This window comes from Oreochromis niloticus, linkage group LG3 (assembly GCF_001858045.2).
Source record: "Oreochromis niloticus isolate F11D_XX linkage group LG3, O_niloticus_UMD_NMBU, whole genome shotgun sequence".
Taxonomy (NCBI): domain Eukaryota; kingdom Metazoa; phylum Chordata; class Actinopteri; order Cichliformes; family Cichlidae; genus Oreochromis; species Oreochromis niloticus.
Genome location: NC_031967.2, coordinates 66,132,288 through 66,204,376, shown reverse-complemented (window position 1 = coordinate 66,204,376; position 72,089 = coordinate 66,132,288). Strand labels below are relative to the sequence as shown.

Genomic DNA, 72,089 nt, shown 5'->3' with positions numbered 1-72,089 from the left:
TCAAAAAAGAAGGAGAGAAAAAATTAACAGCCAGCCTGAGTTGAAAAAAGAGTTTCTCATAAAGGAAAGGGAAAAATGGAGAAATGGAGTGAAAGAGGGAAAAATAAAGAACATCAGGGAAAGAAAGAAAGAAAAGGAAAAAAGGCAGAAGAGAAGGTTTTGGAAACAAGAGAATGAAGGAAAAACGGAGAGAAAGTCCAGTAGGGTCTAAACACACAACTACAGGGTACTTTAGACATTAATTCTGAGGAATCAAAGTGTAGTAGGTAGCTACTTGCTGGTGAACTGTAGAACTTGACGTGTGCAAAAATAGAAATGTTATGAAGTGTCTTGTGACATTCCATAAGTTGATAAAGTTTAATGGTCATTTTGAAAGAAATAATATCTTGTTTTCTACTAGTGTGTCATCACTGTCAGATTTGTGTCACCACTGTCAACACCTTGTCAACTCCATAATATGGATTTTTTTTGTTTATTTTTCTTTTTTGAAGTACCATATGTTTTGCTCCCTCATGATCTTCCAATAAAAATACTTAATTTCCTGAATAAATGTGTCATTTAATGGTAAATGCTAATGCTAAATATGATTGTTTCTTATGGAGATTAAATACAATCTTCTGAAAATATGTATGACTGTAACTCTAATAATAAAAAGCCCAAAAATCTTACTTTTAAACGTGGTATAATTAGTTTGAAAACATATGTGCATAAATAGTAGAATAGAGAAGCTGCTAACAGTCAAAACAGCTGAAACAATTTCAATTAAAAATATATATTTTTACATTTCTTTGTGTCTGATGGTGTTGAGTAAAAACTTGCACTTGTCCAGCAAAAACAAATTATTAAAAAAAATGTTACACCTGGGAGACTGTACCAAAACATGGTGAGACAGCCAAAACTTTGTGTAACTGTCACAGACCTGGATCTGAGGAACCCAGGGTTACTGTATACGTTATGGACATGTGTATTTTTGGTGCTGCTCTCCTCCTGGTTTTGAGGTTTGTGTGTGTGTGTGGGTGTGTGTGTGTGTGTACTGAGCACTGGTCTACAGGAGTCTTCAAGCCTGGTGGGTGTGCCCTGCCAGGTGGATGGCCACGGGGAATCATTTTTTGCCTTTCATTCACATCACTGTAAATAAAGACACCGTTTCATTGCAAGAGTCCTGCATTTTGGCTCCTCCCCTTCTATCGAGCATGCATCAGTTTTGACTTGTGTGGACTTGGTGCAGCCAAATATACCAGAATGTATATCACAACAGATCTGTGAAAATGACTGAGGAGAAGACTCACAATTGTAAGTTAAATACTACTATTGTTGTAATATGCAGTGCATTTTCAATACATGTTTATGTGAGAATATAAATATTTAAACTTAAAAGGTCTAGTCAGGTTACCAGTACAGACCCTACTTAAATATTTCCTCTGACGTTTTCAGAGATGCCTTACCCACCAAACAGAGAGCATGAGGTTCAGTGTGCCTGGAGAAAACAGTCTGATCCCTGCATTTTGTTTGGAAGTTTGCTGCTATCTCTAAAGGCTCTGATATAAATCACTTTGGTATTTTTAATAGCCAGTCGTTCACACAAATGTTATACTGTCATATGTAATGTTTAAAAACCTTAAATTCTTTTTACGGTTCTATGAACATTAAGTTTTAATAGAGCGCCTGATTGTTTTGCTGTTATTACCAGTGGCGGAGCGGGGGGGTGGCTTACTGGGCTTAAGCCCGGGTTGTTTTTTCAGAAGCCCGGGGTCTTTTGGAGTGTAATTTTTTCATAGTTAGATGCCTGGCTGAAAACTGTATAAAACAAAAACTACACACAATATTCGAAGCACATAGTGCACACTGTGGGAATTTACGACTGTTCGTAAATCCCCCCTAATATTGGTATGATCTGAGCTCAGACACTAAGCGACTGAGTGGGGGGGCGGGGGGAGCTGCTGCCTTGAGTGCACTGTTGGAGAAGTGCAGCCAGGCAGACAGAGGAGAACTGAAGTTTGACCAGGTACCAAAGCAAATCATTCGTACTGTACAAATAATGTGAATATGACGGTGTATCACGAAAGATTGATATCAAACTGATCACTTGTCCCATATTACGTTACTTGCTCTTCAAGTGAATCAACAAAAGGCGAAATGAAAAGCCGAACAACAACAACGCTGTTTCTTTAGAGTCTTAGCTTACATGTGTGTTTATTTCATATTTTCAGTTGTTACCCTCCACGGCTAATAAATCTGTTTCAGTAATGCACTGATATACAAGAATGGACATAAGGGGCTCCTTTTAAAGAAAAACTCTGGTAGATGTTATTATATATATTATGCTTTGTATGTTGTTCAGTATATTTCTATGCAAAACAAGAGGAATTTCAATACACAGCAGTATATTCACAGTTGAAACCAGATATTTACATACACTTTATGGAAAACACAAGAACCTTTTTTTACTGTACAACATCAATTTAGAGTAAACTTGTTTTGTTTTGGATAAATAAATATTGAAATATCTTTTGAATTAGTTAAATGTCAGAATAAAGAGAGACAGAGCTGTCTATTTTTTATCACTTTCATCAAGTTTAGGAGTACATATACTGTACAAAAGGGTTAGGTTTGTGTATGGGATTTCCTATGCCCCCTGAATGCACCATAGGTATGCATGTCCGCAGCTTTAGTTCAGAGACAAACGGCAGCCGAACAACGGACAGTGTGTGCGTTCATAAGACCGTGAGTTAATGTTTTACTTCACTCAGTTATGTTTGTGTTCAGCCATGAGTGTATTTGATGACTTACCAGCAGTTTCTGCTTCTGTTTAAGTGATGTTATGTATGAGTGGCAGTACGCTAGCATAACAGATTTGTTCACTAATTAGCTTCTAGCAGAGAGATTAGTTGTTATCATGTTGTTGATTCTGTGTTCTGTGTAACAGATGATAAAACAATGTAAAGTTGCCTTCAGTGCATGGTTGTATGCGGTGTGTTAATGCATGATGTCTGACTTGAAGTTTATGTAACCAGTTTGAAGTATAATGTCAGCTTATTCAGTTATACACTGTACTTGAGTACACCTCAGTTGTATCTTTATGTTTATTATGTAATTTGATTTCTAATTGATTTGTATCATTATGCTTTGTCTACAGAAACCACACACACACACATACACAATACAAAGACTGAGAACTTTATTCCTGGACTCTGCCTGTTTGTTCTTCCCACATCTGAACATTTGCAAGTGTTCTGACCCGACACTCTGAAGTGATTGCTGCCAGCTCAGATTTCTTCAACCCTTCTAAACATATACACTAAGTTTATTGTTAATTAATAAGAAAACTCCAGACGATTCCATTCTGAGCTGATTATTATCAATTAAAAAAGTGTTTTTATCTGAAGAGTATGTAAATATCTGGTTTCAACTGTATATTTGATGATGTTGGTGTTTGGCTGTTGGTGTTTGGCTTGATTGAGAGGAACAGAGAGAAAAGGGAAAAATGGAGAAATAGAGTGAAAGAGGAAAAAATAAAGAACATCAGGAATTTGAAAGAAAAGGAAAAAAGGCAGAAGAGAAGGTTTTGGAAACAAGAGAATGAAGGAAAAACGGAGAGAAAGTCCAGTAGGGTCTATACATTAATTCTGAGGAATCAAAGTGTAGTAGGTACTTGCTGGTGAACTGTAGAACTTGATGTGTGCAAAAATAGAAATGTTATGAAGTGTCTTGTGATATTCCATAAGTTGATAAAGTTTAATGGTCATTTTGAAAGAAATAATATCTTGTTTTCTACTAGTGTGTCATCACTGTCAGATTTGTGTCACCACCATCAACACCTTGCCAACTCCATATATTTGATGATGTTGGTGTTTGGCTTGATTGAGAGGAACAGAGAGGGAGATTGAGAATGAGGACAGAACAGAGATGGAACAAGAGCAGGTGAGACACACATGTTAGTCAAATGGTTGTTTACCAAAAGTATCACCGTATCATAGGTACTCTACCTAGTATGTATCTTGTACGTACTGTTTCTTTTTAGGTTTGTTATTTTTAAAATTCTATATTTATTAAATTATGCAGGCTTGTTTGCGCAACAAGGCTAAATAATTATATAAACTTTTCTCAATCTAAATAGTGTACTTTGGTTAAAAAATAAGTGTAGTGCAGGTCTATGATGATTTTTAGTGCTACTATCATCTAGTTTTGATTCTGGTTCTGTCTTGGTTAAGTCCTAAAGTAGTCCTGATTTTGAACTGTTGTAGTCCTGTTTTATTTCCAGATCAGTTCTGGGTCTGGTTGAATTGGGGTTTAGTCCCTGTGTCTTGATACAGCCCCGACTTTGTTCTGCCTTGCTGCTTAATTAAAAAACTAGCTTAAGGTGTCCTGCATAGTGATATATATTTTTCCCTATATGAAGTCATTCTTTTTTGAACAAAACTCAAAACAGAGCCTATTAATCTTTCAGTCATTTCTGACCCCCCCCCCCCCCCCCCCCGAATCCCACATGCATACTACCCTTTAGGGCTAAGCCCCAGGTGTATAAAATGTCTGCCTCCGCCTCTGGTTATTACTACTACTACTACATTACTACCTTTTTTGCGCCACAGACCGGTTTATGCCCGACAATATTTTCACGGACCGGCCTTTAAGGTGTCACGGATAAATACAACAAAATAAAACTAGTACCGGTACCGAAAAAAAGAAGATTTATTCACAACACACGTGAAAAGACCCAGGAAAACCGAGTTAACGATAAAAACGATAACAAAACACTGAAAACCGATAAAAACCCTGAAACCCATACATTTCACACCTGAGCCTCAACTCTCGCGGCCCGGTACCAAACGACTCACAGGCCGGTACCGGTCCGAGGCCCGGGGGTTGGGGACCGCTGCTGTAAAGGCTTCTTTGCTTGAATTATTTTTATTGTTATGCAATATCTATAATGTTATGCACCATCTACACTGCAGACTTCTCCCACAATTCCCCCCAGTGCTTCCTGCAGAAGTTCTCTGATGACTCTGCTATAGTCGGCCTCATCACTGATGGGGATGACAAGGAGTACAGAGGACTGACTCAGGACTTTGTGGACTGGTGCCAACTGAACTACCTCCAGATCAATGCCAGTAAAACCAAGGAGCTGGTGGTAGACTTCCGCAGGCACAAACATCCTCCAATGCAACTACTGAACATCCAAGGTATGGACATTGAGGCTATGGACAGCTACAGGTACCTTGGTGTTCATCTGAACAGCAAACTGGACTGGACTCATAACTCAGACGCCCTCTACAGGAAAGGGCAGAGCAGGCTGTACCTGCTGCGGAGACTCAGGTCGTTTGGAGTGGAGGGCCCACTCCTGAAGAACTTCTATGACTCTGTGGTGGCCTCAGCCATCTTTTATGGTGTGGTCTGCTGGGGCGGCAGCATCTCTGCCAGGGACAGGAAGAGACTGAACAGGCTGATCCGCAGGGCCAGCTCTGTTCTAGGATGCCCTCTGGACCCAGTGGAGGTGGTGAGTGACAGGAGAATGGTGGCTAAGCTGTCATCCCTGTTGGACAACATCTCCCACCCCATGCATGAGACTGTGACAGCACTGAGCAGCTCCTTCAGTGGGAGACTGCGGCACCCACGGTGTGGGACAGAGAGATTTCGCAGGTCTTTCCTCCCCACTGCTGTCAGACTCCACAACAAAGACTTTAACTGATCAAACACACATCCACAAATGTGCAATAACACTAATGTGCAATAATCTTTTCTTGCATCGTTGTATTTTTACTGAGTTGTATATAGCATTTGTATTCTATTTTTATCTCATTGTATATTTTATTCTATTTTATTCTACTGTATATAGTATTTTATTTTATTTTATTCTATTCTGTACAGTTGTGTACTGTATTTATTCTTATTTTATTTTATTCTAATTTTTGCTTCATAACTTTTGCACTGTCCACTTCCTGCTGTGACAAAACAAATTTCCCACGTGTGGGACTAATAAAGGTTATCTTATCTTATCTTCATCTTATCTTATTTAACATTTTATATTTTAATCAAGGGACAACTGAAGAAACGCCAGCTCTAATTGAGCGGCAGGCGGCAGATGAGCCTCTTTACTGGAAGCAGAAATTCCCGAAGACTGGATGGGACTAAGTACTGATTTTGCTAATTTTTGCTTGTGCTGCACCTTGTGGGTTTTTTTTTCTTTTTTTTTTACGTATTCTCAAAATAGAGGCACAAAAACAATGCCTTAATATTCACTGTGAAGCTTTGAGTGGAAAAAGACAGAAAAACAACATGTGGATCCTGGAATAATGGGAGCTTCCATCTTTAAAGGGCTGACGAGGAAGAAGTTTACAAGGAATCATTTAGAACAGTTTAAAACATCAACTGATTGAATCCATGAATCTGAAAACGTGTTTGTGAGTGAAAGAGACAGACATGTACAGACTGAACTATCTGTTCAACAGTCAGAGTGTTTCTCTAACAGAAGGACACTCTTTACACTCAACTCAGCACAGGGACACTGAGGAGCCAGGAGACAAATAATTAAACCCAAATCCAGGATAAAGAGTTTCAGCGAATGTGGTGTTGAAGGTGTGGAGGTGGATCAGAATGTCAGGGGAGACTCTGTAGAAGGACAGAGTGCCAGCAGGACAGTCCACATACACTGCTACTCTGTTAGAGACAGAGGAGGAGGAGGAAATGGATTTTTGTCTGTTATTGTGCCAGACAATGTAACCCTGAAGATCACAGCAGCTCAGACTCCAGGACTGATCATTCGATCCAAACAAGCAGTCTTCAGTGCGTCCTTTCCTTCTGATTTTTCTGTAACTCACAGATATACGGATCCTTCCTCTCCACTCAACCTCCCAGTAACAGCGACCAGTCAGACCATTTCTACACAGCAGCTGTGACCACCAATCGAATCTGTCTGGATGATCAGGATATGACTGAACTTCCTCCACATGTGTCACCTTCCTGTTGTTGTCAGACAGTTTCAGGGTTGTGTGGACTGTGTTTGTGTCGATTGTGAGTTGACAGGAATCTGATGGAGAGAACAAACACAATCCAGCTGCAGTTATTGATCCATCATCTGTTCATTGATTGACACTTTGATGATGACTCCTGACATGATGAAGATGGTTGAATGTGTGCTGCTTTGTTTTCATGAATCCCATTAAAAACACACTTACACTTCCTCAGACCTGGTCTCAACCATCGGACTCCAGCAGGCTCCACCCTGAAAGGAGGAGGGGGGTCAGACCAGCACAGTCTCTTTCAGCATGCACACATGGACACACATACTGATAAAGGAACAGTTCGACATTTTCACAAATACACTTCAATCCATATGTGCATCAAACTGCTAATGAAACGTTTCTTTGGAATGGCTTTTGAAGACTTTTGAACTTTGAAAGAGTTATATCACAATAACAGCTACAGCTACACAATTTCCCTAACCTTAACATGGACCACAGTTTACCAGAGGCATGGTGGGAGATTACATTTAGCCACTCCCAACATGCCACACAGCCCACACCTACGTGATTTGTGGTCTCCAGCATCTGAAGTGTCCATGACAAAATATTTCACGTGTTGGGGAAGCCAACGCTGTCATCAAGTCAACTTTTAGGGTTCCTCTGTGTTTCTGAAGTTGGGATTTGAGGCTCAAATTGGGCTGGTGGAGTGTTGGATGATCACCATGGAGCACAACCACCCGATTCTGTTTGACCAGCCACAACCTGTAAACCATGACTGAGAATCTGTGAAGGACGCACAGCCACTAGTACTCCCATCAGTTTGGGAGAGAGGGCTTTCTTCCTCCCTCATATATAAATTTGCAGCTGCTGCCCAGGTGCAAGAACTTATCCCTGCAGTGAGTATCATAAGCTGCCGGGAACCTACCTCAAGGAGAGTCTGTCTGGTCAACTTGTGTACCTCCTGTAACCATTCTCAGAGATTGTGGAGGTATTCCAATCCAGGTTCACTTCACAACTCTGATTCAGGGGAAGGCCCAAATGCCAAGTCCACTGGAGTATGAAGCTTATCTCCAAAGGTTAGGGCTGCATGAGTACACTTAGTGGACTCTTGGACTGCCTTGCGACAGACCATTAATGGAAGGATGCAGTGTCAGTCCCAGTCACGCTGCTTGCGGGAGGTCGGGATGGCAAGCTGGGTGGCAAGGGTGCAGTTAGAGCACTCTGACGGTGCAGTGGTGTAGCCCATGTGTTCTTGATACCCAGACGCCAGCAGACTTCCTTGAACACTAGTGGTTTCCTGGGTTCGTGGTAGGGAAAAGGCCAAGGATGTCTACCCCAAGCTGTTCCATGAAAGCCCCCACCTGATACTCTTGAAAGGGGCTTTTGGGCAGTGCAAGCATCACACCGATGAACATAGAGCTCTACATTCAGGCGACAACCTGGCCAGTAGAACGGGGACTGATGTCAAAAAGGTGAAAATTTCAGATCAAACATCCATAACTCTATGGATGCTATTAGTGCAATTGAAAAATTCCAAAAGTTCCTGAAAGGAGCAACTCTTTGCTTCTTCCATTATATTAGGGTCATTATGGTAATCCCAGGCAAAGCATAGAAAACAGCACACCAAACAACAATGCAGGCCTTTTAAAAGTAGAATGGGAGGGAGAGCCTTCAGTTTTCTGTGGAACCAGCTTCCAGTTTGGATTCGAGAGACAGACACTATCTCTACTTTTAAGATTAGGCTTAAAACTTTCCTTTTTGCTAAAGCTTATAGTTAGGGCTGGATCAGGTGACCCTGAATCCTCCCTTAGTTATGCTGCAATGGGTGTAGGCTGCCGGGGGATTCCCATGATGCATTGAGTTTTTTCCTTTCCAGTCACCTTTCTCACTCACTATGTGTTATTAAACCTCTCTACATTGAATCATATCTGTTATTAATCTCTGTCTCTCTTCCACAGCATGTCTTTCATCCTGTTTTCCTTCTCTCACCCCAACCAGTCGCAGCAGATGGCCCCGCCCCTCCCTGAGCCTGGTTCTGCCAGAGGTTTCTTCCTGTTAAAAGGGAGTTTTTCCTTCCCACTGTCACCAAAGTGCTTGCTCATAGGGAGTCATATGATTGTTGGGTTTTTCTCTGCATCTTTTATTATAGATATACTGTACAATTTAAAGCACCTTGAGGCAACTTTTGTTGTGATTTAGCACTATATAAATAAAATTGAATTGAATTGAATTAATGCAGGCTCTCTCTCTTCTTTCTCCTGTGCTTTGCAAGCTCTCAGCCTTATTGCATACTCTGTGGTCTGTGCAGGATATCAGCAGCCTCAAGCCTTGATAAGGCTCTCTCTGTCTCTCTCTCTCTGTGAGTTCATTTAGGAAGATCTGTATTCACTCATCTGTCTGCTTTCTCAAATATTTGTCTCCTATTTTATTTTTACATCGCTTCTACTTTGACACTCTGTTAAACTCAATGCTGACATGATTGCTGTACTCCAATCATCTTTCTGACCACCATCAGTGATTAAACACTATGAGAGTCTAAACACCAAGTAGCATAATTTAATTCTGTACACCAATAAATAATGTTATTTCCGTGTAAAAATTGCCATTTATTAAACTCCTTCCCTGTGTATGATCATCAAGCTCTACTACACATACCAACTGTGGGTGCTACTCTGTGTTATCAGACCTCCCGCATATGCAGACAGAGTAGGGGGAGAAAGATTGGAGACCCAGTGTGCCCGTGTCTGCTTAGCAGATGAGCAATTGTTGGGAAATCTCATTGTTTCCTTGAGTTATCCACTGAGGATATGTTATGGTTTCCTCATTGGATGCTTTTGCCATCTATCAAGTATTTCTTGGCAGTGGATCTGATGCCCACCCCACTGGTGCCTGAAAACTGACATGTGCAGAGTATATTATCTACAAGTCCTGTATAACAGGCCATTGTAACGGTGACAATGATGGACCAGAAACAGTGGTGTTTGTAGTTTTCCATGTCTTTATTGTCTGGGTTTCCACTGTGCAGCTTTCCAGCTGCCCCACTTCCGTAGCACACACAACAAAAACTTCTGTTCAGGTCCCAGCAACATCTTTTACAAGGGAGACATGATTAGATGATGAGGTCAGGTGTGTGAGTCAGCCTCACCTGAAACCACACCCTGAACCCACTGTTACATCCCTCCCCTGCAGCTGAAATAGAAACCACACCCTGCCACAGTAACCTTTGGCAAAGAACCAAGCTCTGGCCTCTCTTGGGATAACATTGATAAATTCAAGCTGTATGTCAAATAAGACTGTCATCCTGAATAATCTGATTCAGTCCAAAGACTGAAACTTCGACTGAAATTATCCGTTCCTCATCATTGCATTCTTATTATAAAGAGCGAGATGGCAGCAAATTAACTGTCTTTAGATATACAAAAAAATGAAGTTCTGATCTGTGCACCTGATAACTTTGTTCCCAGGATAATTGAAAATCTCTGGTCTCTCTTCAGTTTTCCATCCATCCATTTCCATCCATTTTCTTCTGCTTATCCGGGGCCGGGTCGTGGGGGCAGCAGCCCAAGCAGAGAAACCCAGACCTCCCTCTCCCCAGCTTGTCCGGGGGAACACCAAGGCATTCCCAGGCCAGCCGAGAGATATAATCTCTCCAGCATGTCCTGGGTCTGCCCCGGTGCCTCCTACCGGTGGGACATGCCCGGAAAACCTCACCCAGGAGGCATCCTGGTCAGATGCCCGAACCACCTCAACTGGCTCCTTTCAATGTGGAGGTGCAGTGGCTCTGCTCTTAGCCCCTCCCAAATGGCCGAACGTCTCACCCAATCCTATCTCTAAGGGAGAGGCCAGTCACCCTTAGGAGGAAGCCCATTTCCGCCGCTTGTATCCGCGATCACGTTCTTTCGGTCACTACCCACAGATTGTGACCATAGGTGAGGGTAGAGACGTAGATCGACTGGTAAATTGAGAGGTTCGCTTTTACACTCACCTCTCTCTTCACCACAACAGACCAGTACAGCGTCCGCATCGCTGTGGCCGCTGCACCAACCCATCTGTCGATCTCCCGCTCCCTTCTCCAGTCATTCGTGAACAAGACCCCGAGATACTTAAACTCCTCCACTTGGGGCAGGAATTTGTCCCCAACCCGGAGTGGGCACGCCACCCTTTTCCGGGTGAGGACCATGGCCTCAGATTTGGAGGTGCTGATTCTCATTCCCACTGCTTCATACTCGGCTGCAAACCGTTCCAAGGCGAGCTGGAGTCCATCACCCGAAGAAGCCAACAGAACCACATCATCTGCAAAAAGCAGAGACGAGATCCTGAGACCACCCAAGTGAAAGCCTTCCGCCACTTAGCTACGCCTAGAAAGTCTATCCATAAAAATTATGAACAGAATCGGTGACAAAGGGCAGCCCTGGCAGAGCCCATCACCCACCAGGAACGAGTCCGACTTATTGCCGACTATACGGACAAGCTCTTGCAACAGTTGTATGACTGAATGGCCCATAGCAATGGGCCAGACACCCCATACTCTCAGAGCACCCCCCACAGGACGCCCCGAGAGACACGATCGAATGCCTTCTCCTGGTCCACAAAACACATGTAGACTGGTTGGGCAAACTGCCATGCACCCTTGATCCTTGAGAGGATAAAGAGCTGCTCCAGTGTTCCACGTCCAGGACAAAAACCGCATTGTTCCTCCTGTATCAGAGGTTGGACTAACAGATGAACTCTCCTCTCCAGCACCCTGGCATAGACTTTCCCAGGGAGGCTGAGGAGTGTGATTCCCCTGTAGTTGGAACACACCCTCCGGTCCCCTTTCTTAAAGATGGGGACCACCACCCCGGTCTGCCAGTCCAGGGGTACTGCCCCTGATCTCCACGCAACATTGTAGAGGCGTGTCAACCAAGACAGCCCGACAACATCCAGAGCCTTCACGAACTCGGGGTGGACCTCGTCCACCCCAGGGGCTCGGCCCCAGTGACCTCGCTCTCAGAGATTGGCGGGTCATCCCCCTCATCCCCAGACTGCTTCCACCACGGAAGACATGCCAGTGGGATTGAGGAGGTTCTCGAAGTATTCCTTCCACCGCCTGACAATTTTCTCAGTCAAAGTCAGCAGCACTCCACCCGCGCTATACACAGTGCAGGTAGAACACCGCTTTCCCCTCCTGAGTCGCCTGACGGTTTGCCAGAATCTCTTCGAGGCAGTCCAAAAGTCTTGTTCCATGGCCTCTCCGAACTCCTCCCATACCCGAGTTTTTGTTTCTGCCACAGCCCGCGCCGCATTCCACTTGGCCTGTCTGTACCTATCAGCTGCCTCCGGAGTCCCACAGGCTAACCAAGCCCGGTAGGACTCCTGCTTCAGCTTGGTGGCTCCCCTCACCTCCGGTGGCCACCATTTGGTTCGGGGATTACCACCACGACAGGCACCAACTACCTTGCAGCAGCAGCTCAGTGCAGCGGCTTCGGCAATGGAGGTGCTGAACATGGTCCATTCAGATTCAATGTCCCCAGTCTCCCTCAGAATGCTGTTGAAGCTCTGCCGGAGATGTGAGTTGAAGATCTCGCAGACCGGGGCCTCTGCAAGGCATTCCCAGCACACCCTCACTGTACGTTTGGGAGCGCCAGGTCTGTCCAGCGTCCCCCCCCCGCTACCTGATCCAACTCACCACCAGGTGGTGATCAGTTGACAGCTCAGCCCCTCTCCTTACCCGAGTGTCCAAAACATATGGCTTCAGGTCTGGTGATACGATTATAAAATCAATCATCGACCTGTGGCCTAGAGTGTCCTGGTGCCACGTGCACTTATGGACTGTGGGGATCAGGGAAATATTTTACTGCTGTTGTTCATGATCATCATCATTACCATTGCATTAATAACATAATCTACAGCATTCATATTGCATTCAGATGTTTAAACATAGTGGCATCATATTAACCTTTATTGCAGGTGCAGTGATAACCACTTTAAACGGTTGCGTTGAATGTATAATCTTAAATGCTTTTGAATGCTTTTTTATAATCTTAAATATTTATATGCTGATTATGTTGGTTCGTATGGAAGAGGCCCAGACTTCAGTGTGAAAGACTAGGTTGCAGGCTGACAGGAAACGCATGCTTTTGCAGAGCGTGCTTGTGAAAGTGAAACTAAAGCATAGTGTAAGTGTAAGTTATTTTGAGGAGCTGTTTGGATGATGCTATTTGAATAACCAGGTTATTCATTATTATCTTTTATTTGTCTATATCCTTCTTATTAAGCTTTTAGTAGTGGTCCTTGATTAAAACATTTATTCAACATATTACATATATAGTTTCAGTTAGGTTATTACCAGTGTTGGGGAGTAACGGAATACATGTACCGCCGTTACGTATTTAGAATACAAAATATGAGTAACTGTATTCCGTTACAGTTACCGTTTAAAAAGGTGGTATTCAGAATACAGTTACTTTGTTGAAATAAATGGATTACACGGCGGTACTTTCCTGTTTCATATTGTCGCGGGTCAGGATTGTTTGGGTTTGTTTGACAGCTATGTTCTGTTGTTCCAGGCGGCAGCGTTACAGTTGCCATTGTTACAAGGTGACGCTCTCTCTCTGCGTGTTTCCTGGGTGAGAGAGCGCTTTTTTGTTGTTGTTGTGCTAAGCTAAAAGGCAGAATGCTACAGGCATGGCCCTAAAGAATGTAGCATCATGGGCAGTGTAGTCCGTGCTGCAGCGAGAATGGACTACCATACACGTTATGTGTCTGTGAGCGAGGGAGGGAGAGAAAGGAAAAGTCCGAGCTGTCACGGAGCAAAAACGGGAGCTGGAAGCATGTAAATATAATAATAACCACTGCAGCCAAGAAGAGTGCCTGACGAGCCCATCTGTAAGTAAGCTATTAAGACTCAACTGTACACTGTGTTCGTGTTTTCCTCCGGAAAAAATAAGTTCCGTTGGAGCAGCCTTTCAACGCCTCTCTCTGTCTCTGGCAAGCAAAGTTGACCCAGACAAAGTAAAGCTATTTTTCGGCTACCAGCCCAACACGGAACCCACTGTATTAGCCAGAGGTCCCTTTACTACTGTTCGGAGCCGCGGACCTTCAGTAACAGTAATAAATCACAGCAATAGTACATTCACGTAGTTGTAAACAGCATGATAATATATTAAGTAATCCAAAGTATTCAGAATACGTTACTCTCATTGAGTAACGTAACGGAATACGTTACAGAATACATTTTGGGGCATGTATTCAGTATTCTGTAATGGAATACATTTTAAAAGTAACCTTCCCAACACTGGTTATTACACATGTAAGGATGAGCCTCTGTTCTGGTGAAAGGTCAGAAGTGCAACGGGTGAGATGAGAGAGCATTTAAGGTCGAGACACACACACACACACTGGAGGTAAACTCATTTATAGGTGAAAGTTTAATCATATTTTGCTTGTGAGTGCAAAATTGTGTCTGCATAAGTGACAGTGTGCCTTAAGATGTGTTGCTGATGTTCCAGACGATAAGCGAGCATCCGGCAGCGACAGGAAGCACCTGCCGTGGAGACGAAGAAAATGTTCTTTTCTGACTGTGTCAAAAGTGGTATCTGTGATGACGCAAGAGGGGGCGTTAAACCCTGATGCTATAAAACGATTGTCTTGTGTATTTTTGGGCGAAGATCTACAGCTGGTGTGTGCAGTGTTCATCGCTGCATATGTTCATTAAAATCATTGTTTGATCAAGCTTTTCTGGACTTCGTTGTTTTGTTCTCATCCTCAATATTCTGAACACATGACAGGACACTCTTATGTTCGAACATGGTGTTCCTTATGGCCAAACTGTAGTTTGCACAGAAGTCCAATTACAAAACAGAGCACGGGTTCAGATCCAGGAGGCAGTTCCTCCCAGTCACGCCCTTCTCGGCCTCGCTGTCATTGCCTATGTGAGCATTGAAGTCTCTCAGTAGGACAACAGAGTCCCCAGGAGGAGCATCCTCCAGTACCCCACCCAGGGACTCCAAGAAGGCTGGGTACTCTGAACCGCCACTCGGCGCAAAAGCCCAGATGATGGTCAGGACCCTTTTCCTGACCCAAAGGCAAAGGGAACAAACCATCTCTTCCCTATGGGAGAAACCCCAACATACCAGCAGCAAGCCGAGGGGATACCAAGATACCCACCCCAGCCGACCGCCTCTCACGAGGAGCAACTCCAGATTGAGACAGAGTCCAGCCCCTCTCCAGGAGGCTGGTTTCAGAGCCCAAGCCATGCGTTGAGGTGAGCCCGACTATATCTAGCCGGTACCTCTCAACCTCATGCACTAACTCAGGCTCCTTCCCCACCAGAGAGGTGACATTCCAAGTCCCAATTGCCAGTCTCGGTAGTCGGGGATTGGTCTGCCAGGACCTCTGCTCCTGGCCGCCGCCCTGCTCACATTGCACCTCACCCCTACGGTGCCTCCTGCGGGTGGTGGGCCTACAGGAAGATGGGCCCATGTCCCTTTTTTGGGCTGTGACCGGCCGGGCCCCACTGACACCATGGACACGCCACCAGACGCTCACCCTCGGGCACCCTCCCCGGGCCAGGCTCTAGGGCAGGGACCCAGTAACGCTATCCCAGGCAGGGTGAACTGTTCCCTCAATGGTCTTGTCATAGGATTCTTCTGAATCGCTCTTTGTCTGATCCCTCACCCAGGACCAATTTGCCATGGGAAACCCTACCAGGGGGCAAGAGCCCCCAGACAACATAGCCCCTGGGATCCCTGGGACACACAAACCCCTCCACCACAATAAGTTTGCGATTCGCTGAGGAATCTTCAGTTTCCCACTTTGAGAAATCTGTTGTTACTTTTGATCAGGTTCAGCTTTGATATGCACCTTCTGTCTTCTATAAACTCTTTTTTTTTTATCTGCAAAGCACTGCCTGTCTTAAATATTTTATTTCTCATAATGAAATAGAAGTTATTATAAATGCTTTTATTTCACCTCAGTTATTGTAAATCATTATTCCTCTGCTTTTATTTTATCCCTGCCATTATTCCCTTTTTCTAGCTACTTGCCATATTGTATTGTAGAAGAGAAGTGGAGCAATCAGTCCTTCCTCTAACTGCTACATCATGATCTAACACAACTGGCGCTTCCCAGGGGAAGTCATTTTTATGCATTTATGAGCTTCTTTGAATTCACAGATTGGAACCTAAACATTAGAACTATGCTCCTCTCCAGTGTTTTTCTGATTTTACATTTCAATATGATTCCTCTTTGCTCTCATTTGCATCTACCTTTATAATTTCAATTATTTCCGCTCTGGATTTGAGCAAAATTCTTTAACCAACATTTCTTAATTTTCCTAATCCATACTTCCTTTTGCTCCTTGACCTACTAATACCAACATGTTCTCAAAACGTAACATATTATGCTATGTGACAAATTGTCAGTATGTTACACTGTCGGTCACCCAAAACATCTCTGTGTTACGCGTTCAGAAACAGGAGGAAACATGAGAACCATTTGGACTGAATCTATGCATGTATATTTATTTATTTATTTGTGGATCGCTTTGGAAAACATTTTCTAACACGATTAAGGTTGTGGTTAAGGGTTAGGGATAAGGTTATGGTTGGGGTTAGGATTTTCTATACAGGCACCGTGGAAAGCATCCTCACACAGAACATCACATCCTGGTTTGGGAACAGCTGTGTTAAGGACCAAAAAGCTCTTCAGAGAGTGAGCCATACAGCAGAACGCTGCTGCAGGGTTGCTCTCCCCCCCCTTCAGGACACCTACACCAGGAGATGCCGGACTAGAGCAGCGCAGTTACTGAAGAACCCGTCCCATCCTGGCAACAAACTGTTCCAACTTCTGCAATCAGTTTCCGTCCTTTACTTCTGTGTTACATACCTGATCCCATCATGGCACCATCATCCTCTGTACACTTCCTCTACTCACTGAGACAACTTTCTCTGCTGCATTTCCACTTCCTCTCATTCTTCATTTCCTCTGGATATCATCTATGTCCTCCTGTGTCCTAATATCATCTAACCCCTGTTTAACTTCAGACTTAAATATAGTCCACTAATACTCGCCAAACTTCCACCTTCCCTTTCTCCTCAAGATTTCTTTATCAGTTCAGTCCTGTTTTACAAGAAATGAGATCGTGGTCTCTTCCCATTGTTGTTTCCTGGAAACTTCCCAGCTGTAAATTCCTGCTATGTTTCTTGATACCGATGTTAAATCCAGCACAAACTCTTTGATGAGTCTGTAAATGTACTCATTGCATTGTTTTCAGTTTCATTACTTTATCATGTGCACCGGCTTTTCAAGCACATTGTGATCTTTACATGTCACATCTCCATGAATCAAACAGGAACTGAGTGAAAGATACAGGAAATGTTTCCAGCTCTTCCTCCTCTATCGGTCATTCTCTCCATACCTGAGAGTGTCCAGTCTCCATCCTGGATCCTTCAGTCCAGCCGACAGCAGCTTCATTCCTGAGACTCCAGGATGATTGTAGCTCAGGTCCAGCTCTCTCAGATGGGAAGGGTTTGAGCTCAGAGCTGAGGCCAGAGAAGTACAGCCTTGCTCTGTGATCAGACAGCCTGACAGACTGCAGACACACAAAATTCTGTGAATAATGATATTCTATTTGTCAGATACAATAAAATATTTCCATTTCCACCCATTCAATTTCATTTAGCTTCATTTATGAGTAACAAATGTCTAGTGTCAGGTAACACCTTACAATATTAGAGAGAAAGCCCCAACTATGCATTCCATTATAATTCCGTTCAATTCAATTTCAATTATACAGATCAGAATCACAACAGTCCCCTCAAGGCTTTTTATATTGTAAGGTAGACCCTGCAAATAAAAAAAAACAAACAAAAAAAACAACAATCATAAGACCCCAAACCATGAGCAACCACTTCGTGACAGTAGGAAGGAAAAACTCCCTTCTAACAGGAAGAAATCTCCAGCAGAACCAGGCTCAGGGAATGCCAGACATCAGCCGCGACCGTTTGGGGTGAGAGAAGGAAAACAGGATAAAGACATGTTGTGGAAGAGAGCCAGAGATTAATAACAAGTATGATTCAGTGCAGGAGGTACGTTTAACTTAGTTTTACAGACAGCAAGATGTAGGTTATAGACTAATTAACTTTAGCATAGCTTCCCATCACTCATTAGCTGAAACTCCCCACATGGATTTGGGCAATCAAATAGAAACGAGTGTTGCTGTGTGGAAGCATTTTACAGTCAGTGCTGCAGATGAAACCAAAGTGATATGTAATGTGTGCAAAAGTCAAATCAGCAGAGGCAGATATATCAAATATCTGTCAACATCTGCTATGCATAATCACATGCACTTAAAGCATCCTCTCCTGGTACTGTCTGCCAACCCCCCCCCACAAGAACCAATTCATCATCACAGCCTTGTTCTGCCCCTGCAAGTCAGTTTCACTGTCTGTTCAGTGTCCTCCAACAAGGACGGGTAGTGGTGGAGTTCATAATGTTCACAATGGTATTTTATTAGTTGTTGGTTTAACCATGGATGAGGCAATGGCTGTTATGTTATTTTTTTTTCAATGACGTTACATGTTCATTGCTGGATTTATAGAAAACCATCAACTAATACTGCATATTCATAATTATTATTATGGATATAAGTAAAGAATACTTACACTATAACATTAATTAGAAGTGTAATGCAAAAAAAACCTAGATTTTTTGGCCTATTTTGAATTTTATGAATACAAATACAAATACTTTCCCACCCTCAACAAATACAAATACAGATACAAATACCGGCTGCTTTGCACATCTCTACTGTTGACCATAATATTCTATTAGAGTGATTAGAACATGCTGTAGGTATTACAGGTACTGCGCTGCAGTGGTTTGTATCATATCTAATAGGCTCCAATTTGTTCATGTAAATGGAGAGTCTTCTTCTCACACTAAGGTTAATTTTGGAGTTCCACAGGGTTCAGTGCTAGGACCAATTCTGTTTACATTATACATGCTTCCCTTAGGCAGTATCATCAGAAGACATAGCATACATTTTCACTGCTATGCTGATGACACCTAGCTCTATCTATCTATGAAGCCAGATAACACACACCAATTAGTTAAACTGCAGGAATGTCTTAAAGACAAAAAAGACCTAGATGGCCTCTAACTTTCTGCTTCTTAATTCAGATAAAACTGAGGTTATCCTTCCCACTGTCGCCAAAGTGGTTGCTCATAGGGGGTCATTTGATTGTTGGGTTTTTCTCTGTATGTATTATTTTAGGGTCTACCTTACAGTATAAAGTGCCTTGAGACGACTGTTGTTGTGATTTGGCACTATATAAATAAAATGTAATGTAATTTAATTTAATTGAACCCTGCCCCCCACAAAGGCACAGGGAGAACAAGGAAACTGTGTTGAGGTGGAATTTTTTCTTATTTTCATGCTTTGGATGATGTAACATAACAATTTACCAACATTTGGGACAAATGACATACTTTGCACCTTATATAACAAAGATAGTTCTACAGTTATCTTAATATATTAGTATTTATTTTATAGCTTTCATTTCTCTTTCTTAGTGTTATGTTCCAATATTCACTGTTTTCAGTTTGCATTTGGACTTTGTTTTTTTTTACATTCTGCATTTGCCACATTCAATTTAATAATTGGCTTGATTTTTCTTTAAACTCTGCCTGCTTATGAATCTTTACTTGGGTCCTCATATCGTCAACATCGACATGACAGGGGGCTGCAATCAAATCTGCCATCAGCAACAAAATGTCAATGTTAAGATACAGTTGGTTTCAGTGATTCATGCCAAAATGGGCAGAAGTCAACTACAACACCTACTGCTGTCAAACCAACCTCATTGTTGTGTCAAACCAAACGTAATACAGAAAACATGGAGCATAAAGACTGAGGATGTTGTGAAGGGCCAACAATTGGATTTTGAGCAAGCTAGAACTTTTGCCATTGATCAAAAGATTTGGAAAAATCAAAAGACAATTCTATAGGGGTTAACTGTTTATGCAATAATATAATTCAAATATTAAATGATAACCTGTGGGAAAGTCTGAATTCTGACCTCAGAGTTTCCAGTGTACAATGTAGACTCTTCACTCCAAAAGACAGAAGCTTCATTCCTGAATCACACAGGTCATTGTTACTCAGGTCTAGTTCTCTCAGACTAGAGAACTGGGAGCAGAAAACTGAGGACAGGGCTTCACAGCTTCTCTTTGACAGTTTACACCAGTTCAACCTAAAGAAGCAATGATAACTGTGAGCATCTTAAATCCTTAATCTAGAGTAGACAAAAAAAATAAAAATAATGAATACCATTCAATGTGAAAAATCATTGTAGTAAAAACTATTTCAATTATCTACCATTATAGTTAACTATATTTAGGGTAGCACTGTGGCACGGTGGTTAGCACTGTTGCCGCACAGCAAGAAGGTCCTGAGTTCAATTCCACCATCAGGCCGGGGTATTTCTGTGTGGAGTTTGCATGTTCTCCCCATGTTTGCCTGGGTTCCCTCCGGGCACTACGGCTTCCTCCCACCGTCCAAAGACATGCAGCTTGTGGCGATAGGTTAATTGGATAATCTAAATTGCCACTAGGTGTGAATGTGCGAGTGAATGTGAGTGCGAATGGTTGTCTGTCCCTGTGTGTTGGCCCTGCGACAGACTGGCGACCTGTCCAGGGTGTACCCCGCCTCTCGCCCTATGACAGTTGGGATAGGCTCCAGCACCCCCCCACAACCCTGAAAGGGATAAGCGGAAGCGAATGGATATAGTTAACTCTTTAAATGTGGTCAGTAACACATTTATATTTATGTATCTAAATCAGGGGTCCCCAATCCAGGTCCGCGAGGGCCGGTGTCCCTGCAGGTTTTAGATCTCACTCTGGGTCAACACACCTGAATCACATGATTAGTTCATTACCAGGCCTCTGGAGAACTTCAAGACATGTTGAGAAGGTACTTTATCCATTTAAATCAGCTGTGATGGATGAAAGACACATCTAAAACCTGCAGGGACACCGGCCCTCGTGGACTGGGATTGGGGACGCCTGATCTAAATGGAAAGTAGTAAATTGGGGTAGATTAGTTGAGTATCGAGTGGCGTAGGCATACATTGCTATTGGCCATCTAATTAATTCTCTTGCTAGGAAACCATAATCACATTTTTTTTAAAGATATAGCAAATTAAAGAGGACTATATTTTCTCATTACCAGCTCTAAAGTTATATACTGGACCTTCACTGTATAAAACAATCCCTTGATGCACCTAAATTTTTGAACTCATTCTCATATAAAGCCAACCTACATAAAGTCTCCATTCTTCTAATGGGCCACTTTCAGGAAACCCGCCTAAGAACAGTAATAAATAAAATCCTTTCTCGTTGCTGAAATCTGGCCCACACAATGTGCTTACACATGGCCCACACTCTGCAAAGAATGATGGCCCTTTGGTGGCCCATATCTGGTTTGCCAGAGGTGGCCCACACATGGGCCCATGGTGTACCAAAGTGTATACTCACAAACCTGTCAAACCTGCATTTGAAAGGTTGGCTAGCATAGCAGTATAGTATTGCAACATGGCATTTGGGTCTTCTAACTAAAATAGGAAAATGGGAGCATAAATAGTGCCATCATTGCCAGACCTGGCCCACAACTGATTGACACCAGTCACTCAGATCCAGGCCAGTCAGATCTGCCTGGACGCTGGTCTCATTTATACTGCCGCTCCTGGTAAAACCTCTCTGCTACTCACCACTCTCACCTGCCTGCCACCCTGTGCTTCTACTTGGAATTTTGGACTCACCCAGACCTCTGTCTGTCGCCTTTCCCTCCAGCTTCTCTCTACCTGCAACCAATGCCTTTGACCTTCCACAGTTTCCCCCATCAAGTTCCCATACCCAGCCGTCATAGTGTCCCCTCACAGTTCATGTTATTTGCCACTTCCTTCTTCCTAGATCATGTTCATAGTTCTTGCTTTATTTACAGCCTTTCATAGTTCATGCTCTTAGCTCCTGCTCAGTTCTTGGCCTTAACTCTGCTTACTTTGTGCACTGTTAAATAAAGTTCTTTGTTTAAAAAAAAATACAAAATAAGATTAACTGTTACAGTTACAGTTTAAAAAGGTGGTATTCAGAATACGGTTACTTTGTTGGAATAAAGGGATTGAACGGCGGACTTTTCCTGTTTCATATGTTAGGCTATGCCCTCTCTATTTTTGGTAATTCCATGCCGGTGGAAACCCAAACAAAACACGCATTAAGAGGCTCTAATGCCTGTGTCTCAATCTCGTGGCCCATACTTGCAGCCCACATACTGACGTGACAAAATATTTTTTAAAATTATTGGTCAAAAAATTATTTAATATGAAGGCAATAGGCAGAGAGTTACAGCCATAGCCCTAAAGAATGTAGCCTCATGGGCAGTGTAGCCCAGTTTTAAGTAAGCTATTAAGACTTGACAATAAGTTCCATTGGAGCAGACTTTCAACGCCTCTCTCTGTCTCTCACTAGCAAAGTTGACGCAGACAACAAAGTAAAGCTAGTTTTCGGCTATGAGCCTGATACAGAACCTGACGTATTAGCCAGAGGTCCCTTTACTACGGTTTGGAGCCGCAGACCTGTTTTATTATACGAGCTGAATAGTTTTCTATACAAGATTGCTGCAAAAAGTGTAGCCTTACCTGTCCACCCTACTGTTACTCATTTTATATTAAGATTTAAACATCTAGTTGGTATTGGTATGGCGGGTAACCTTCAGTAATAGTAATAAGTCACACAGCAATAGTACATTCATGTTGCAAAAAGCATGGTAATATATTAGGTAATCCAAAGTATTCAGAAAACGTTACTCTCATTGAGTAACGTAACGGAATACGTTACAAAATACATTTTGGGGCATGTATTCTGTAATCTGTAGTGGAATACATTTTGGAATACATACTGGTTATATCATTTTGACATACTGGCATACATCGATGCCAGTAAGGTTAAATGTGAGTCCTGAAAAAAAAAAACTAAGGGTCCAATTTTTATCACGTGGTTTATGTTGAATGTTATAAGATTGTGTTTAACAATAACTAAGGGTTCAGTACTGATGTCTTAGAGAGTAAAACTTCATTTTGCAAACTGCAGGAATTTATTTTATTTTACATCATTTCTAGTATTACAAAGAAAAACAAATACGTTCCAGCTACATTAATAAAATCATATGACAATATTTTATGCATATGAATATGTTGACCTGTGTTAAAAGCACACTGGCTTTATTGTGGTTTAAAAAAAGGATAATTATATATTTACTTACAGAGCTTTGTTGGAAGCTTTGACCACTGGCAGCAGCCTCAGAAGAGCCTCCTCTGAAGCAGAGTATTTCTTCAGGTCAAACACATTCAAATCTTTTTCTGATGACAGTAAGATGAAGGCCAGAGCTGACCACTGAGCAGGAGACAGTTTATCTGTGGAGAGACTTCCTGATCTCAGGGACTGTTGGATCTCCTCCACTAGAGAACGATCATTCAGCTCATTCAGACAGTGGAGCAGATTGATGCTTTTCTCTGCAGACAGATTCTTGCTGAGTTTCTTCTTAATGTACTGGACTGTTTCTTGACTGGTCTGTGAGCTACTTCCTGTCTGTGTCAGCAGACCTCGTAAGAGAGTCTGATTGGTCTGCAGTAAAAGACCCAGGAGGAAGCGGAGGAACAAGTCCAGGTGTCCATTTGGACTCTGTAAGGCCTTGTTCACAGCACTCTGGTAGACGAGTTTCTCTGCAGATTCTCTTGTGTCAGAGTTCTGGGAGGTTGTCTGTTGTTCATCCAGCAGATTGAGTCCAGAGTTGATGAAGGTCAGATGGACATGAAGAGCAGCCAGAAACTCCTGAACACTCAGATGGATGAAGCAGAACACCGTGTCCTGGTACAGTCCTCTCTCCTCTTTAAAGATCTGTGTGAACACTCCTGAGTACACTGAGGCTGCTCTGATATCGATGCCACACTCTGTCAGGTCTGATTCATAGAAGATCAGGTTTCCTTTCTGCAGCTGATCAAAAGCCAGTTTTCCCAGAGACTCAATCATCTTCCTGCTCTCTGGACTCCAGTGTGGATCTGTCTCAGCTTTTCCATCATACTTGACCTTCTTCACTTTGGCCTGAACCACCAGGAAGTGGATGTACATCTCAGTCAGGGTCTTGGGCAGCTGTCCTCCCTCTCTGGTTTCCAGCACATCCTCCAGAACTGTAGCAGTGATCCAGCAGAAGACTGGGATGTGGCACATGATGTGGAGGCTTCGTGATGTCTTGATGTGGGAGATGATCCTGCTGGACTGCTTTTTATCTCTGAATCTCTTCCTGAAGTACTCCTCCATCTGTGGGTCAGTGAACCCTCTGACCTCTGTCACCATGTCAGTACAGTCAGGAGGAATCTGATTGGCTGCTGCAGGTCGTGTGGTTATCCAGAGCCGAGCGGAGGGAAGCAGTTTCCCCCTGATGAGGTTTATCAGCAGCACATCCACTGAGGTGGACTTTCTAGGGTCAGTTAGGATTGTAGTTTTGTGGAAGTCCAGAGGAAGGCGACACTCATCCAGACCATCAAAGATGAACACAACCTGGAAGTCTTCAAAGTTGCAGATTCCTGCTTCTTTGGTTTCAGTAAAGAAGTGATGAACAAGTTCCACCAAGCTGAACTTTTCCTCTTTCAGCACATTCAGCTCTCTGAAAGTGAATGGAAATATGAACTCAATGTCCTGGTTGGCTTTGTCTTCAGCCCAGTCCAGGCTGTATTTCTGTGTTAAGACTGTTTTCCCAATGCCAGCCACTCCCTTTGTCAGCACTGTTCTGATTGGTTCATCTCTTCCAGGTGAGGCTTTAAAGATGTCTTCTTGTCTGATTGTTGTTTCTGGTCTGTCTGGTTTCCTGGATGCTGCTTCAATCTGTCTGACCTCATGTTCATCATTGACCTCTGCAGTCCCTCCCTCTGTGATGTAGAGCTCTGTATAGATCTGATTCAGAAGGGTTGGGTTTCCTGCTTTAGCGATCCCCTCAAACACACACTGGAACTTCTTCTTCAGAGTAGATTTAAGGTCATGCTGACAAACAGTAGTACAGAGTTCTAAATCAAAAGAAGAACGATGCAATATGTAAGTTACTGATCAGTAAAATGCACATGACAATTTTAATCAAATACATCATTTTGAGGTTTGGTGCATCTCTTATATTATTAGTAAGTGTTACCTTTATCACTAGCAGCTTAAATATTTAGATAAATCCTCTTACTGTTCTGCAGACGGTCAGCCAGCTCCTCCTGCTTCATTCTTCTCAAAATGTTTAGTGTGATCTTCACAAATGCCTCTCTGCTGCTCCTCCTCTGCTCTCTATTCTCTCCCTCCAACACCTCCTCATACATCCTCTGACTCTCTAAGCATTCTGGGTAATATGGACTCAGAACCTTCTGTATCCTCTTCAGCTCGTTCTTCACAAAAGTGAAGATGTTGTCCTCAAGCAGCTGGAACAGAATACTTTACGAATGACCCAATCAGACTGAAATCATGGAGCCAAACATCAGATATATATGGGAAACACTGACAATCCACTGGTCTACAAAGAGTAGCTTGGAGATGGCTGTGAACAGAATAGATGTAAAAGTAGTTGTTGTACATGTACAGACCATAAATATGGAGTCCAGCTGTGTTTGATGCTGCTTGGCAGACTGACCACTGGGAACCTCTGAGCTCTCCTGGTCCACTCTGTGGAAGAATCCTGAAGAATTAGTTCAAGCACAGGATAAATATCAAGAAAAAGGCATTTTGACAAACAAACTGACTCAGATAACTCCCTGTAGTGTTAGGATTGAAAATTATTATTTTGTTATTTTATTTATACACAATACAAATGTGCTCATAATTGAGTTGGCGCTCTGTAATTGAGGATTAAAAGCTTTGTCCAACGCTACTGTCTGGATTTGAAATATTGGGAGATGACGTAGAGTGCAGAGGGTTTTGCAACATGCTCACACTGACAATAGTTAAAATAGTCTCTGGGTCAGAGAGTCCAAACAAGATGTCACCGAACCAGACCTCAGGATCAACAGTGGAATAATATTAGATAGCCAAGGCTTCGCAGGGTGTGTTTTTGTGTCTGTCTTTTTGATTCCAGGAAATTGAAGCAGATAGGAGGCTAAGGAGCTTGGAAAGAAAAGCGTCTGAACTTCTTTAAGTTGCTTGAAGACGTTTCACCTCTTATCCGAGAAGCTTCTTCAGTTCTAGGGTCAAATGGTGGTGAGTCCCAGATTTAAGCTCTGTGGGAGTAACCCCCCAAGAGGGACAATGGACCCCCTGTTGATCCTCTACCTAATCACACGAGCCAAGGTGTGAAAATGGGTGTAGGTCACAATCAGCCAGGGCCTCGGGTGAGCTCATTGTGAAACCTAGCCCTACCCTATCATGAGAACACACAGAGAGAGAGGGGGAACAAGAGAACATGGAGCACAGACAGAGCAACCAAGAAACAAGAGGTACTCAAATAATAAAGAAAGCAAAAACTATAAATAACTGACAACACAAAAGACTGGGTCACCGACCGAGGACCCTGTTAAGGTTCAGATATATTGAGGAGGAATCCAAAAATAATGACCACTGATCCGGCCGGGTGCAATTAGACGGCATTTTAATGAATACACATGTGTGAGTCCGAACGCTGTGCAGATTCAGCGTCGAACTATCTTACAATAGTCAGACAAAGGCTTTATAGGGTTGGGGGTGATACTGCTCCCCCCCCCCTCTCAGACACAATACAGCATACGTCAATGCAAAACCACAAACGTTCAGTTAACTTTGAACACAGTCATCGTCTTCGGCTCGAACCCAGGTGCTTCCCCCAGCTCGTCTTCGCTGTCGCTTATCTCTGGGACATCAGGTCCACGTTCTGCACAAACCGTCACTCATGCAGGCACAATTTTGCAGTCGCAAGCAAAACATAATTAAACTCTTACCTATATAAAGGCGTCTACAGATGTGTGTGTGTGTGTGCATGTATGTGTGGGTGTGTGTGTCAGCTTCTGCTGCCCTTTGTTTCACCCTTTACTTCATCAGCTAGACCTTGTAACCTTTCCTCCAGACAGAAGGCCAGCACAACTGAAACTCTGTGTGTGTATGTCTCGTCTGTCTGTGCGTGCAGAGTTTGCATGTGCTCTCTGAACCTTAGTTGACCTCAACTTAGGCAACCAGGCTAAGGCCATCCTGTGTGTAATGATCTTGACTTATATGTAAAATGCATAAAACAAATGTTTCAATCTAATACAACTACTTAAAGCTTAATCAAAGCTTAATCAGAGATATTAATGCATAATAAAACAGCCTGCTCTTAACCTGCACTTAGACTCTGCTTTCAGTTGCACTTTTGCAAAGCATGTAACTTCAAAAGCCTGTAACTTCCTGTCCCTGCAGTCTACACAGAAACATTTAAGATTATAGATTCAACTCAACAGTTTAAAGTGGTTCTTACTGGACTTGTAATGAAGACTAATATAATACCAATATATTTGAACATCTGAATGAATCTGAATGCAACATCACTCTTAATAATGAAATGATAATGATGATTATAAAAAATAGCAGCAGAAATAGCAGCATAATATTTTACTATTCCTGACACTCCCTCTCTCGACCTCTGGACCACCAGAGGTCGCCATACATTGTGTTGGGTCACTCCTCGGCCCATTCAGCTGCTTCCCTATCCACCCAGGACGTCATAGACCTTAGGGTCACTGTTCCCGCTCTGACCCTCTCTTGGCATCCTGTGACTTAGCGAACCAGACAACCCCATGTCATCTAGGTGGTCTTAGTAATAAAATACCCGCTCCCACTTGAGAACACTTCATGCTTAAGTGGTCTCAGGTCCTCTTCTGGGTCCCTCTCTAGTGGAAATCTTCTCCTGTAAAGGATAGAAAACACTTTCTCCCTACTACGGCTTCCCTACCTTATGTCCCTCAATTGTTCTCTTCCTTCAAACCTGATTCAACCTAATACTGCTCAAAACATGAACCTAATTGCGTATTTGGTTTTTGACTTTTATTTCTATATATTATTCAACCTTACTCATCATTTCTAAAACTCTTAAAGCGCTGCTTTCACAGTTCTGCAGGTGCTTTCCAATTGCTCGCCTTATCTGATCATCAACATCCTGTGCACAGAACTGTCGCTGCTGCACGCGCCTTCACTCTGACCTCAAATCACCTATCACAAGAAACTTATCATAAACACCTATTCTACTAAAGGATCAAAAGAAAAAAACACCACTTTAATCACTAAGTGTAAGCACATTATCCATAGCTCCTAAATAAATTTCATCATAGCTAAAAGCCGAACTCTAACTGTATTTTAGAACTCACAGTTCCTGTGTTATTTCTTGTTTTAATATATCATTTTATTTCATGTTGCTGCTCTTACTGTAATGTTACACTCTAATTTATACTTTATCAGACTTAACCAAAATATATAAGCTTTCTCCCTTTTGCTTCTACTTTAAACAAAACTTGGTCACTTCAACAAGCCTTGGTTATTCTGTAACTGCATTTTATATAATAAGACTAATTTAGAGCTGCATGTGTTATCTCAATATTTTACATGTCACCCAGTTTAGTTACACGCAAACTCCTATTCAGTTCCTCTTTTCTGTCACTTGTTATTGGGCCAACTCAAATTCAGTTAAAAGCTAAAGGAATTTCAGGCCCTTGGCCTCAAATCAATACTGTCATGTGTGTTAATGGACTCTATATGTCTGTAAGCGTGTGCAATCCTTCAATAACTCATATCATCCTCACAGTAGATTGGCTAATCCTCAACGCTAACCAAAAGTTTTTGACCCTCAAGAGACGAATTGAGCCACAACTCCTTCAAAGGCACATAATGCAATGTGTATGAAATCATTTCTATGTATATAATCTTCAATGCTATTCATTTGGGTCAGCGACACTTTTAACACTCTCATACAAAACTCTCCTCTACCCTAGAAATAAATCTGTTTAATATCTGTTTCTAAAGCCTACATTATAACAACTTATTCTAAACGTCAAAAAGAGACCAAACATCTTCTACTCCTAAAATCTTCACTATTTTTCCCCAAAGCATATCTTTTATTCCCACAGTTTCCCTCTAAGTTTGGTGTACAACTTCTTATTAACACCGCATTTTATCTTCTGAACAGAATTCAGTTCATTTTAATCCTTTCTTTAAAAATAACAATCTCCGCCCCAGTTTTACCATATCTAAATTATCAAACAACCCCAATAGTTATAAAATCATACTAAAACCCATTTCAAATTAAACAAATTAAACCTTAAATCCCTCTCTTTTTTGACACATCTCATGTGGCAAAAAACTCAAAACGCTTCACCCAAGCTTAGGAAATTAAAAGGGAAAAAAGGTTAGTCATATCATTTCTCCAAACAGCTCAGCAATCCTCCTCTCCGGTATTTTGCTCCGGCCCTGAAAACCTATATTTAAGGAATAAGATCAATTTAATCATCATGTCAAATCTTCTCGACTCCTTGCTCCCTTCAAAGTCTGGATCCTTGGAATTTCCTGGAAACAAAACCTGTACTTTACATTTCATACTCAACTCCCCCTTTATGATCCAGTCTGTGTCATGACAAAAATAAACTTAAACAGAACAGTTATTAATCAAGTGTTACCTCAGTTAATGGTAACTTGAGTTACATCAAACAATGTTTCCCTTTTAGCATTTAGCATTCTCCCAACAATATAATGTAATACCATAATCTAACCCCAGTAAAAAGAAATTTTCTCAAAGCAAACATCAGCAACCCAAAATCAACATCCCCCGATTTAAGTCTCCCACTTGTCCTGCTTATGGCAAAAACAAAACAAAGCATCCCCTCTCTTTTCCTCACATGGTAAATTGTCTGTCCATATTCATTCATCCCCCCTTAGTCCAGTCACTCACATTCACTCACACGCATTCACACATGGTATTTTTTGCTGATACTGCAGCCTTCTGCGCGAATGCTCCACATCAGCAAAATGAGCTCAATCATTTGTTTTATTTCGTTTTCCTTCTTAGGAAAATAGTTCTCTATACTTTTGACTGGATTGAATCGCTACAATCCTTTTAGACAGAGACTCACAACCAATCAGGTCTCCCCCTCAGCCAATTATGATCTGGAAAGCCCACCTTATTTTCGTACTCGGTAATTTTGTCAGCGCCGTCAGTTCACTCTCTTCCAGGCCTGCTTAGAACAAAAATGAGAAAAAAGAGAGCTGATTATTAGCTCATCAAAGTACAAAACAAAATCACCTGACAGGTTTTTTCTGAGTGCACTACTACAAAAATTTTTGGGCCCCTCTCAGACATATCCATGCCTAATCAAACTCCCTCTCTTGAAATAAAACAACAGCCTCAAAAATCTGAAACAATCTCAAAGTTCACCCGTTCACTGCACTGAAAACTTCGTCAAAAGATCAAAGACCGCTTGAACAATGTCTCCCTTCCTCACTCTGCCATGTTTTCATTCAGCATAAGATATAAACCGATTTCTACAACGTATCATCACTAAATTATAAATTTCCTGTCCAAATCTGCCCCTCTGAACAGACCTGACCACCGTAATCAACTATCCTGATACTTTACCCTTATATTTGTCCAAATGATCCTCCACAGTCACCGCTCTGTTTCCTGAACTGAAAGCCCCCGAGACACGCACGCACACAGGAAGTGTCTTTGTCACTCACTCACTCCAGCTAATTTGCATAGTGACTCATCTCAACAAGTCAACTTGACAAGAGAAATACATGTTTAAACCTTAACACATTATTGAATTATTTTCATTTTCTTTCTATACTAATCACTTACTTTTATCCATCAGTGCAAAAGCACTCCTAACTCACTCTTTTAAAACTGCTTTAATAACTTTTCTTCTGTTAATTTCCATAACTCACTCCCCTGTCCTATAACCCCTTTGAGTCAACTTCAACCTCAAGCTTTAAGTCTATTTTATTAACCATTCACACCATTCTATCACTCATACAATTAGCAAGCTGATCTTTATTGCGTATGCTTGTGTTCTTAGCCAGGTTTTTAATCAATCTCTACATTAATCTTCATGAGCTTGTCTTTGTAAGGTTAATGCATTCTCTGTTTGTGTGTGTTATTTTTGCATATGGCTTCGCAGTCTCCCAGACACCTTCCCAATTCTCCAGTTAAACAGTCAGTTTTCTCTTTCCCCGAATTACTAACCCAAGTTTTAATTTCCCAATTTAAATAACAGCCCTCCTGGTCTTCAGCCAGGTGTTAGGGCTTGCTTTTCAGGTTCATGGACACATGACGCTGTGAACAATTCACCCAGAAACTTGCCTTAACATATCCATTGATGTTAACCTATAATTTCCTCCGACCGCTGGATCTGGAGAATTGGTCCAGGTCTGCTTTGCTCCTGAAAATAACAAAACTAAGACATTTTCATTATTATCACGAGTGCTTAAACGACCCACTTTTCTCTCTTTTCCTGTCACAAATACCAATGATGTCATGCGTATGTCATGAATATGAATGTAAGCGTGTTCTTCCTCGTTACATTTCATGTTAATTGAGTGTAAGCTGCTTCCTTCATTGCGTGTCATGTGATCATCTTAATTAAGTGTAAGCTGCATCTTCATTGCATCCTATTTGTGCTCCTCATTGCATTTTTATGTATTCATATTTAATTTATGCATCTTTTCACTGAGCTTTAGATTCAAACTATCTCACTTCTGATTCATTTCAAAAATAATCTCACATGTAACAATTTGTGTATGTGTGTTTTCTATTCGTGTTTACCTCTTTTAAACGTGATATGGTGGACATCCCTAAACAATCATGAGTTCTAGCTTCAATTTTTCAATCCAATTATACCCTGTATTCTCTCAGTCAAACTCGTCCAGGTTCACCTGACACTGGTCCCTTTTTCATTCACAGTGTCCTGTTCGGGCTTCAAAGCTCCAGCAAACACAGTCTGTTTCTTCTCTTTTTCTTCTCCATTCTTCTTTTCAGTCTTCTCTTCCAAGATTACTCCAAGCATGGCAAATATGACACTCAATGTCCAGTGCTCTTCCACAATTCTTTATCCCACTGTTCAACTGCCCAGCCTGTAATTCACAGTACATGTTGCATTACTCGCTTTTCTTACATGCTGCTGCTGGTGTCGTCAGTCGTCATCAGTGTTAATGGATCAGGGGCACTGCCGTTTGCCTGCTGTATTCGAGTCCACGATGTTCTGTCGGTCTTCATCAGGAGATTAACTGTCCTTTGAACTTCTTCTCAGGGTCGAGGACAAAGTGACAGGTGAAGCTGTAAAATTTCAGCCAAAGATTGGCTTATTTTCCCAATTATTCCTCTATCGTTTTTGCCGGTTACTCAAAGTTCAATGTTGAGAGAAGTCCACCTGTATTGGCACACTAAAGCATACAATTAATATTATATTCATTTCTTTTCTTAAAGGCTTCATTTGCTTCATGTGCCTAAAGTATAACTTGTCTCTCTCTCTTCCCTGAGTGCACACTCGTCACAGTGAGTACCTTTTATGGGCATGCAAAGTTCCTGTTCACTATTTCCTGTCACACACCACAGGCACACACAGCCATATTTCCTGTTTCTTCAAACTAATCTAACTCTTTTGTTTTTTCTTTGTATTTATAGTCTACAGACCCTCTTTAATTCTACTAAATCTTGATCTAAAAACAATACACCTCCATTTCACTCACACACATTTAAATAGAGCTCTTTCAAACATCCGAACAATTAACACTCCTTCACACACATCACCATTCTTTAGGTCAGTTTTGTTAAGTGGGTGTACCAAGTGTATATACCCTGTGTTTTGAACTGAGAGAAAAAGAAACTCAACCTCTCATACCATCACTCATGCGTTTCTTGAATTAACAGCACTTTCAAACTTTAAAACATCCTACTTTACATCACAAAAGAAATCTATTTCATACCATTATTTCATACACACTTTTAAATGTTCTAACCTCTTTCAGACGCCATAAATCGTCTTACACACCCTGCCTTTTCTCTCAAACTTCCCCCTTTTTCACTCAGACAAATCACGCAGAGTCACTCAAATCAAATACTGACAGCATTCACACGGTTAAAATCACTCAAAATACGCTTTCATACGAGTATCTTGGACATGCCTTCCATAATCAGAAAGAGCAAGTCAAAAGAAAAGAAAAACGAAAAACTGAAACCTCTCATCATTCTCACAGCTTCTCACCACACACACATAACTAAAAATAAAACACACCACCATTTATTACTCCAGAGAGGTTACTACAGAAAAATATATAGTGATCTTAGGTACTGTACAATACACTCAATCTATATATATATGTCAAAACTCAGTCTATGACTATACATCCACAGTAATGAATTCAAACTCTATTTATACTCTCGTAATACGCAAAACCAACCTCTTATATACAGGCATTTAGCAATATTGGCAAACAATAGTTATAAAGCTCAATACTCTCGAAACTGAAACCACCCTCTCTTCGCGTCACCGCTGCTCATTTACATTTTCACACACCATCAGTGCACATCCGGTAGTGCACTGCTGACACAGAGACGGATCTCCCACATAGATCTCTTATTCTTATATTTACACAGACGTCTTTATAATTACAATTGCACAGATTTTAGGCCTCTTAAACCTATATAATTTCGATAAATTTACCATAACCGACTCGAACGGGCAAACCCCAGGTTTTTTGCGACTAATTCACCAGACCAGACTCGAACTGCTCTGTCCAGATTTTCTAGCCCTAACTTAATTTACCAGTAGCCAAAAAAGCGCAAAATAGGGGACTTGAACCCCTAGCAATTTTGGAGATTCCCCAGTCCTCCCCGGCTGTCGACCGTACTAACCCTTAGTCGCCGCTAGGTCAAGGATAAACGTCTTTACCCAGGAGGGAGCGTTACCTCCGAGAAAATGCGCTTCTTAACAGACACCGCTGTCGTTCTAGACAAATTTAGAATAATTTGAAACAACAATCCACACCCAAAACAGGATTAAGATTGAGGCAGATCTACCTTTGTGGACATGGGGGACTTGAACCCACCAAATGACCATCACAAGATAGACCGAATGGTCAATGGGACTTGAACCCGCAGAAATGACCAATTTCCCTACTTTCTACGTGAGACTCGAACTCACTTTAGCTCTTTTCCTTCTTTTCCTTTTCTTTGGGACTTGAACCCAGTACTTTTCTTATAACTTATCATTACTTCAACCAGCATGCTCATAAAATTACCATCAAAATCAAAACAGACATTCACCAGTGATTTTCAGTGAGTAGACTTTAATTTGTCATATTCAATTTGGCACAGTTTGGAAAATTCAACAGGTATGTGCCTTACCTTTGGATAAGCCGGCTTGTCACTCACTTTCAACCACTGACTCGTATCTGCCCGTCTAATCACCACGGACCCCGGATCTCTCCGTCTACACCTCCAAAATTCCCCTCTCACCGGACGATGCCCCCAAATGTTAAGGTTCAGAAATATTGAGGAGGAATCCAAAAATAATGACCACTGATCCGGCCGGGTGCAATTAGACGGCATTTTAATGAATACACATGTGTGAGTCCGAACGCTGTGCAGATTCAGCGTCGAACTATCTTACAATAGTCAGACAAAGGCTTTATAGGGTTGGGGGTGATACTGCTCCCCCCCCTCTCAGACACAATACAGCATACGTCAATGCAAAACCACAAACGTTCAGTTAACTTTGAACACAGTCATCGTCTTCGGCTCGAACCCAGGTGCTTCCCCCAGCTCGTCTTCGCTGTCGCTTATCTCTGGGACATCAGGTCCACGTTCTGCACAAACCGTCACTCATACAGGCACAATTTTGCAGTCGCAAGCAAAACATAATTAAACTCTTACCTATATAAAGGCGTCTACAGATGTGTGTGTGTGTGTGCATGTATGTGTGGGTGTGTGTGTCAGCTTCTGCTGCCCTTTGTTTCACCCTTTACTTCATCAGCTAGACCTTGTAACCTTTCCACTAGACAGAAGGCCACCACTGAAACTATGTGTGTGTATGTCTCATCTGTCTGTGCGTGCACAGTTTGCATGTGCTCTCTGAACCTTAGTTGACCTCAACTTAGGCAACCAGGCTAAGGCCATCCTGTGTGTAATGATCTTGACTTATATGTAAAATGCATAAAACAAATGTTTCAATCTAATACAACTACTTAAAGCTTAATCAAAGCTTAATCGGAGATATTAATGCATAATAAAACAGCCTGCTCTTAACCTGCACTTAGACTCTGCTTTCAGTTGCACTTTTGCAAAGCATGTAACTTCAAAAGCCTGTAACTTCCTGTCCCTGCAGTCTACACAGAAACATTTAAGATTATAGGAGCATTGAAAAGCATTTAAGATTATAGATTCAACTCAACAGTTTAAAGTGGTTCTTACTGGACTTGTAATGAAGACTAATATAATACCAATATATTTGAACATCTGAATGCATCTGAATGCAACATCACTCTTAATAATGAAATGATAATGATGATTATAAAAAATAGCAGCAGAAATAGCAGCATAATATTTTACTATTCCTGACAACCCTGACACTGACACCAGTAAGAAGAGTACCACTGTTCATAACACCATTAAAATTAAACCTGTTATGACTGGAGAATTTTCACAATTTGAAACTTGTCAACCGCACATAGATTGATGTCATCTTCTCTCATTTTTTGCACTATGTGAACAACCTCATATATCAGCAATCCTATTAGATGAATTCAAATAAACTTATTCCAAAACAAGGTAATATTTGTTTGTCTGGTGCACTTTTACATGGCGACACGTCTGTCGACATTGCGTCCGTCAACTTTGCTAGCTTTGCTTTGGCTTTCGCTAGCTTTATCCTTTTCTAGATTATCCCAAAATGCCCTTGGTCTACGTGTGTACAATCGCCAGCTATTTTTAGAAATCAAAGCATCATATGATCTGGCTCTTAAACAAACGGTGACAGGAGATGATTATGGGCCTCCACCACTTTTTGAGCCCCGTATTCTGGCCTATCTATACCGACACTCCTACACCACTTCCTGGAAGAAGGGCCCGAGGAAACGAGGAAAGCGGGCTGGTACACTCATCAAAGTCAAGGCTTTTCTCTGTGCTTTCCGTGGAACTATAGGACCAGGAGAGTAAATCATTACATGGATCCTGCCTGTTGTCCCTGGAGCTTTCAGCTTTTTATTTCCCTAAGCGGCCTCGGACCCGTGGATGCGGTGTGGACCACAGAAATCTTCGCAAGCTTGCCAGAGCATCAGATGCTAGGATCTACGCCCTTCCAATGGCTCTACTAAATGTAAGATCTTTAGCAAACAATTTGTTTATATTAAACGACTTCCTAAAGTCACAACAGCTGTACTTTCTGTTTCTGACAGAAACATGGCTTCAACCGGGTGAGTCTGTAGCTTTTTCGGAACTGGTTCCTCCTAATTGCTCATTCTTCAGCCTCCCCCAGTCCTCTGGTGGGGGGGGGGGGGGGGGAGGCTTAGCCACCGTGTTCAACACTCGATTTCATTGCCATCAAACATTACAGCACTATTCATTTTCTAGTTTTCAACTCCAGCTATTTGAGTTACACCTGAACTCTACTGCGCCTTTGTTGTGTGCCCTCATATACCGTCCTCCCAAGTTTAATAAGGATTTTATCAAAAGGTTTTCAGATTTAATGGCTGGAATTGTTCTTAAATTAGACAGTTTTTTAATCCTTGGTTATTTTAACATCCATGTCTGCTGTTACTCTAAACTTCTGGTCAAGGACTTTTTAAATATTATTGACTCTTTTAACTTGACCCAATGAGTTACTGGTCCCACACATGAAAAATGTCACACACTGGACTTGGTGCTCTCCTATGGGCTGCATGTGTGCATTACATGTCATTTTCTTTTGTTTAGGTTTGCTATGTGTTTGGGTTTTGTTTTATGCCTGCCTGTGTTCCCTCTGTCTGTCCATGGTGTCACTGTCATTGCTTGTGAGTCTGTCTGTTAAGTTCAGTGTCTTGCCTGGTTCTCTGTGTCTGTAAGTTTCCTGTTTTATTCTGAAGGTCTTTGTCTCATGTGAGTGTGTTCAGAATATGTTTCCCCTGTCTCGTCAGCCCTGATTTCTCCCAGGTGTGTTCCCCTCCTGTCTGTCATCCCTTGATTACTGCTGTGTGTATTTAAGCCCTGTGTGTTCTCCTGCCTGTTGCTGGTTTGTCTGTGTTAGTCCCCTCTGTCATCCTGAGTGGTTTCCCTGCATCTGTTTGCATCTCTCTGTCCTTCACCCTGTTTGGTTATCATTTCAGGTTTGTTCTTTAGTTTTCCCAGTTTAGGTTTCCTCAGTTGCCCCTCATACCCCCTCTGCCTGTTCGTGTCATTCTGCCACTTTGAAAATAAACGTTCACTCATATGTTCCGTGCTCTCGTTGCGTTTTGGGTCCTTTAATAATTCCACATGGCTCATCCCACGAGCTGTGACACTTGACTGCGATAGTTCGTAACCTAAGATCATCACACTGCCCCTTTGATTGTCTCTCCCCAAGCTTGCTTAAAAACACTTTTAATACTGTTGGGCCTTTTATCCTGAGATTAATTAATACGTCCCTTGCTACAGGCTGTGTCCCATCATGCCTTAAACAAGCTATAGTCCAGCCTCTTCTTAAAAAACATAACCTGGACCCAACTGTTGTGTCTAATTACAGCCAAAAGTGGTGTACTTACAGTTGCAGGCCCACCTTGATTTTAACAAGATCTCTGAAAAATTTCAATCTGGTTTTAAATCACTACATAGTGAGAGAGGCGGAACTTTTAAGAATTTTTAATAATAATTTATAATATTATATTTTTTTTAAAAAATAATTTTGATATTCTTTTAACCCTGGACTCTGGCAGCCCTGCTGCTCTTTTATTGTTAGACCTGTCAGCAGCTTTTGACACGGTCGACCATGACATCCCGTTATCACGGCTAGAATTTCATGCCGGCCTAAAAGGACTGCCCTCCTGTGGTTTCGGTCCTACTTGTCAGAAAGGTCTTTTTACGTCAATATGGGCCCCCATAGTTTGTGTACAAACAGACTCAATGACAGCTTTTCCAAAAGGGCAATTGATTATGGAAATGTTTCGTCACTCATCCAAGTGACTTCTTAAGTCTCAGCTGACTGCAGGTTTCCCCAAACCAATAAACAGTATATTTCCATAACGACTGAAACTAGCACCACTGAATGAAAAATGTCTGCTTCAGCTGTAGGTCAACAATCCTCACATCACATCTGAGTAATAACAATCTCTGGAAATGACAAGAACATTCTCCAATCATTTTATTAACTTTGCCTGTGTTATGAACAAACATCAGAATTTTCATATCTGTAATGTAATGTAATATAATATAATATAATATAATATGATATAATATAATATTTTGTGTGTTTAAGTTTGATTTTTTTTTCTGTCAGTATAAATTGATGTAACTAATAGATTGTTGTGTGAAAAAATAATACTCAATGTTTAATCTTTTTCCCTTGTTGGTAGTGGCTCCTAAGAGACCAGTTAATTTGAACAGTAAATCTTGAACACTGGCAGTGTACAGTCGTGGCCAAAAGTTTTGAGAATGACACAAATATTAGATTTCACAAAGTTTGCTGCTAAACTGCTTTTAGATCTTTGTTTCAGTTGTTTCTGTGATGTACTGAAATATAATTACAAGCACTTCATACGTTTCAAAGGCTTTTATCGACAATTACATGACATTTACATGCAAAGAGTCGGTATTTGCAGTGTTGGCCCTTCTTTTTCAGGACCTCTACAATTCGACTGGGCATGCTCTCAGTCAACTTCTGGGCCAAATCCTGACTGATAGCAACCCATTCTTTCATAATCACTTCTTAGAGTTTGTCAGAATTAGTGGGTTTTTGTTTGTCCACCCGCCTCTTGAGGATTGACCACAAGTTCTCAATGGGATTAAGATCAGGGGAGTTTCCAGGCCATGGACCCAAAATGATGTGGTCCCCGAGCCACTTAGTTATGACTTTTGCCTTATGGCACGGTGCTCCATCGTGCTGGAAAATGCATTGTTCTTCACCAAACTGTTGTTGGATTGTTGGAAGAAGTTGCTGTTGGAGGGTGTTTTGGTACCATTCTTTATTCATGGGTGTGTTTTTGGGCAAAATTGTGAGTGAGCCCATTCCCTTGGATGAGAAGCAACCCCACACATGAATGGTCTCAGGATGCTTTACTGTTGGCATGACACAGGAATGATGGTAGCGCTCACCTTTTCTTCTCCGGACAAGCCTTTTTCCAGATGCCCCAAACAATCGGAAAGAGGCTTCATCGGAGAATATGACTTTACCCCAGTCCTCGGCAGTCCATTCACCATACTTTCTGCAGTAGATCAATCTGTCCCTGATGGTTTTTTTGGAGAGAAGTGGCTTCTTTGCTGCCCTTCTTGACACCAGGCCATCTTCCAAAAGTCACTATGCACCATGGTTAACAATGGAAGGACAATGATTTCAAACATCACCCTCCTTTTAACATGTCAGGTCTGCCATTATAACCCAGTCAGCCTGACATAATGATCTCCGGCCTTGTGCTCGTCAACATTCTCACCTGAGTTAACAAGACGATTACTGAAATGATCTCAGCAGGTTCTTGAATGACAGCAATGAAATGCAGTGGAAAGGTTTTTTTGGGATTAAGTTAATTTTCATGGCAAAGAAGGACTATGCAATTCATCTGATCACTCTTCATAACATTCTGGAGTGCAAGAATGTTAAGCAGCAACTTTTCCAATTTCCAATATTTATGTGATTCTCAAAACTTTTTGCCACAACTGTATAACATAGAAACACTACGTTAACTGCTACAGCATACTGCTTTGGTTCATGTTAGAAGAAGCATATATGTGAGGGTTTTTTTTGGTATCTTCACAGTGTACATTAACTTCACTTGTTTACTAAGACTGACAGGTCGTCAGACAGCCCCACCTGTAAAATGGTGCACTACCTGCTATTGATTACTTCCTGTTTGCTGAAGTGGATTTTCAGTTGTTTAGAAACCAAAGTCTTGTTTTTAAGAGACAGTTTAAATGGGATTGAGGGAATGATGTGTTTGCACTGCAGTTTATATCCAACAACATCAAGCAGTTAAATCAAAGAGTTCATGTTACTAACAGCTCACCTCTCTGCAGCAGATGTCTGCTGGTCATTAAAATGAATGAGGCGATCATTAGACCAGTCACTCTTTAAGGACACAGAGCTGGGTGTAGGTCCAGGTTTAAGTCTCCGAAGCCTCCTAAAAAAAAAAAAAGCCCCCTTCAATAAATACCTCTTATGAATATTTAATGAAAATGTGAACTGTATAAACTGATAAAAATTTTAAATAATTGAATATTGACATGAACTTACGTTTTACCAGATGACTTTTTCTCCCCTAAATTACTAAACAAATCCTTCATCCGTTTGTTCTTAGATGACACAGAGCTGGGTGGAGGTCCAGGTGGGTTCCTGTGAATAATGATGGAGCAGTGATGTGAGTGCTGAGCTGTGACATGGAGAAGAGTCATGGACAGTTAGAGATGGTCATCTCACCTCTGAGCTTTGGTCTGGCTCTCATGTTCCCCACACAGAGCGCTTTTAGAGGGAGGGACTCCCTCCTCTCTGTCCTCACACTGATCCATGCTGCTCAATTCACATCAGCTCACACACACTTTCTACCTGCAGAGGAAACACAAATCATTCATGTGCACATCAACTGAAATCTTCCTTTCCATCATGTGTGCTGTCCAAATATCAGCTGCTTCTTTCCTGCTTCATCTCAGTGTCAGCTGAATGCAGTCAGACAGCAGTGTGAGGCAGAGGAAGCTGCCATCAGCTGCTCTACTACCAGTCCACTAGATGGAGCCGTGAAGCACACACGATGCATTCACTGACATACAACAAGAGTCAGCACTGATAGAATTATGATGTTTATGATTATGGAATATTTATTTCAGTACTGTTCATTATCAACTTCTCAGATCATTCCAGAGTAAATTAATGAACACATTACTGTTTACTTTAGTTTTTCCTAATTTCTCATTAATGCTCATTTTTGCATTAACAGGACTTTTATTCTTCTGTTATAGTTGCTAAAGTAACACACACACACACACACACACACACACGTACGCTGCGTCCTCTGTGGACTCTCAGTGAACTCACAAAGTACGAATTATAAGTGCACAAACACGAACCTAGCTCAGAATGGTGGACTAACTACAGTGGGACTTCAGCAAATCCCTCAAAGCCTCCATAAATCTATCTACAGGATCATTGCAGACTGACAGCAGTGGTCAGAAGGAACCAGCGGGGGGCATTCACTGAGTCCTGTTAAATATTCTCCATGAATCCTGGAGAATATTTAACCAACAAACATGAACTCTGATCCTTCATAAAACAACTTCGGAGTCAAACTGGAGACCAGACTCTGAAGCAGGTCCTCATATCAGGACTCCAGTTTGGTAGTTTGACTGTGAGCCTGTTCAGAGTCCACATGAACATTGAGTGTGATTAAACATCACAGCACAGTCACACTTCTTCTGTTAAAGAAGATGAAACAGTGGCAGATGTGTGAAGAACATTTCATGATGTTGGTACCGGCCTGCAGCACAGTCTGATGAAGACGCCCACACAGACTGTTAGTCTGAAGTGACGTGAGGAGAACAAACCTGCACACTCTGTTTGAAAGGCTCTGAGCTGGATGTTGGAGACTTTGTTGTTGCTTTGGAGTCTTTATCCAACACCAGGCGTCAGAGATGAAACCAGTCTTCGTGTGTTCTCCGCAGAAACACACTAACAAACAAAGAGCAGCTGCTCTGTGATGAAGAGGAGACCTCAGAGACTGGAATGAAAGTTGCACTTACTCAGCTTCTTCCCATGAACGTCTTCACTCTGCAGCTCTGCTGTCTGGACCAGGTCTGTGTAGAAACAGAGAAAATCCTCTGCTTCTTCTCCGTCATCAGTCCTCTGTGTCTACAGGCTGCGTCACATTAAACACTTCACACCATAAAAGATTCTTAAGTTTCTGTTGACAGGGCAAAGATCAGCTACCGTACACTAATATTAAATCAGTTTGATTAATAGTTAACCTGCAGCAGGTTTCTGCTCCGACTCTGAGACCTTGAAGAAACCTGGGAACAAATAATGTGATGTGCGTGTGTCTTCATGTTGTAGATTTTATTATATACTGTATCTCTGTATACACTGGACATATACTATGTCATTATAATCACATATACTCACATATATACTATGTAATCATTTATACTTGTATACACTACATATACCTACACTAGAATCACTGGAATATATTGGAATCACTGTGTTAAGCGTTTAACCATATTCAAATCACAAAACCCACATAGGCCAAGTATTATCAACAACTATTTTTAAAAAGTCTGTGCCACTTCGTTCTATAAGCACCAAACAAAGGGTTAACTAAACTTGGTACTACTGAGGATGCACCTGGGACCCTCTCTCTGCCTGTCTTCCCTGCTCAAACTGGTGAAAAACCCTTCTTTAACAAATATTGTAGCCTATCTTTGGCAAACCCGACAAAGTTGTCAAGAGGATTAAATGTTTTTACTGTGCTGCTGGCGTTGCACCTGTTGTTTTGACAACTTTTGAACTGTCCATAAAACTGTTAAAATGGACCCAATTAAAAATGATGGATCACAAGGGAATTGTCGTGGAAGTTTAATTAACAAAGTCCGCAGACTCAGTCAGCTGTAATTAATACCTTTTAATATAATGCGCATGAGAGAGATGGCATCCAGTGGGGCCGCTGTCATGCAGTCTCAAAAGAAAAAAACATAGCCCTTCTTTAAGTGCAGGGTAGACAAAGACATTCCACAGTCCTTGAGATGGGGCAATGTGTAATTAACCACCAACTAAAGAATTACATCCCAAATCCTCCCCCCTTCCTGAGATAAGGAGAAGGAGTTTCATTATCTGTCTAACCTCCCATGAACCATACCCCACTGTGTGTGTGGAAACATAAAACACAGATGTAATGCTATTCTATATGTATATGACTAAGTTACACAAAAGGTGCTATGGTCAAAACATGTGATCAATACATAAAATAAACAAATTTCCATTACTAAATAGTGCCCAGAAAGTAATGTAACACATGTCAGAGTATAAAACAGAACAAAATACATGTAGAATTTACAACTGATTGGGGAAAAGTACTGACAAACATATTACATTGATAATTAGTGTAATATCAGCATTTGCAGAATTGGGAAAATACCTATAGTTTAAACTTAAACCTTTAAAAGACAAAGACTGGGAAGTTACCCAGCAAATGGAGGAGGGATGAGCTTTTTACCAGCTTTTTACTGCCTGTCACTTTGTGTGTCTCTGCTATTTGTGCTTAAAGGCTCTACACCCCATGGTATGCTTGTTGCTTTGCTATGTGTTGGCAATGTAATGTTTTGCTGTTCATATGACACTGTTTATGAAATTCTGTTTTAAGAATTCGATTCTTTTCCAAACAATCTTATTGAGTGATTTGATTTGATTTGATTTGGATCTAAAAAGAGGGATCTCCATTCCATTGGTGAGATAAAGTTTTCATGTTGGTTTTAAAATTTGCAACCCTACATGCAAGTTTCAGGACTGTGAGGATTAGACACCATTAAAGAGTCTGAAACTCGAAAGTCAAAGGTCAGCTGCCTTTACATTAACCTGCAGCAAATGTTCCTCAGTCTATGGGTGTGTCCCAATTCAGGGTCTGCATCCTTGGAGGACACGGCCTTCGAGGTCTACGTGGGCCGCGTTCTTGAAGACCGAGAAGGCCGGAAGTGCAAGGCTTGTGAAATGGGACGGTCTAGCCTCCGTCGCGCTGCTCAGGTTGCAACCATAACACTAACCGCTGGAAATGTTTCATACAGCATTGTTTGACAGAAATGAAGGAGAAAGTCTTTTGTTCGTCTGTCTGTTTTTTATATGAGCTTTGTTTGATTTCAATAAGTATCTGAGGCTGAGACCACAGGACTGTAAAACATGATTGTTGGGCTTCATTTCTGTACAACAGTCATTTAAGATTAGCTAGTAAATAACAATTAGCTAATGTTGTTCATGAGACTAAAGTCAGTGTAAATATAATATGGCCAATATTATTGTTATTATATTAATCATTATTAGTTATTACAGCAGTGAACATGAACTCTGTGTCAAATACTGAGCTTCAGTAAAGATTCAAGTTGCAGTTATTTATATTTCCTATCACCTTAAATCTTCAATCAAAGTCAAGGATCTTTGACACTGTATATATAGATGTATCATATATAAGAGACAAACATTGTTCTTTTAATATGTTGGCATTACTAAATTTGGCTCAATGCTTACATATATGTGTAAAAAAATGTATGAGCTGTGATAACTGTTTCTGATAGAATGAAGATCAGACTGATATATTAAATATTTATTGGGTGAGAAAATCAGACCATGTCATAACTGCTTTAAGTCATACAGAATAGATATCAGAGCCTTAAACAAACAAACACTCCTCTTGTAAGACCATAGTGAAGTTTGCTGATGACACTACAATAGTGGGAAGGATATCAGACAACAACAAGTCTCACTACAGAGAGGACGTCCAACATCTAATCAGATGGTGTGGAAACAACGAGCTGGTTCTGAACACTGTCGAAACAAAGGAAATGGTTGTAGAGACAGGAGAGCCAAGAAAACAACACGACCACGCCTCCACATACATGGTGAGGAAGTTGAGGGTGAATGACATTATCACAAGTCCACGAGAACACAAGTCCACATATTGAGAAACAGCCTCAGAGTCAGTTTGTGCCAGTATTCATTTAGTTTTGGTTGTCAGTGAATTATCAACTAGTAAAAAGCTGCTGCACCAGACAAACCAGTGTTCCATGTTAACTGGTTTTTATGTGAACTGGTTCCATTTGTTCATGTTTCTCACTCTCTGTGTTCCAGATGTCGGCTCTGCAGATTCCTCATTTTTATTGAACGTTTGTCTCCGTTTGTCAGTGTATCTGATATTTGATTAAAGACCTTGGCAAACAAAGCTTTCCAGTTTGTGCCAGTGCAAATGCAGTTACATATCATTATGTTCTTCACACAACAATTATTTTATTTAACTCAGATTAACTGGTGATGATCGCAGACAGTTGATGGATATTGTGAAAAATGAATCATCTTAAAAAATCAATCTCAGGTGTTCTGGTCAATATCAAACGTCACCACTTTGTATTTGTAATGTTTTATTATAGCTTAAAATAATAAATTAGTTCAGGGTGCTGGGAATTTAATTTTAATTAAATTTAAATACATTTAAAATTAAATTTAATTAATTAAATTTAATTAAATTTAATCCTGAGAATGAGAGTTCACTACAGACACCTCAAACAATAAATATACTTCTCATCTTTACCTTAATCAATCATAATTAATTAATTAATAAATAATAAATTAATAAATAATAATTAATCAAGTACAATGATTGTCTCAAAGACACGTACATCTCACACTGATAAATAAAGCACTTGGCATTAGATGAGTCAGATTGGATACAGGTTTAAGGAACCTGGATGAAATCATGTGTTTCTTGTAGGCTGATCTGCTGCTCAGTGTCCATCGCTCCTCATTTTAAATCCTGTTTATCATCTTCGACTCGGGTCGGTCACTCTGAGGGAAACACAAGTTCCAGCAGCTCTAAGCTCAGGAAACAAACTACATTTACTTATTTTGTGCACAATATTGTGATGATGGTATACTGAAAAGCAGCTGCCCACATTAAACTATCACCAGGTAACCTGTGTGTTTCCTCAATCAGCAGCAGGTGTTAACCAGCTGACAGGTGAGCAGAGTGTATGCAGGTAGAATGAGGGTCTGTCGAGCTGATCGTTGGTGTCAGGAGGAAAATGTCAGCTTGTTATTAAGTTCTGAATGATGTTACAGAAACACAGAGACACAAGACCAGGCAGAAAATAATTTCTTGAAAAGGAGCTTTACAGACATCCTGAAACACTGAGGACAAGACAGACCATGTAATATACTAGAACAGACTCATAACTAAGAATACATAGAATAACCTAAACTAGACTTGAAGGCAACTTGTTAACAATACTAAAACTTAACATCCTTTAAACATACCTTAGAAATCACAAATCCAGCAATAAACTCAAAATGTTGGGTCACATGACCCAGGACCGTGACAAACAGATGCAGCCACATGTTGTATTTGGTACAGATTTGAATTCAGATATATAAAACTGCTCTTCCTGACACAAACACTGAGGCACTGTAACTTCTCCTTAGCATGAAAACATTGTGAAGCTGACTTCTCTCTGAGTAGAGATGTCAGTGCTGATCAGTAATCAAAAAGTAATCAGTGTTTTTAATAGTAATGTGCCATCTGTTAGCAACAACATACAAACATGTGGTGTACATCTGAACATGTAGTATAGAGAGTATCGGGGAAAAGCATCTACACAGCTGCCTGATGCTTCTTTACTTGTTTGACAGCAGGGGAGGGATCTCCCAACTGAACTGGGAATTGTCACTTGTTTCATTTCATTTTCAAGAGTTTCTGAAATATTTTCTTGATTTCTATTCTATTTCCTGTCTGTTTCAGTGCTTCTTTCATGTTTCTGATTTCTCTCTGTTTCACTTCAGCCAGCTTGATTCTGTCTTGCAGGTTTTGGATGCAGGCTTTCAGTCTGATTCGTTCATTTAACACTTCAACTGTTGTCATCAGTTTTTGAGGATTAGATTTTCCCAAGAAGTCTGTCAGTTGATCCATGTTTGTCTGTGTAAGTTCCCATAAATTTCTAAAAACTGCATTTTTCTCTCTTCGGTCTTTATGCTGGCAGTTATCAAACAGGAAGTAAACTGGCTGATTCTTCTTATTTTTGGCCATTTAATTTTTGCATCTTCAGGAGCTTTAAAAGCATTTTCAGGTCTGCTTCCATCTGAGTGTGTGATCAGAGCTACAATGTTTTTCTCGTACACGATCACATCTGATGTCTGACTTTTCTTCTTCTCCTCTACAATCGTAAACCAGACTGAGTTGTAATAAACCAGAACGAGATTCTGTGATGTCACTGAAGAGGGTGAAGTAAGAATCAAACACTGAGCTACATCATGTCTGGTCTCACCTGAAGAGTCACAGGTGAAGCACCTGCTGGAGGAGCTGCTGGCCTGAACAGAGGGTATTCTAGAGCAGTGATGTGGCTGATGGAGCTCAGAATCCACACGTCTCTGTCCATGGAGCATAATGGAGACGGAGACAGCAGCTCCTCCCTAACACTTCCTACCTGCTGTGTGAGTCACGCCTGGAGAAATGAACCAAGATGGAGCTGAATGCTTTACAATAAGAACCAATCAGAGAGCCTGTCTGTATTTTTTCCATCATTTATCATCATCGATACTCGTGGATCTCACTCTGGTTACAAATGCAGGTTTTGGATGTTTTTTGAGCTGACTGGTGTATTTTTACCTGCAGGCTTCACACAGCGTGAACACTGAGTGTTCAGACAGGCCTCAAATGTTTCACCCTATAATCTGGAAGAAAAACATATAACACAGTGCACACGTTCATAATAACATGTGAGGATATTAGGGATGCAACAATACCAATTTTTTCAAACCGATACGATACCGATACTTGGATCTGAGTACTTGCCGATACCGAGTACAAAAACCGATACTTCTACCACACACAAGTTAAACTTAACCAGTAGTGAAGAAACGACCCCAGACAACTCTTTAACACAAACGAAACGTTTACTGAACGTAAGGGCAGAGACAAATACTGTACAACACATCCCTTTTTTATGATATTGATATTCCAATTCCTTAACCAAATGAAATACACTGTATAAATGAAATAATTCCCTTTCAAATTATATTAAACAACCCAACTTATGTTATCACCTTTTGGTAAGTGACTCACTAATATACACTCCAAAACACGTTATATAAATCCACTAAACATACAATATTCACACATGGGCCCCACACACACTCACATTCACACTTGTTGCAGGCCTGTTTGCTGCTCACGCCGGACGATGGAGAAAAATCCTCTTCTCCCCAGTAAGAGCACAAAAGTCTGACTTACAGTTCCGTTGCTCAGTAGGTCGCCGTTCACCAGTCCCACACTAAATCCACTCCCTGCGGACCCGATGCTGTCTCTGCTACAGCACGTTAGCCAGTCACTGTCCAGCTCTCCGACAGTCCTGCCTCCGTGGTGCAGCCAAGCAGTCCAGGCTAGCCTTTAGCCTCGGCGGTCATGGCTGGAAACAGTTTTCCACGGTGGTGCGACCGTTGAAACAAAAAGTCACTTCACCCACACTCTGTTGCGAAGCTCTCACATGGTTAGCTTTCTAGTCACACACTCTTTTGTGCTAGTTAACCTCAGTAAAACTAGCCGAGTCTCTCACTTTGGTTCAGCTAACCTCGTGCATCTCTCCATGCCGTTCTCTTCTGTGAACTGTGAACACCTTATGTTACCGTGGCGTTCAAGTCCATGGGAATTATGAGTATCTACTCCCAAATTCCCATCCGGGCTACATTAGTATCGGTTCATGGTATCGGTTAACTTTTACGAGTACGAATACGCACACATTTTACAGTATCGGCCCCGATACCCGATACCAGTATCGGTATCAGTGCATCCCTAGAGGATATGCTGCTGTTGTCATGATGAGTGTTTAGTGCTGACACCAAATAACAATCAAAGTTATTCAGGTGAACAGTCAGTGATGAATATGGAGGAACAGGACAGTCACACACATCCAAATAAAGCATGTTGTGTAAATACATAACTATATTGTCGTTACTACTGGTTGTTACAGTTACTTCTTTGTGTTAAATGTTAAAATGGTTTAACAGGCATGTTCCTGTCTCTCTGGTGCAAACAATAAATTGAAAGTGTTTGAGGAACAAAGAGAAACAGAGAAAATCAGCTGATGATCCAGTGAAGACACTCTGAGCAAAGTGACTGAATGAAGCAGAATTTTTATTGAGAATTGACGAAAAAGTGCATAAAGCAGGAGATGATTTAATATGGAAGAACAGAATATGGAGAATTTAAACAAAGTCCAACATGAAAGGATCCATTTCTGAATCATCAGAAATATTTCCAGTGTGAACACATGAAGAATCCGAGGCATCGATCAGATGGAAGAAGATCACGTTTCAGGACTGGACTCAGAAACACTGAAGAGTCAAAGTTGGATTGAATATTTCTACACTGTGTCTGAGTTCAGTGTCTCCAACATCCTCTGTACTCACTGATTAGAAAGACAACAACATGTGGATCATGTCAGTGACATGTTACTGTCCCACAACCACTTTACTGAGTCACCATGAGAGGAGCAGCAGGATAAAGCTCACACTGACAACATTAGAACAACTTGACAGAAACACAAGTATTTGTGGAAAACACAGAGTTTAGTTTGTGACATCAGAGAAGCAGGGAGCTGTTGTCACACTGTTGTACTGATCATTAAACAGCAGGGGGCGTCCTCACTGCATTTACAGCTGGCAGCTCAGACCTGCTCTGCTCTGCATAATAACTCACTGTGCGGTCCATGACGTAATATTTGTCATGAGATGTTACATAAGTACAAATACCTGTGTGAAATACATGTATGTTAATAAAGAAAAAGCAATAACTCTAATTTTTTATATAAATGAGAAATTATATATTTGTTTTATTAACTGGATAAAATATGAAAGCACAAATGATGTTCCCGTCTTAGAAGGAGACCCTTATGTCCACATCAAAAATCAATTCTTCACATTCAAGTAACTATCAGCCGCTATAAAAATACAAAATATCATTACCACATGATTTATAGATGCATAAAACAAACACTGAGCCACAGTAGCTTCTCCTTAGGACTCCAAAACTGCTAAACAAACTGACTGCTCTCTAAGTAGAGATGTCAGTGCTGTTCAATAATCAACAAGTAAGTAATTTCTAATATGCGTTTTTAATAGTAATATGCCATCTGTTAGCTAAACAAGAAAAACCTGTGGGGTACATCTGAACATGTAGTATAGAAAGTATCAGGAAAAAAAAGCCATCTACACAGCTGCCTGATGCTCCTTAACATGTTTCACTTATACCAAGGGAAGGATCTCCCAATGTTTTTGATAGCTGATGGTATTTGCATGTACCAATGTGCTGCTTTTTCGGTTTTTTCATCCACCCTGCTTCGCATCTCCTCCAGTTTCTGGACCTTCTCTGTGTCTCCTTTCTCCTTCATCTTCTCAATCAGAAAGTCCAAGTGGACAATAGTGGACAATGAATCAGCTTTCAGAGCGATCTGCTCCAGTCTGACTACATGTTGGTAGGACTCATCCAGGAACTGAGACCTCTCGGCTGTCAGCTGTTTCATTTCATTTTCAAGGTTTTCTAACAGGGTACACTTCTCCTCACTTTCTTTTTGATGCTTTTCATATTTCTGCTCCTTTTCTTTTTTGCTCTGTGATAAAACAGCTACTGTTTTCATTGTTTCATTCACTTCTTCTGTAAGAGTTTTTAACTGTCTGGCTTTCATCTCACGTTCTGACACATTCTTTTCATACTGCTTTTTCATTTCTTCATCAGTCTTCGTTACTCTCCTTGTCTTGGTCTCATATCTCTACTTTTCTTTCACATGATCTGATGCAGGACACTTGTTGGTACAAACAGTGCAGAGACCTCTTTTCATGACCTCACAGTGTTTAGGTTTCCAGGCCATTGTGCATCCAGGATAGTGACAGTTCTCCTCACAGGCTGTACAGCAGACAGCTGCTGCATAAAAAAACAACAATCTCATCCCACCATCAATGGGGTCTTTCACTTTGTAGGGCTTATCAACTTCTACAGTGAACTTCTCATTCCTCTTCATCTTTTCTTCATGTTCCTTTATACTTTGTTGCATTTTTAGAGCTTCTTCACGTTTCTGTTCTCCTTGGCTCTTCAGAGTTTCATGGATTTTTTTAGCTTCTTCAAGCTTTTTCTTTTCTTCTCTTTGTTTTTCTTCATGTTTCTTCAGAGCTTCTTGAATCTGTCTGATTTCTGTCTGTTTCAGTTGAATATACTTGATTCTGTCTTGCAGGTTTTGGATGCAGGCTTTCAGTCTGATTCTTTCATTTAACACTTCAACTGTTGTCATCAGTTTTTGAGGATTCGATTTTCCCAAGAAGTCTGTCAACTGATTCATGTTTTCCTGTGTAAGTTCCCATGAATGCTTTGAAGACGTATTTTCTTCTGTTTGGTCTTCATACTGTGAGTTATTAAACAGGAAGTGAACAGGCTCAGTCTTCTCATTTTTGGCACATTTAATTGCTGCAACTTTAAGAGCTTCAAGAACATTTTCAGGTCTGCTTCCATCTGAGTGTGTGATCAGAGCTACAATGTTTTTCTCCATGTTTTTTCCAAACAGAGACATCACTGAATCGAAGACATACATTAGTCGGTCACTCAGTCGATTATCACTCGCCTTCATGACCAAACCCACTGCACTAATAGTTGGGTTGCGGTCACGTGGTTCTGATGACGTGCGGAGGCAGCGCGATTTTTGAGTGGAGGGCGGAAGTAAACATGGAGGACACTGTGGAGAGTCAGGAGAGCAGCTATTGTGCAACTTTAGACCCCGTTTCTCGGGAGAGATATAAACAGATAGTTAAAAAATATATCGGACGTGATCCGTATTCTTTGAAAATGTCCGAATACACCACAGAAGTAAAGGATTTGCCTACTATCGAGGCTGTGGATATCACCAACTACTTGGTCCTCCAGACTTCTTACTACACTAGGCAGCAAATGAAAGCTTTCAAGAGTCTGGAGGCGTACAATTTTTTTGTCAGCGGGTGGGTCCACAACCTTGGAACAAAACGTCTCCGTGATGGATACAGTTTGGTGTTTGCAAGGGTGAGTGTTTGTTCTTATATTGCTTTATCTTAAACACGCTAACAGTTAGCGGTAGCGGCTTTAACGTCAACAAACATGCCACATCCTTAGGACTTCGTTAGAGTGACAGTTGTTTGTTTCAAGGTAAACCATTCCCAGAGGTCTAACGAGACACCTCTGAAGACTTGGGTAATTGCAAAGGAGGATGGAGAAGTGATTGCAGCTCATTGCAATTGTATGGCAGGGTTAGTAGCCTAATTAAGTAGGATGTTATTGCAATGAGAACACACACATACACACACACACACACACACACACATATACGCATAGGGCACTGCTAGCATTTTGCAGGTGTACTTCAGTAGTAGTGGGGAGAGAGTGTTTTCTTTTAGCTAAGAATTCATCAGCTAAGAATTTGTGTGATTGCCTTAGATCCCTCATGACACTCAGATGCATTTTTCAGATAGAGGGTAGAACTATTCAGTCATGTCATCACCTAGATAATGATTTCTCTATAGGCTGTTGAGAAAGAGTTAATGAATAAACATGTTACTTCAAATAAAGTGCCATTGCACATTAGTATTAGTAAGCTATGCATCATCAAAATGTACTGTAAATATTGCATTTCATGTTAAAAAGATTATGTGCTCTATTTCCAGACTATCAGAATCATGCTCGCACGTTGGAGCTGTTCTTTTTGCAGTTGAAGCTGGGGTGAAAATGAGAGCGACATGCACATCAGAGCAGTGCAAGTGGCTGATGCCATCTCATGTTAAAAAGGTAAGCCAAAAAGCAAAATGAAGGATAAAGAATGTTATATTGGGACTTCATGTGACAGTAGGATAAAATATCTTCCCCTATACTGCTACCTTGTCGTGGTGGGGAAGCTTGAGTGCCTCAATGACCCTGTAGGCTATACCGGCGGGGGCTTCAAGCTCCTGGTAGATCTAATCAAGCCGGGCAGGTTGCAGGTGAGGGGTCAGACAAAAGGCAGTACTTTAATAAATGAAGAGTTCTATTCCAAAACGCTATAACAGCATTTAAAAGCCATTTCCTTTTTCATGACTAACATAACCATGACTGCAGAACCGTATACTGTATATCACACCCTTCTCATGCATGCCTCAACACCCTAGCACTTGTTTTCTGCGCACACACACACCTGACTGCAGCACTTTATATATTCACATTTCTCATGCATTCCTCAATACTCACAACTCCTCACACCACATTTTCATCAACATGGAACTGCTTACTTTCCACTCCTTTTATACCCAGCACATGGCACCTCCATCCCCACCCAACATACACACACACACTTCACTGCCAACCAACCACTATACCCAGCCTAAAACACACATACTCACTCCACTGCCATCACTGTTCAATTTCGAATATTTTTGGAAATGAATATATAGCGTTTTGGAAAAGAGCTTTTTAAATTTTAATGATCTTCTTTGGCTTAATTTTTCCAGATTCCTGCTTGCCCAGTAACTCTGATTGACTTCTCTTCAGCAAAGTCAAAAAAACGAAAGCTTGAGTGTTCCATTGATGGCTGCACAAGTACACAAAAGGTTGGGAAATCACTTCCATGCCCAAGAGTGCAGAGAGATTCAGAGACATACTGTAGGTTTTTTGAGAGTTTAAGCAAAAACTGTCCAAGGAGTGCAGCACTGATGTCTAGGGAACCTTACCACAAAGAATTTGTCCCCCAGTCTAGCATGCTTCCTAAAACTGTGCCTGAGTACAGAACACCAGAGACACTGCAGCTCCCCCCCAAAGACCTTGAAGAGCTATGCCTGGACTTCCAGCTTGAAGAGCTCACCCTGTCCCAAGTCCAGGCTGTAGAGAGGGCGACTCGAACTCAGAGTGCAAGCAGTATTTGGTTTAGGCAAAGAGCTGGACGCGTAACTGCCTCTAAGCTGAAACAAGTTCTTAAGACCAACCCCCAGCAACCATCAAAGAGCTTGATCAAGGCCATATGCTATCCAGAGGCATATAGGTTCACCACAGCTGCTACAAGGTATTTAGGGTTTGATGTAGGGTAAGGCAGAGTTAAGATTTGGGGTATGAAACTGTCCATAACTGTAACTAAAAAAGTGTTATGAAGATGGAGGTTAGTTATAGGCTTATACGGCTAGGGTTATACAGGGTAAGAACTAAGTATAGTTTAGGGTAATGGCATATTGTATAATACATCACTTTACTGTTTTACACATCCAATACTAAGTAATAATTTCCTTTTCATGTTTGGCATGTGTACTGTTTATAGTTATGGATGCAAACATGAAGCACAAGCCAGAGGAGCATATGAGAAGCTTATGAGCCAGGAGCATGCAGGCTTCTCATGTATGGACAGCGGTCTCTGGCTGAACCCCAAGTGGCCATACATGGGTCCTCCCCTGATGGGATAGTCACTTGTGACTGTCATGGAACTGGCATCTGCGAGATTAAGGTATTGACTCTGTTGTAGTCAAGGCCATAGGTGTGACATCTTTCCATAAGAATCAGTGAACTGAGTAAAAATGCAGGAAATACCTTTTCTAATTTCTAATCTATTGTTCAATTAAGATAAGATGAGGCTTTATTGTCTGTCTCAAATAGACATTTGTTTTGGGCAATGAGAGATTATGATAACACAGACCACACCCATCATCTTTGCTTCTTCACTGTTTCATCAGATAAATCTTGATTGTTGTTCTCATCACTGTGATTTTAGTGCCCACACTCTCAGAAAGATGCGGTCAACCTGCGCATGCGTGCTGGGGAGAAGGGCTTCTGCCTCATCAGTGACGGGGATAATGTCACACTGGACCCAACTCATGACTACTATTACCAAATTCAGGCACAGCTTCACATTGCAAATGCAAAGTACTGTGACTTTGTTGTGTGGAACCGCAATGACATATTTGTTGAAAGGATTTTGCCTGACCTTGATTTTTGGGATGATGCGATTCCTAAAGTTGAGTGTTTTTTTAGAAACAGTATACTCCCAGAAATACTGGGACAGCAAGTTACAAACATACATGTGTAATGTGATAAAAGGACGACAACATAATGACATTTTGAATATTGTTATGACCTGATGGTAGTCATTATGAGTTCTGGCTATTGTATTTGCTCTGACGTAGCATTAGAGCACAAATTGTCATTTAATTTTATTGTACATTTAATTGTGTCATTTAAGTGTTGTGTAACACTACACAATGATTAAATGCTATTGAGGCAGCATAATAATACATTGGTGGTTTATTTACAAGATTAGACTTTTAAACAAATAAACAAAATAGATTGCAATCCATCTCACAGTATAATACTGTACAAACTGCCAGCACAATATGACAGTTGGAGAAAAATATTTCATTTGAAAACATTTACAGACTAATCAGGAGTCAGGACTTAGGTACTACTATTACTCTACCCTGTTCTACTTATCACCAGAGCCAAGCAGCAGATACTGGACACTACTCTTCCTCTCCACCCCCTTCTGTGAGCCGTGACAGTGACAAGACATTTAATTTTTTTTAACTGATTGATTACCACCCACCCCCCTTACTCCAGTGGGACAACAGACTCGGAGAGATTTGATAAGGCACAACAAATTACCCCAATCTTGTCGATCAATGCATGTGTCTCACCTGGCTTTGTGGACATGTTCTCTATTGGCATAGCCCTGCTCTGCAGAATGTGATATTTCCTCCTGACTAAACCTATGACTTGCTCAACATGGATACGCAAATTGGCTATTTTCCTTGTCTCTGCCACTTCATAGGCTGACAGCTGTTTTCTCCCTTTAGTGAATGCCGGTGTCTGTAGTGAAGCACAGTAAAACCCCACATTATCGCCAATATTGAACCCACGATCTGCAAGGACAATATCTCCAGGTAACAAGTTCTTTAGGAGGCCACTCTCTATTGTGATCTGCTTATCGCTAACTCTCCCTCCCCAGGCAGAAGATATGTAAGTGACGTAGCCTTGGGGGGCAACACCAATCAAAAATTTTACAGTGTGATGGTGCTTGTAGTTGGACCAAGTTTGAGCTTGTGCAAGAAGATTAGATGGTCTCTCAATAAAGACTTCAAAGCAATCAACAATCACAGCCACTTTACATCCAAATGCCTGTCTGAAACTCAGTGGCATCGTAGCTTGAAGAACATGTCGCTCTGGCCACTCAATTAGGAACTCTAACCTTTTATGAAGTATGTCAATTACTTTATGCCAAACTCTAGAAGCAGTGGACAGAGAAATATTGAACCTGAAAGCTAAATCTTTCAGGGGCAGATTTAGTCTCAGCCTCAGCAAAACTAGTATGAATTGTTCAAATTTGGACAACAAAGACATAGGTCCCGAGGTGATATAGGGCTCGCACAGTTCAAAAATCTGAATTAAAACTAAGAAGTTGGGGAGCCCTGTGTAGAACTTTGTCTTGTCTTCATTTTTTTCAAAAGCCTCCTGGCTGAACTGTGTGTCCAGAGCCTTGCTCCGAAGATCAACCAGCTCTGCTGTGTTCTGTCTCAAAACATCCTCCATCTTCTCGATGTCATCCATCGTCAGCTCTGTCTGGCATCCAGCAGCCGCACAGCCTGCAATATAACAGTGGGGGAGCATAATCAGCATAATAGAGGCAACCTCAATTTTTACTCATTTTCACTGTAGGAGTTTTTTAGTGGGCTATTAGAATCTGGTGTAATGTGTTTAATTCACTATGTTAATTTAATGTAATTATTTTTTTTAATCAACAAAAAAACATGTTGCGTCTAAACAAAAAATATATTTATATGTTTCTCACCACAGAAACCTTACATTACGGATATCTTTACTTATCTGTGAAAGGAGACTGTCTGGAATCTGGCAATATAAGAACCATAGCAGTGTACAAAAACCTGTGGTGTGTGCCTGACGGTAATAAGTGCCACTTTTTCTTTTTTTCTGAATAAAATGGTATGGATTTACTCTGTGATTAAAAAATCACAAACATGTAATATGTAACTTGGACCATAATCATTACAGATAATGGCATCTTTTTCTCTTTGACATGATTCTTGTTTGTTTTACATCTCAGCACAATATCTTACCTGGATAAGTGAATGTCTCATTCACACTGAAGTCTTCTGGTTGTGGATTCTCAGCTGGAAGCTGCAGTTCGGGGTTCTCCACTGTCACTAGGCTCAAATCCGGGCTCTCAGCCGTCTGTTGCATATCCAAAATCGCCTCTGCACATCGATGCTGTTCTGCCTTAAGCTTCATTCTTTTCTCTCGTTTGAGAACTGATTCCGATCTGGGTTTTCGTTCGTAGCCGAGATTGACCGTCGGAGCCCAGTCCTCCGACTCTTCGTCATCCAAAGCACTTGGGCAGCCTATAGTCCCAATCAAGTCAATATTAGACTACTAACTTAAAAGCACTAAGTAAACGAGAATTTAACGACAACCTAATGCTAATAAGTTCGTTTGCAAACATAACATTATGGTGTGATATACAGTATACGGTTCTGCAGTCATGGTTATGTTAGTCATGAAAAAGGAAATGGCTTTTAAATGCTGTTATAGCGTTTTGGAATAGAACTCTTCATTTATTAAAGTACTGCCTTTTGTCTGACCCCTCACCTGCAACCTGCCCGGCTTGATTAGATCTACCAGGAGCTTGAAGCCCCCGCCGGTATAGCCTACAGGGTCATTGAGGCACTCAAGCTTCCCCACCACGACAAGGTAGCAGTATAGTGGTCGCTGCAGACACGGGCATTGGCAGACTCTGCTCCTCCCGACTGTAAACGTAAATTTAAAATCCATTTTTTCCTACGTTTTTCGGTTAGAATTTTCCATTTTTCTCCTCTTCGTTGGGCTATTTTTGGTACCCTAAAATACCGTTTATCGGTTTCTCTGGTCGACCTACTGGAGCATCCGTAAACACAACAGGACATAGGCATTTTGCGTACTGTCTGTCTGTGATTTTGCGCTTATCTTTTTCACTTCCGACCGCCAGTCAAATTTCGCGCTTTACGTCGACGTCACGTCTACGTCAAATGAAACCTAGCTATTTCACGGACTCCATCATGTGATCCAAACAAGTCCAACAATCTGTGACTGATGATGTCATCATGTCCGATCCCTCTGGTGTCTCCATATCCAGGAGTATCGATGATGGTCAGAGAGTAGGGCAGAGTTTTGTCTTCAAAACCAAAGATCTCGTACACGATCACATCTGATGTCTGAGTTTCTGTCTGACTTCTGTCCTCCTCCTCTATGATCTGAAACCAGACTTCATCCTCCCACTTCACTCCCATGGAGTAGTTGAGCAGAGCGTTGATCAGAGTAGATTTTCCTGCTCTTGTTTCTCCCACAAGTAAGATGGTTTTATTTGTCTTCCCTGGATTTTTTTCTCCAACAGTCATTCTCGTCAGAGTTCCAAACTTCTGTTTCTTTGGTCTCAGCTGGTAGACAGCAGGAGGTCCTGAACTGATCAGCACACTTGTGGAGATGATGTCTTTCAGTGAGATATTACTTGTCCTGGAGAAAAAGGAGAGTTTCAATCAGAGGGCAGAGTGAGTACAGAACTCTTTATGAGTACTGATATCTGTAGTGATGCAGCTGCTGTACAGCTCAGACTTTTTACAAACACTGTGACGTTATAAATGAAATAAACCTGCAGACGCAAACATGTATGTGGTGACAAAAACTGAACATTTATGTGATCAAAATGCAGAAATTAGATGAGGTCATTTTCTCCGTCTGTTAGAAATCAATAATTAATTAATTTTAGGTCACAACTTTGTTTCACAGGAAACTGAGTCAGAGATCAATCAGCTTCACTGGGCCATCTGACCTCAGGAAATCACATGACAGTGTGGAGCCAGGTTTCACAATGAGCTCACCCGAAACCCTGGCTGATTGTGACCCACACCCGCTTTCACACCTTGGCTCATGTGATTAGAGGATCATCAGGGGGTCCTTTGTCCCTCCTTGGGGGGATACTCCCACTGGGTTTAAATCTGGGACTCTCGGCCATTTGACCTTTGAACTGAAGAAGCTTCTCGGATGAGAGGTGAAACGTCTTCAAGCAACTTAAAGAAGTCCAGACGCTTTTCTTTTCCAAGCTCCTTAGACTACGATGACCTGCATGACTGAGAACCTTCACAGACACAATATATTTAATATAAATTCAGAATGCAGAGTTTTCCAAATTATTTACTACTGCTTATATTAAATTTAAAATTGTAAGACTACATATGAAATATTGAAGCCAAGACATTTTATTGTTTTCTGAAGACAGGTGCTTTGGGTTGCATCCAATTATGGATGATAAGGACTTACACATGCTTTAGAGTCAGTCTCTGCTGACTCGTGTTAGTAACTAATGAAACACTTTATTCTGGGAAGACTTTTAGTAGCGTGCTATTATTCCGGACTTTCAACAGTGCTAACCACCGTGCCACCGTGCTGCCCTATCATATCATATAATATAATATAATTGTAGAACTTTACACAAATTTAAAAGTGCTGTGATTTGGAGATGTGTCACTCTCTGAAGATTCTTTTACCCTGAGCTCAGGCTGCCACAGACGATTATTTTGATGGTCAACTAGTCACAGATTATTTTTGCGATTAGTTGACTAATCAGATCATGCATCCATTGGATATAAAATGTATAGCTTATCATCCGAGCATGCATTTGCTCTCATTTAACTATCATTAGGTTACAGCTTAAAGTGTTTCAGGTATGTGCTAACTAAATAGAAAGACAAGATGATAGTTTATTAAACTATTAATGAAATTTGCAGATTGTCTCAGTAAAGTCATAAACTCAGCCGTCTGCTCCTTGCTATCTGAAGTATAACACGACACTCGAGTAAATTCTCAACCATATCACATTTGAGTTTAATCAGTTTTCTGTTTGACGTTTATTCAGCTGTGTAAAAACTATAACTTTAATTATAACCGATTTACTCACAATAAACAAACAACAAATAAAATACTGATAAAAAATACTGATAAAAGCCAAACAATAACATTTTTAAGTTATCTAAGTGACTTATATATCATGTTATACCTGATTAGCGAAAGACCGCGGTGGGTTTGAAAATGATGTGCCGGGAGTTCGCTGTTCTCGCCCCGGCTAGCTATCGAGCTGGTGGGTAAAAGACGTCTCTGAAAACGTTGGAGCACGTTTACAAATATTTGATGTCTTGATAAACCGAGCAGATATTTCAAGTTTAAACAGCTACATTCTCGCCTGAAAATATGTTAAAAGTTTATTTTGTGACCCAGAAAGAATAATTAGAGTGACATTAAAACTAAGTAGCTGCTGCCATTGTTGGAAACTGGAATTGGCTGGGTAATGGTATGAATTCACAATTTGTCTTTCGGGATCTTACAAAGCTTTAAACGACGCAACAACTATTAAATTAGTCGTCGATGATTTTGATAGTTGATGTAATCGTGACTAGTAGACTAATCGTAGCAGCCCTACTCACAAGCTCATGTTTTTAACCTGTGCAACACTGGTAACTATCTCTTTTAGTAGCTGGTAATGGTGTTTGGGCTGATGCAAAGCAGAGTCAGTAAAACTGACTACAGTAAATTCTTGATGACTTGTGCAAGTACATTCATACTAACTACAGTATTCCTATAGGTCAAACTATAGAATGACACATAACGTTTCAGTTTTTGTGGACTTGCTACATCGTAGATCTATCAGTAAATTTATATTGCAGGAATTTTGTTATGTCGCAGGATTCTGTGGCCTACAACCAATGTTCCCTCTAAGCTGCGCACGTGCGCAATTGCGCACTGCTGGCACGGTCTCTGCGCACAGAAAATCTGTGTTGCGCACAAAAAAAATCTAACCTGAATTGAAATTAAAATAAATACTTTAACAATTCTGTTTTGCAGTGTTAGTCAGTGAGTGACTGGCTGCTCCCATATGGGATTAGAACGATGCCACCTTATCCCATAGTCCAGCCAATGATGTGATTCACATTCGTATATACGCAGCTAATCACTGTGGTTGACAGGCTATGACAGCGTCCTTATGTGCCGACACCGGTGTTTTAGCTAGCAAAGCGGCGTGGCTGATGTGGAGTGAAGCCACATTAATGACAACGTGTACAACCATTGGAGATGTGAGCAGGACAGACGGAACAACTGACGGAAAAAGTGTGGACTTTATACCAGTTTTTAAATTGTGTTGATCGGCCACGTAAAACCAGAGTTATGATAAAAATATCTGCAATGTTTGGTTTTCTTCCTGAATACTGTCGTTGTTTATATTTACTGCAGGAAGAAACGGTAAAAACTGCATTTTATAAGGAAAAAGGCTCGAAAGCCTGTGAGCAAAAACGAACCCCCACCCCCCTCTCCCTTTCCTATTCGTCCAAAAAAGTACCATGTCAAACAATCAAAAAATGATATGGCAACGTGGCATCTAGTTGTTAAGAAACGGGGGGAAGTTTTAGGAGTGACGGCGGTGTTTTGAGATGTGAGCGATTTGAGACGTTTAGCGCAAATCTTGTGTAGTTAGTGTGTAGTGCAGTCAATAGTTTTGTTGTGTGTGTCAGAACAAGGGCGACTGCTGAATGTTACAAGTGTTACAGCAGTGATACATCTCCTGTTGTCAGGCCTGCAGGTATCAGGCTGTTGTTCTCCTTTATCTCATAGTGGACAGAAATTATTTTTTGGAGTGGCACAAATAATTTGTGTGGCATCAGATTTGATGCAGAACAGCTGATTGTTCTGTAAATAGTTTGAAATGTTTATTTAAAACGGCCTTGGCTGCATTTAAAAAAAATAGCTGCAAAAAAACTTTGTTTGCCAAACTGAGTTACTTTTTTGAGGAGTAACTATATAATTAATTGCCCAACATTGGTCATTATATACTATATTTTGCAGACATAAAGTTACAGGACTCTCTCCCAGACCACAGACTCATACTCATAATACAAGTCAGAGCTTTATAAAAAAGAAAAAAGAAAGTTGTGTTTTCAAATATGGAGTTCAAGTTATTTTTACTTCCAATAGTGTTAACATACTACACAGGCCAATGGCTAGATTTTTTTACATTTTCATTGTAAATGGGCTAAAGCAGTTTAAAAGTAGTCTAACATAAATGTAAACACTGTAATTTGATTATCTTAATAAACCATGTAACTTGGATGGATTCGATGCTGGCGCGACCACAGTGCACACGTCTGATGTCGCTCACAGTGGTCCAAGGGATCGCTCAGGGAGTTTGTGTGTTCGCTCAGACACATGAAAAATTAGAGGGAACATTGCCTACAAGTAATTTTCATTTTTTTTAGTTTAATTATTTCTCCAGTAAAATAAGCATTTTCTAGCCTAAAAAATTTATAACATGGAGTGTTAAGCAGCAGGAATGATAATTGGCACATGCAAAAAGAGCCAGATGAGGTGGTTCGGCTATCTGACAAGGATGCCTCCTGGGCCCTGAGGTGTTCCAGGCATGTCCCACTGGGACAAGTCCCTGGGCCACACCCATGAAATGCTGGAGAGATTATATCTCTCGGCTGGCCAGGGAACACCTTAGTGGCTGGGGAGAGGGAGGTCTGGGCTTCTCTGCTTGGGCTGCTGCACCGGATAAGCAGAAGAAGATGGATGGATGGGTTATAATAGCATTTGTATAAGAGCACGTGGAAGGTGTAAAGAATGTGGGGAAATTTTTTATGGCTTAAATATATAAGAACATTAACATTATTTATAATAAAATTAACTCTAACCATTAAATATGGTTTCTATTTTGTGGATTTTATAAAACCATTCCATTGTAGTAACACCTCTGAATGAGTCCTAACTAGGGCTGGGCCATATCATACCGTTCATGATAATACCGGTAGAATGTCGGGCAACAATAAGAAAATGAAATGTCGCGATAGATTATGGGTAAAACGCGCATGGGCAGTGCCTTTGTTTTCATATGCACATGGCGGAAAGCGTGTGCCAGCGACGGAGAATGAGAAGAGCGAAAGTTGATCGTTAAATGAAACGGATGAACCAGAATTGGTTTGTAAAAATGCTGCAACTTCAGTGGTGTGGAACTGGTTTAGCTTTCATCCGTCAGATACACAACAAAGCACTATTTTTAGTAGCGCATGCTAGCAGGCCGTCGTTATTACCGTGTTTTTTGGAAAATACGGCACACTTAAAATCAATCCTTTGATTTTTCTGAAAATCGACAGTGCCCCTTATAATCCCGTGTGCCTTATGTATGAATTCTGGTTGTGCTTACTGACCTCGAAACGATTTTATGCTCGAAAATCTCAAAAATCTGTCAAATGTTTTAGTCCGACTTTACTAAGCTACGAAGCCGCACCGCTTGATGTACTGTCGGAGCATTACGGCTATCATAGGCAAGAGCCTCGCGGAGTGATACGTACTGTGCTTCAACATAATATTACTGTATTGTGTGTGTATAACCTCTTTTTATGTTTTGTGGATATTATACATGGTTATGCTGAGGATATGTTGGCCAGTTTCCACTGGAAATGCCTTTTTTTTAAACTGTCAGCAAGGAATTAGCATTTGCACTGTTAAATTTTTATATAACTTTAATGCACATAAAAAACAGCTGCTTATCTCAAACACAGACCTGTGGAAGAGAACCAGCCAGAACCCGGTCCGTCAAGACATCAAGAAGACAAAATGGGGCTGGATAGGCCACACACTTCGAAAACCACTCGACAACATCACAAGGCAAGCGCTGGACTGGAACCCACAAGGGAAAAGGAAAATGGGGAGACCCAAACAGACGTGGAGAAGATCTGTCGAGAGCGAAGTGAAGGCCGCCGGATGTGACGTGGACCCAGCTAAAGAGAACAGCCCAGAACAGAGTCCGTTGGCATGGTGTTGTTGCGGACCTATGCTTCCCCTAGGAGTCAACAGGAAATTGATTGAAGCTTACACATTAGTTTTTGACTGCAAGTGAAAATGTTTTTTTTCTTTCCAAATAAATCTGTCACTGAACTAACACAGCCAATCCCTCAACATGTTTGTACTCTCTTCCCAGATAGCAAGGAGACATTGAACAGATGTTGATTTTCCAACTGAACTATCAGAATCGTCAGGATTGAAATGTCAACACAAAACCAATGTTGAAACAACATTGAAATACTGATGAAACCTGATACTGACATTGAAATAACATTGATTCACTGTTGTTCTGTCATCGTTGATTGTTGATCTATTTATAGTTGAAAAGGTGACAACAATCACGTTGAAAAACCATTGATTTATGGTTGAGCGGAAAATTAAAGCTGCTACCACTTGGACTATTCCATAGCACCCCTATCACAGTGGTACATCCCTCCAGGTAACCATTGTCTTGTACAGTAGAGCGGGACATTTGATTTACTCTCAGCGGAATTGACCGGAGAAGGCATCAGTTTGCACTGCACTGGCCTGCACCACGATTAGTATAAGGTAAGAATGAATGATTTTGTTTTCTACACGTTATTTACATGTTTGCATTTGAATAACAGTAAAAAACTCACTAATGTCGTACATTAACAAGTTTTTTTACTTTTATTTACATTGCTCCCACAAAATGTGGGAGCCCGAAATTGTGTCTACTTACAATCCGGCAACAAATAAATTGCACTGCGAACAAAGTATATCAACAAAGAAAACATTTTCGTTTCATAATTTCTTCGTTATATTCCCTTACAAAGCTTTAACGCTTCGAGGTTTCCTTTGTTCTTGCCGTCGCCTCGGCGCTTGACCCAGACTTTCGCTCTGTAGTTGCTTAGTACTACAAAAAATTCTAAATCTGTGATATATGATTGATAAACGTAATGGTAACTGTATAAACGTGTTCAATGACTTTGTTACTTTTAATGATTGGAGAGCACCCGCTTCAATTCGCACTCAATTCAAACTTTACGTTGCACGCTCACCAATTGCGTTTGCACCTTTCGTCCACACGTAAACAGCGTTTTTGGTCACTGAAAATCTAGATTTCTAAAAACGCCTGCCAGGGTGGATATTTTCGAAAACTCCATTTTTGCATTTATGTGTGGACGAGAAAAACGGAGAAAACACAGCGTCAAAGGTCTGCGCCAATTTTGACGTCACACTGTGCGCCACGTTTTTGTCTCGGTGCCATGAATTCCTACAATGGCAGACTTAAACAAAATACTGTTAATTTTAGTATATTCCGTGTTTAAATGCTTACATATACACACACAGTAACTGTCCCTTCACACATAGGACTAAGTGAACACTGTGATATGTCTGACCTTCAGTCCGAAGCTGAAACTCAGACCAGTCATAAAAGAAAGCACAAGTAAAACTTTTTTTATTCACAAACATATCTTTGATTGTTAAGAATTTATAATCTTGTCTTTTGTACATATCTGTGGTGCTTGAATACTGCAATATAACCACTTAATATAGTCCAAAAAGTGTAAGTTTGTAAACTTTTTAAAAATGCAAAGCCGTGTACACTTGTGCACTTCAAAAATTCATTGTATACTGCACCTTCTTGCACATCTCCGTTTCCTGTGTGTGTTGTTATAAATCAAACTTTAACTTTAGGAAAAAATATGCCAAAAGCACATTCGTAATTACTTATGAACTTTTTCTACTTATTTCTTTAGACCAAATCCCCTGTACACATATACGGACTCAGAGGATGAGCAGCCCACAAAAAAACGGTTTCCCCAGGCCCCTCGAGTGAAAATACCAGGTAATAAAATAATGTCTAGTGTCTGTGTACATATCTGTGTGTGACACATGGAAACTTTTTGGACAAGTTGTCTGTATTCTTAAATACTTTAAAAAATTTATCTTTTTCTAAACAGCCCTCACCACTCTGCAGTCTTCCCCCCAGCCCACTGACAGCAGGCATCATAACGCCCCTCCCAACTTCCGGCACCTTTCGCCACTCCGGCAGAACACTCCAAACGACACAGCTTTGCAATCTCCCCTGCATGCAGAGTCTGATGTTGAGGCCTTCCCTATAGATGGTATGCTTTTAAATTTTGTTTTAAAGCTGAATCACAATGTCATTGTGCACTTATCTTCAAAACACCAGTTTATACTCCTGAATGTCATCTTGTTGTGATTTGTTTTTCTGTAGATTCCAGAGACTCTGTGAGGCCACTATTACAAGGCAAGTTCGAACATCTTGGAATTTCAGATTTTACATGGTATAAATGGTAAATGGCCTATATTTGTATGTCTGTGAAGGTTCTCAGTCATCCAGGTCATCGTAGTCAAAGGAGTTTGCGAAGAAAAGCGTCTGGACTTCTTTGAGTTGCTTGAAGACGTTTCACCTCTCATCCGAGAAGCTTCTTCAGTTCTAAGGTCAAATGGCCGAGAGTCCCAGATTTAAACCCAGTGGGAGTATCCCCCCAAGGAGGGACAAAGGACCCCCTGGTGATCCTCTAATCACATGCGCCAAGGTGTGAAAGCGGGTGTGGGACCTAATCAGCCAGGGTTTCGGGTGAGCTCATTGTGAAACCTGGCCCCACCTTGTCATGTGAATTCCTGAGGTCAGATGGCCCAGGATGTGAGTGGGCGTTAAGGCGTCTGGGGAGGGAACTCAAAACTGGATTATAGATGGCAGACAGTTGGTGTCGTAAACCACCGCCTCTGTTCAAAGATGGTCGCTCACAGTGGACATAGATGGCCTCTTTCACTCCTCTTTCAAACCATCTGTCCTCTCTGTCCAATATGTGAACATTGGCATCCTCGAAAGAGTGTCCTTTATCCTTTAGATGCAGATGAACTGCTGAGTCTTGTCCTGTGGAGGTGGCTCTTCTATGTTGTGCCATGCGCTTGTGAAGTGGCTGTTTGGTCTCTCCAATGTAGAGGTCTGGACATTCCTCGCTGCACTGTACAGCATACACCACGTTTTTCAGTCTGTGTTTTGGAGTTTTGTCTTTCGGGTGAACCAGTTTGTGTCTGAGTGTGTTGCTGGGTCTGAAGTACACTGGGATGTCGTGCTTGGAGAAAACTCTCCTGAGTTTCTCTGATACACCGGCTACATAGGGGATGACAATGTTGTTGCGTCTGTCTTTCTTATCCTCCCTCGCTGGTGTCTGATCTTCTTTTCTGTGCCTCTTTGCTGACTTTATGAACGCCCAGTTAGGATAACCACATGTTTTCAGTGCTTCCTTTACATGTGTGTGTTCCTTCTTTTTCCCTTCAGGCTTGGAGGGAACATGTTCTGCCCGGTGGTGTAGGGTCCTGATTACTCCAAGTTTGTGTTCCAGAGGGTGATGGGAGTCAAAGAGGAGGTACTGGTCCGTGTGTGTGGGCTTCCGGTAAACTTCAATGTTGAGGTTGCCATTCTCTTCAATGTGCACAGCGCAGTCCAGGAAAGGCAAACAGTTATCCTTTGTGTCTTCCCTGGTGAACTTGATGTTTTTATCCACGGCGTTAATGTGCGCAGTGAAGGATTCCACTTCTTGTGTCTTGATTTTGACCCAGGTGTCGTCTACATATCTGTACCAGTGGCTGGGTACTCTCCCTTTAAAAGAGCCAAGAGCCTTTCTTTCCACTTCCTCCATGTAAAGGTTGGCTACAATAGGTGACACAGGGGAGCCCATGGCACAGCCATGTTTTTGTCTGTAGAAGCCTTCGTTGTATTTGAAGTATGTTGTGGTAAGGCAGAGGTCTAACAGTGTGCAAATCTGATCGGGTGTGAAGTTGGTCCTGTCTTCCAAGGAGCTGTCTTCTTGTAGTCGTTTTCTGACAGTCTCCACTGCTTCCGTGGTGGGTATGCAAGTGAAGAGAGAGACTACATCAAAGGACACCATGGTTTCATCTGGATCCAGGGTAAGTTTCTGGACCTTGTCGGTGAAGTCGGTGGAGTTCTTGATGTGGTGTGGGGTGTTCCCCACGAGAGGTGCCAGGATGGTAGCAAGGTGTTTCGCAATGTTATAAGTGGCTGAGTTTATGCTACTCACTATGGGTCTGAGTGGGACCCCTTCCTTGTGGATCTTAGGAAGTCCATAAATGCAGGGTATGGCATCCCCTGGATAAAGGCGGTGATATTTGAGGCGGTCAATGATTTTGTCCTTTTCAAGGTCTTGAAGGCAAGCTATAACTTTCTTTTTGTAGCTGCTACAATCCATCCTGGCATCCCTCACAAACTCATTCCCAAGATCCTCAGCAGGTTCTACAGCTGCACTGTGGAGAGCACACTGACCAGCTGCATCACTGCATGGTACGGCAGCACCACTGCTATGGACCACTCATCAGTTTATTTCTACATCAGACACAAACCATGTGACCATGTGCTTTCCTCTCATCTGTGGTATAGTTTGAATAGTGGAAACGCCTGCAGAGAGTGATAATAACTGCAGAGAAGATGACAGGGCTCTGCTGCCCTCTCTGCAGACCATCGCGGAGTCCAGAGGAGAGCTGCCTCCATCCTCAAAGACCCCACACACCCCCAACACGGACTGTTCACACTTCTGCCCTCAGGATGAAGGCTCAGAAGTGTGAAATCCAGAACATCCAGACTCAACAACTCCATCTTCCCCACAGCTATCAGACTCTTGAACAACTGACCTATTTTAACAGTAATGTTTGCACATCAGGTAATCTTGCATATCAAGCTCATAGCTCCTTTGCACATACATCTACCTCACACTTACATTTGGTCTCCATTCATTTATTTATTTATTGATCTGATTATTTGTGACACTGATTACATCTGAAACCATCAACAGGCACATGTAGATCTGCTTCATCTTCAGCTCTGTGTTTCTGTCATGATGTGACAGATGGAAGCTGAGGATCACGTGATGGATTCAGCTGTCAATAAGAGTGACTGACAGGAAGTGTGGGTGTGGTCTCAGGGCCTCCGTCACGGATCCTTCCTGCTCTGATTGGAGCTCTGAGGTCAGAGGGGTGTTTCATGATGTTTGTCTGATCTTCTCTGAAGCTTCCTGACAGTCAGCAGCTTTGACCTTGAAATCTGAAACCATATGAGATTTTAGTGAGTGAGAAGTTAAAACAAACAGACTTAAGATGGCTCTGAGTGATCAAAGTTGATCTAAAACAGAAGATGAATCCAAAGCAGCATCAGATGAAGGTTATCACTTCCAATTACAGAGCAATTTTGAGGAAGATGTCCATGTTAATAGATTAGAAAGAATTGTACACTGTGAATCAATGCAAGTCTTTCTAGATAGACAGATCTTTAATAATCCCTCAGGTAGGTTCCTCTGGGACAGTCACAGATAGAGACACCAATTCTGACGTCCTTTGAAAGTTTTCATCACTCGTCATGTACACAGATGTTAATTCTACATATTCCTAGTACTGAACTCTAAATCAATATGAAGAAAATGCTCCTACTAATCTGCATATATGTTGATATCAAATCCTTTTCCAGCACATGGATAAATCTCTATAAATCTTTCAGTCTGATCAGAATGGGCACAGTGTTGTTATTGCAGCACTCCCTGATGTTTGAAAAGCTAAATGTCCATTTTAAAGTGGTCGTGTGTAGGATTGTGTTTCCTTCCTTTGTGCAGTTCTTACAGTAAACATGTTTGAATGTTTCCTGTTCCCCTGATGCTTCTTCCTGTTGGATAAAGTTGGTTTGAATAACATGTTCTTATAGGTTTCAATGAACTTCAAACTGGGATCCACTTACAAAACTGTCTCATTTTATTGGAACGATCCACATTTGCATCCATTCACGGTACATTTGACATCTGAACACGTTTGTACACATGATGAAAGGACAGATGGTGTTTGTGTGTCCTTCTTAAACTTAGTGTGAATGTTTCATCATGTAGAACTACTTAGAACAAAGTCTTTGGGAACATTTGGAGAACACGTTTAGGAAAGTAACATCCTGGTAGAACATTTTCTTAAAGCAAAGCAGAGCTGCAACATGACTGTGAGGATTCACAATAATAAAGTCACAATACTTTATTATTATGAAGACTAAAGTGCACCTTAATGCTGCCAATGAATACACATGTTCTTTGTGAAAGCATGAGCACAGCTGACATGCACCACACTGACCCCACTCGCCCCATTTCTTCATCCACTTCTTGCTCTTGTGCTTGAAATGAGACGCAGACGCAGCAAAAGTCAGAGGCTCTAAAATCCACAAAAAGGGGGCTTGTTAGATCAGGATATTGATGTGATCCATAGAAAACATGGATAATACACCACTTTATTTGAAGACATCTGTAGCACTGCCTCAGTTCTGGATGTTTCCACAGACTCCTCTGTGCACCTAAAGAAAAGGTCAAAGGTCAGCAGCACATGTAGTTGGGACAATTCTTCATTTACAAACAACAGTCGCACAAACTACACAATTATTTTCCTCCAATTAGGACTTTTCACTTGCAGAAATGGTCCTGTGTGATTTGTAGGCTGTGATATAAAAACTAGTTCCTAATGGCAGCGATTCACTCAGTAAACATGTGTTTCCTTCACCAACCTCACACACAGATCCAATAAGATCAGGAAGTGGGCAGTATAGTACAATATGTGTTATTTTGTACTGTGCTGCCCAAACTAAAGATCTGCTGAAGTGTTGGAAATGATTCAGATGTTTATTTTGGACGATACAGCAGAAGATCAGACATGAAAGTGGAGATAACACAGAAGACCTGCAGCAAAGGGTCAGAGGTCAGACTGGGCCACGTGATTCAACAATGAGCCAATGATCATCAAGTAGTGACTAAAGCAGAGCCCTGACGTTCTGACATTTATCACACAGTTAGAACAAATGTCTGCTGATGACTTCATCTCATGAAATGACTGATAGATGTCAATTCATTGATCAGCTGAGCTGCTGATCTTCATCGTGCACAGAAACATTCAGCTTGTTTCAATCAGTAAATAACTCCCACTACTCTCAGTTTGAACTGTTCCCACTCAAAATGCTGTCAGAACAATGATCATTGTAGAACTTCACAAACATCACGTGTTGTTTTCCACATGTAAGATCAGCAAACATACAGAAACTTCCTGTTGCCACACACGGCCTCTAAAATCTCTTCCACGCTTTCTGTCTGAAGTCCACTCTCTGTGTCGGATCCACAGGAAACAACAAGATCTTATTAACATGGTTTTCAATGTGTCTCCTTCCAAAAAGTCCAACCAATGAACAAATGTGTATATTTGTGGAGGCCGAACAAAAGCATGACACATTTGTCTGTTTCTATAAACTGGTGTCAAACACAAATATGAAGAGTTTCATTGACAGACTCCAAAATGCCCCCGCAGTGAATCACAGGGAAATCCTACAGTGTGCAGAGAATCTTAATGGCTCCAACATCAACACATCCACAATGTTGGATCCAGTTCTACCTCACAGAGTTACTAAGACACACCCTCTGCCAGCATTACAACAGCTCCACCTGCTTCACCTGCCTCCTCAGCCTCTGTACACCTGAAGAGAAAAGAAAGGCTCCAAAAGCTCAAATCTACAAAGGATTCATGAAGTTTCATCCAACAAGAACATGTTTGCCTTCCACAGTGTGCTGTTAGACACCACTGTACCTCTGCCATTTCAAAAAGAGCAGCTTGGGAACATTTTGGCTCCAAACACTTTGTGTTTAAGTTCCTAATCTTTGTTTTCTTTGTGAACAACATCTGGAGCTTTTTGACTCATAGAAACATCATTTTCTTCTTTAGATGACAGCAGATTGGGACTGAATAATCAATCACTATCAAACCAATAAAGATGCTGATTTTACAGGAACTTTGTTGGAGAAGCTGTAAAGACATGAAACTGGTGGAGATCCCAAACCAGTTGATAGTGCTGATTATTCCAAATAAAGCTGTTTTCCATTTGAGATGAAATGACTTCCTGTCCTGATATATAATAAAGATGTTGGTTGTTTTTGAGCCCCTGTATTAAAAGTAGATCCAGTTTAAAGTCAGCTTGAGTTTGATGTCTTTATGTCAAAGCTGCTCATGATGTTGAGCTGCTGATGGAATAAAAACAGTGAAAAATCTGCCTCAATATAAAAGCATGTAGTCCAGACTTAAATGTAGCCTATTGTTAGCTGAGGTCCACACACAGTGTTTGACAGTGTAAACTGTGTGAAAGGGCTGCTGGTGGAGCTCACTAGGATGAGCAGGTGACCATGTGCCACGAGGTGGAGAGCAGCTGGCCTGGCTTTGATTCTGACCACGCCCCCTTTCTCTCTCCCTCTGCTTTGCTGTCACTTATCTTCA

The 72,089-nt window shown here is 41.3% G+C and overlaps 3 protein-coding genes across 3 annotated transcripts; all 3 read right to left on the bottom strand.

Moving 5' to 3' along the window:
* Positions 1-50,510: 50,510 nt before the first annotated feature.
* Positions 50,511-51,534, bottom strand: LOC112841718 (golgin subfamily A member 6-like protein 22). Its single transcript, XM_025905816.1, has one exon. The coding sequence runs from the start codon at positions 51,517-51,519 to the stop codon at positions 50,671-50,673; it is 849 nt and encodes a 282-aa protein (XP_025761601.1). The 5' UTR covers positions 51,520-51,534; the 3' UTR covers positions 50,511-50,670.
* Positions 51,535-55,308: 3,774 nt separating this feature from the next.
* LOC109199410 (uncharacterized) lies at positions 55,309-57,205 on the bottom strand. The gene is made up of 2 exons (XM_025905782.1): positions 56,999-57,205; positions 55,309-56,506 (listed from the first exon to the last, which is right to left on the bottom strand). Exons 1-2 carry the CDS (start codon positions 57,168-57,170, stop codon positions 55,476-55,478), a joined length of 1,203 nt encoding a protein of 400 aa, XP_025761567.1. The 5' UTR covers positions 57,171-57,205; the 3' UTR covers positions 55,309-55,475.
* A 729-nt stretch (positions 57,206-57,934) lies between these two features.
* On the bottom strand, positions 57,935-62,123 carry LOC112841694 (septin-2-like). The gene is made up of 2 exons (XM_025905199.1): positions 62,119-62,123; positions 57,935-58,427 (listed from the first exon to the last, which is right to left on the bottom strand). The coding sequence occupies exon 2, from the start codon at positions 58,310-58,312 to the stop codon at positions 57,935-57,937; it is 378 nt and encodes a 125-aa protein (XP_025760984.1). The 5' UTR covers positions 58,313-58,427; positions 62,119-62,123.
* Between the last annotated feature and the right edge of the window lie 9,966 nt (positions 62,124-72,089).

Excerpts from the sequence above, each read along its gene's own strand:
- LOC112841718 (XM_025905816.1), bottom strand. The coding sequence starts at position 51,519 with ATGAAGGCGAGTGATAATCGACTGAGTGACCGACTAATGTATGTCTTC.
- LOC109199410 (XM_025905782.1), bottom strand. The coding sequence starts at position 57,170 with ATGAAGCTTAAGGCAGAACAGCATCGATGTGCAGAGGCGATTTTGGAT. Across the intron at positions 56,507-56,998 it reads TGAGACATTCACTTATCCAG|GCTGTGCGGCTGCTGGATGC; the intron begins GTAAGATATTGT and ends GTTATATTGCAG.
- LOC112841694 (XM_025905199.1), bottom strand. The coding sequence starts at position 58,312 with ATGACTGTTGGAGAAAAAAATCCAGGGAAGACAAATAAAACCATCTTA.